The 72,089-nt window shown below is 38.5% G+C and overlaps 1 long non-coding RNA gene across 2 annotated transcripts; it reads right to left on the bottom strand.

Moving 5' to 3' along the window:
• Window positions 1-27,372: 27,372 nt before the first annotated feature.
• LOC136007402 (uncharacterized) lies at window positions 27,373-44,338 on the bottom strand. Of its 2 annotated transcripts, none has more exons than XR_010609684.1 (5): window positions 44,120-44,338; window positions 43,097-43,221; window positions 41,271-41,496; window positions 39,886-39,941; window positions 27,373-27,502 (listed from the first exon to the last, which is right to left on the bottom strand). It is a non-coding gene; the product is annotated as an uncharacterized LOC136007402 (long non-coding RNA). The 2 variants fall into 2 exon arrangements; XR_010609683.1 differs by having other exon boundaries at window positions 41,271-41,483.
• Window positions 44,339-72,089: the final 27,751 nt, after the last annotated feature.

The raw sequence follows: 72,089 nt of genomic DNA, 5'->3' as shown, positions 1-72,089 counted from the left end.
AGGGAGGAGGGGAATCCGGGAGGAAGCAGAGACAGGGCACCTGACCCAAACTAACCAAAGAGGTATTCCATACCACAGCACATGATGCCCAGTATGTAAACTGGGGGCAGTTACCCGGAAGGGTTAGATCACTGCTCGGGTTGGGCTGGGTATTGGTCAGCAGGTGGTGAGCGGTTGTATTCTCTTCCCTCGTTATTTCCCTTATCATTATTATTATTGGTGGTAGCAGTAGTGGTTTGTGTTATACCTTAGTTACTGGACTGTTCTTGTCTTAACCCACGGGAGTTCCATTCTTTCGATTCTCCTCCCCATCTCTCCAGGAGTGGGGAGAGGAAGTAGGTGGAGTGACTAAACAGCTGCATGGTTTCTGAGTGACAGGCTGGGCTTAAACCATGACAGTTCTTTTTTGGCACCCAATGTGGGGCACGAAGGGTTGAGATAATGACAGATCTGACTGGAGTGTGTCTAAATGTGTTTGTGATAAACATTTATTGTTTTCAGATTAAGAGTCAGTCGTCACAATGCTGATTTATTGGCTCTCAAAGTTGTTGCTCTTGATCTCACAGTTTCAGCATGTCGTACCTTACTTACAGCCGGTATTTGTTGTGTTAGTGTTTATCAGCTGGGTGCCTTGGCCTAAGGTTCTTGTTTCATTGTACTTTATGTTAATGACTTGTAATACAATAGACTTATTGATCATGAAACTGCTCTGGCTTTCGTTCCCAGTGTGCTCACCACCTCTATACCTTGCAAAGTATATACTAGAAGTGTTTAACAACTACACAAGCTTTCTTGGGTGCTGTGGGGTTCTGGAGAATGCACATCCCAAATTACAGCTCGATTGTAAGCCCTCTCTATCATGTCACTCAGAAGAAGAATGATTTTAAATGGGGCCCTGAGCAACAACAAGCCTTTGAGCAAATTAAACGAGAGATAGTTCATGCAGTGGCCCTTGGACCAGTCCGGACCTGGTCAGATATAAAAAATGTACAGTACACCACAGCTGGGGAGAATGGTCCTACCCAGAGCCTCAGGCAGAAACCTCCAGGGGAGACTCAAGATCGGCCCCTCGGCTTTTGGAGTCGGGGATACAAAGGATCTGAGGCCAGCTATACCCCAACTGAGAAGGAGATACTGGCAGCCTATGAAGGAGTTCAAGCTGCTTCGGAAGTGACTTGCACTGAAGCACAGCTCCTCCTGGCACCCCGGTTGCCTGTGCTGGGCTGGATGTTCAAAGGCAGGGTCTCCTCTACACATCATGCAACTGATGCTACATGGAGTAAGTGGGCTGCATTAATTACACAACAAACTAGAAAAGGAAATACAGGCATTCTAGAAATCATCATGGACTGGCCAGAGGGCAAAGATTTTGGAATGTCACCAGAGGAGGAGGTGATGCGTGTTGAAGAGGCCCCACCATATAACAAACTGTCAGAAAGTGAAAAACAGTATGCCTTGTTTACTGATGGGTCCTGCCGTATTGTGAGAAAACATCGGAGATGGAAGGCAGCTGTATGGAGTCCTCGACGACAAGCTTCAGAAACTGCTACAGGAGAGGGCAAATCAAGTCAATTTGCCGAGGTGAAAGCTGTCCAGCTGGCCCTGGACATTGCTGAACGAGAAAAGTGGCCAGTACTTTATCTCTACACTAACTCATGGATGATGGCAAATGCCCTGTGGGGGTGGTTGCAGCAATGGAAGCAAAGCAACTGGCAATGCAGAGGTAAACCCATCTGGGCTGCTGCATTACGGCAAGATATCACTGCCTGGGTGCAGAAGCTGGTGGTGAAGGTACCCCATGCAGATGCTCACGTACCCAAGAATTGGGCCACTGAGGAACACCAGAACAAGCAACAAGTGGATAAAGCTGCTAGGATTGAAGTGGCTCCGATGGACTTAGATTGGCAACATAAAGGTGAATTATTTTTGGCCCAGTAGGCCCATGACAGTTCAGGCCATCAGGGCAGAGATGCAACATACAGATGGGTTCATGATCAAGGGGTGGACTTAACAATGGATACTATCGCCCAGGTTATTCATGAGTGTGAAACATGTGCTGCAGTTAAATAAGCGAAATGGTTAAAGCTTCTTTGGTATGGAGGACGACGGCTGAAGTACAAATATGGGGAGGCCTGGCAAATTGACTACATCACACAGCCTCTCCTGCTCTGAAAGACTGTTACAAGAGATGGAGCCTGACATCATGGACCAGATGGACTCAGCAGCTTTATAGGGATTGGTCCGTGCATTAAGGAATTCTCTCTCTCACTGTCTGTGTGGATGTACATATATGTATATATATAAGAGTGATGGTATATTGAAAATGTGGGATCTGAGCATGACATGAATGGTATGGAATAAGGGGTGGATACTGTCCTGGGTTCAGCAGTAGCAGTCATTTTTCTCCTTCTTAGTAGCTGGTGCAGTGCTGTTTTTTTGACTTGCAGCTTGGGAACAGCACTGATAACACCGATGTTTTTAGTTGTTGCTAAGTAACATTTAGACTTACCAAGGACTTTCTGAGTCTCATGCTCTGCCAGGGAGGAGGGGAAGCCGGGAGGAAGCAGAGACAGGACACCTGACCCTAACTGGGTATCGATCGGTGGGTGGTGGGCAGTTGTATTCTCTTCCCTTGTTATTTCCCTTATCACTATTGGTGGTAGCAGTAGTGATTTGTGTTATACCTTAGTTACTGGACTGTTCTTATCTCAACTTGTGGGAGTTACATTCTTTCAATTCTCCTCCCCATCCCTCCGGGAGCGGGGGAAGGAAGTGGGGGGGGGAGTGAGCGAACAGCTATGTGTCTTTTGAGTGACAGGCTGGGCTTAAACCACGACAGAGGCAAAGGGCACAAACTGAGAAACATAGGAGCCTCCATCTGAACATCAGTTCAAACTTCAGTAGAAAAAGACTCAGAGAGATAGGAAGAAAGATCTGGATTCTTTAAATCATGAAGTATAAATGGTAGAAAACACATACCAAGTCACCACATACTGTTCACGTCTGTATTTGCATATCAGCATATATGCAGATGTGAAAATGCATGTAAGTCTATATATATATTTTGGTACCTGAATGTATAGTGCAATCAGGCAGAAAAGTTGATAGCATGCTCTATAATTATATTTCTGTGCAATCTGTGTTTAAAGAATTAAATTAAAACCCAATTAAATAATCAATCTAATAATGAAATAATTGAGATCTGCCACTTAAGACAAAGGCATGCCAAAATAAAAATACAAATAATAAGTTCTACAGATTTAGCTGATGAAACCCTAGCTTTTAGTTATATTGGTTTTGCACAATAAATACCATTGAATTTATGGTAGATATTTCATTTATTACTTGCTTTGCTCCAGGTATCATTGAAAGAGAAAATTTCTATATTTTCATGCCAGGGTAGGCTTTCACATTTTTTTAACTTCCTCTTTCATGTTTGAAATACAATAATAAGGATATGATATCTTTGTTAGAAATAAAAATATAATTTCTGCTAATAACAGCAGTAACATATAGAATCATAGAATCATAGAATAGTTAGGGTTGGAAAGGACCTCAAGATCATCTAGTTCTAACCCCCCTGCCATAGGCAGGGACACCTCACACTAAACCATCCCACACAAGGCTTCATCCAACCTGGCCTTGAGCACTGCCAGGGATGGAGCACTCACAACCTCCCTGGGCAACCCATTCCAGTGTCTCACCACCCTAATAGGAAAGAATTTCCTCCTTCTGTCCAATCTAAACTTCCCCTGTTTAAGTTTTAACCCATTACCCATTGTCCTGTCACTACAGTCCCTGATGAAGAGTCCCTCCCCAGCATCCCTATAGGCCCCCTTCAGGTACTGGAAGGCTGCTATGAGGTCTCCATGCAGCCTTCTCTTCTCCAGGCTGAACAGCCCCAACTTCCTCAGCCTATCTTCATACGGGAGGTGCTCCAGTCCCCTGATACTCACATTTTTCCTGAGAAGTGCACATTCTGTAAATTGAGTGTGAACTAACATATTGTACTTAGCACTGTGAGTGCTTTGGAGCATGCCAATCAACTGTTTTCTTCCTGCCTATACCAGTCTCTGATTTCTGTATGAAAATTCCCAGTCCCTTTCTCCATATCCTTCCATTTACAGCATCCAACTTCCAGAAGTTCTGGTGAGGGAGAGAGAAAAATCACATTGTACTCCAGCTACTTCTCTAATAGGTACATTATATCAAACCTACTCTCACTTTCAAATGGAGTAGGTGTGTGTATACCATCTCTGGCATGATTCTGAATAAAAAATGGATCTTCAGGCCATGGAGACAAGAGTTTATCCCTGATGCCTAATTATTAGCTTGATGAGATAGCTCCTGGTACACCCAAAAGCATATGAATGTTTAATGCTCTCATGAATAACAGTATGAATAAGACAATATCGTATAATCTAGCATGAATAACAAATTATATATGATTATTAAATTTGTTTATGTAAATTATATGAATTGGGATGCACACAATATGACAGCAAAGATAAAAATTCCTTAAGTTATTTTTAACTGAGACAGCCAACCTTACATGATAAAATCTGGGTAAATCGAATAGAGTACAGTAATATTGACAACAGATACAGATGGAGATAAGACTATCCATTCTACACCAGCCAGGTTCCTTAGAGTTTTGCTACTTTGTTGTAGAGGGAAACAGCATGAAGAAGTCAGGGTTATTCTCTAGTTACAACATAATTACAGACACAAAAGCATATAGAATAAACCATGGTAAACGTATCAAGCAGCAAGATTTTAGAAACTTCCAATCAAATTCAGTAGTATAATGTTTTAAAGACTGTCTTTAGTGTGTGAAAGTCTATTGCAGTTCTCTATTGGGCTGAGCAGAACTGGTTCATGGCACTCTGACTAGGGGCATAGATTAAATGGGTACTGGACAATATACACCTCAGGATGCTGAGCACTCCTAAGTTACCTCTCCTTCCCTAGATGCTTAAGCACACTTCTTTCCCCTCCCAAATAATAATAATAACTAAAAATATCATATTACTGCTAATTAGCATAAGGAGTAGATTTCATCAACAAACGTTTTCTGGAAAATTAAGAAATACAACCTATGCTTAGACTAGTAAATACAATGTGTTCAGAACCACACCCCAGCACAGGAAATCCCTTGTCTTTTCTGCCAAACTATACTAGCTTCCAGTAAAAGGTGGCCACATTGGTGTAAGAAAATGGGAAGTGGCCAATAGTACACCCATGGATTGCTCTTCAGACATACACAAGGAAGCATGTGGTATCCAGAATACAAACCTGACAATATTAACTTATTCCCTGATACTGTGAGGAGAAAGTGGGGAATGCTGTCATGCAAGAATCTTTATACAAAATACTTGTAAATATTTGGATCACTGAGAATAGTCCCTGACACTGGGACACCAAATAATCTCCTATTTTTATACATTTATTAATCTCAATACTAGGAGTAATAATTTTCTTTTTTAGTCTCCATTATTCTTACTTTATAAGTCTCAATTCCAGACTCTTCTTGCTCTAATGGCTATGAATTTTATTATAAATATATTAATGATCAGCATAATCTCATTTATTACTTATAACTATACCACCAGCATCCTTTAACTAGGAAGCTACTTTTGCCTTTCCAGAGTTTTGAATTGCTGGATTTTTTTTTCAGAGATTCTCTAATGTTGTAATATAAGATGTCTGGTACTTCTGTTATTTCAGTGGCCCTTCCTTGCACTTACATCCTAAACTTATTTACTAGAACAGCAGAACTGTATGTTTGAGTCCAAGTAATGCCTTTCCAAGAAGCTGTATATGATTTTAAAGCTTCTCCTCATACAGGGAGCAAACACCACACTGAATGCAATAATGAGATCCCATTTTCTTTTTTTATGGCTCCATAATATGGCATCTTGTATTAGCATTCCACTGGGCAGCACATCAACCTCCTCCTCCTATTTTTTTCCTCCATGATCCATCTCCATGAGCACTCAGGATTTAAACATGTTCCCTGACACCTTTATCCAAGTAGTATTCCACTTTTGACTGAGATACTAATTCTTCACCTGGCCTGTACAGCCTCTCTGATGACATGCTTAGCTTTGGTGATACTCCTGGAAACTAAACACTGGTTAAGTTAGACTCAGTAACTGAGGAGAATGGCTCATTGTTCAGCTAATAGATGAAGGCTAAATGGCTAGACACTTTAAAACCACTCTTAGCTCGAGTTTAGATAAGGGAAAATGCAAATAAAAGTACGTATTTACAGCATCCATACTAAGCAATACAGTTAAAATCTTTATAAAATACATGGGTTAAGAAATGAACACACCACATACCCCTCCCCCTCAATGAAGATTAAAGGTCTTTTTTTTTTTTTCCCCAGGCATTCACATTTTAAGTAATTTCTAAGTATCAGTATGTGTCTCATAATACAGCCATTAAACATATACATCTGCCTGGTGGAGCAGTCAGTCTGCACTCTGAAGTCCTCTGATTCTAGACAAATATAATCTTTTCCCCTGAAAATTAGTATATTTTAGTAAGCAATTTTCATTATATTAAGTGTGGTATCACATAGTGGAGATGGCAAATTACTTTCAGAGTTCAGATTAATCTCCTGTATTTGACTGATGCTTTGCCTCATTGAAAAGGAAATGTTCTTTTACTTGTTTTTGAAGACTCAGTGTTTGCTCAAAAGAAAATGTCTCCTTTCTTGAACCTGCTGTCACAGTAGATTTAATATTATTCTGTATATTCCTAAATGTACTTAGTTCAAACACCTATTGCAGGCAGCCCATCACTGGCTGCTGACTGAGGTCAGTAGTTCCAAAAACATTAAGCACTTCACCATGATAAAAGTTGCAAAAAGAGTGAGAGTTAAGTGCAACATAGTTGTAGAATCATGAAATAGTTAGGGTTGGAAAGGACCATAAGATCATCTACATCCAATACTTTAAAAAAAAAAAAAAAAGGTTTTCAGCTGTGTGATCACAGCTATCAAGCCTTTTAAATACTCAGACTCGTGCAACACTTTTTGTGCAACATCTGGATTGCTGGTACATGAATGATGTAAGAATGTATCATCCACATTTCATAATCAGAAACCCAGTGGCTGAAACAGACCTATCTGGGGAGACATTATGAGTAAATTCAGTCCAACCCAAACGTTTCCCTTTAAAATTCCTTGGGGTCTCCCTCTGAACTAAGTTGAATCTATTGATGTATTTAAAAAAAAAATAAATTAATTCTCTTTATGATACAGAAATACTGCATGTAAAGCACAAAAAATATTTCCCCTCAGTACTGCAAAGTTCTGGGATAAAACTGGAATACCATGTTTGAGTACTGTGCTTCAGAAAAGGTGGGCACTAATTAGAGAAAGTTCAGAAGAGTGCAGAATAGTGATAAGCAATCCAGAAAAAAAAAAAAAATCCCCAGAAGAAAAGACGGAATTAATTGAGTTTCCTTTACTTAGAGTGAGGGAAACTTGAGGAGATCAAAAATAATAATGTTCATATGTGCTAATGGTTTTCACAAAAAGTGAGGTTCTGCATACCTATGAGGAAAAGAACAAAAAAGAATGAGCTAAAATTTAAGAAAAATGAAATTACCTGGAAGGCAGGCTGAGCACTGGAATATGAATGACTGGATTCTGTTGAAAACAAGACAATAATCTACCAGTTTCAGTTTCTGTGTTTAGGAGCACCAACCTGGGGTAGATAAACTTGTAAGGTGTCCATCCCCATGAATTATTTTCTATTCATTTATGATTCTGGAGGCAATCATGCCTTCTGTTTTACTAAGATTTAATACACAGGGCTTATAAATACATTAATGTATGTGTATTCAAAGTAAGTAGCAGAAAAATCCAAAGCCTCTAAGAAAAATTAGATCAATTAATAAGTAACATAATAAAATTAAACATTTAAGTGGGTTGAATATTAATTAGAAATCCCTAATTTTAGAAAATGTGGGTAATCACTGTGTAAGGAAAGAAAGCAAATAGTTGTTTATAACTTGGGCCTAGTTTATGTATTGCCTTTTAAGCATAGCTTCCTAGAGAACAAGAATAGTTGATTCGAATGGGCAAAATGTCAAGCAGGCATGGCAGAAGGCCAGCATGGACGAACATGGTGCTTCCTGACTGAGCTGAGACATGAAAAGGAAATACATAGATGGTAGAAGCAGAAATAGGCTACATGGAAGGCATACAAAGACACTGCCTACTCAGGTAGAAATGGAGTGAGGAAAGCCAAAGCAGCTTAGCTGGAGCTGATGCTAGCAAAGAAGGTGAAGGGCAACATGAAAGGTTTCTCTAAGTACACTGTCAGAAGAAAGGTTAGGGACTCAGTGAGCCAAGGCACCTGGTGGAAAAGGTAGTGGAAAAGGATTTTTTCTAAAGACCTTATTCTTTGATTTTATGATTCCAAAGTTCTAAACACGTTCAGTAAATCAAGGAATTATTTGAACTACTAAACAAAGTTAAACCAGAACACTATTTGAAAAGAAATCAAGCTGATACCATTAAAGTGTGAAAACTGATACCTGAATGTAAAATAAACAAACAAACCAAACCAAACCAAACCTAGCAATAGAAGTCCATGTTAGAAAAGTAAAGTAAAATGATGCATAGCATAGGAAAATTTTATTTTCAATCATAGAATACAGATTTCATCTAGAAGTCTTCTAATGCAACCTCCTTCCTCTTTTAATGCCAATCCTAACCTCCATGTTAAAGCAGGTTTCTCAAGGCTTTCTACAGTGAAGTTTTGGTAATCAGCAATGATGAACAACCCACAGCCTCTTTAGGATACCTATTCCAGTGCTTAGTAATTTCCAAGGTATTTTTTTTAAATCATAGATACTTGAAATTTTCTTTGCTACAAATTGTCACCTATGCCCTTATGCTATGTGCCTCGGAGAACAGTCTGGCTGCATCTTCTTTACGTCCCTTTACGTAGTGGAATATTACAGGTAGGCACCTTTTCTCTCTTTAGTGCTTCCTTCTGTAGTCTAAAATTGAATCTCCATTCCTCCAACCTCTTCTTGTACATTGTGCCATTCATCTCCCTCATCAACTTAGTAACCCCCCTAACTGGACTTGTTCCAGTATGTTGTCACTCATAATATTATGAGGGACCAAAACAGAGCACAGTATTCAAGAGGGAGCTTCACAGATACTGAATAGGGGAGTGAAATCTCTTTCCTTAAGTTGTTGCCAGCATTCTTGCTAATGCAGTCAAAAAACTGGTGAACCTTCATCACCACAGCAGTGCGCTTCAGCCTCATATTCAACTTGTTCTTGACCAGAACCCATAGACCCCTTTTTCTTTCTTCCTGCAGATAGGCTTTGTACCTGGTTGTCACCAGCGTATGTGAATAAAGGAGGTTTTTTCTTTGCTGAACTTGGAAACATATGATACATTCTTTCCTGACTGATTCCAAAATGCCTGGATCTCATCTGGTAATTTGAAAGTCAAGAAGACAGGAAATAACCTTGGGCAAAAATGCTATCAAATGCAGTTCAATAAGTAACACATCTGGAATGTTTATCATTAAATGTCTAAACTTTGTTTATATCAGAATAAGAAATCAGAACTTTATTTCAAGTTAATAGGAGTCATATGGTTCAAATGGACACTCCTTTTCCTACAGCATTGCTAAGACTTGATAGCATGTGCAAGCTGGGTAAATTGCACCAGCATTTTTCTCAATTAGCAAATTAAATCATATTAAAATAACTGGCAATCTGCCTTTATAATATATTTGCTATCTTGGCTTTTCCCCTTTCCTCTCTGTAAATGTTTTTGGTATGAAGCTATGTTGTTATGTGCCAGTACAGTAGTTCCCTCAGTCCTTGAAGTGCAGACACATTGGCACTTACCCATCTCTAATTTTGTCAGAGTACTTCACTTTCTCTCACAGTGTTCTTCCTGGCACAGATATTTGCCAGCTACTGACATAAAAACAACTGGAGAATCAAAAAAGAGTAATAAAACTACTTTTAGAGGTAATCCCTGTCAGCAGCACTACTTGACTATAACCCTTGCCAGAGATTGTCTCTTCTGGCTGCAGACATCTACGTGGGAAACCTGCTGGTTTTGTTGCTGCTGCCATTCATTTCAGGGCACCAGCTGTCCTTTAAAGAGCATCCATTCAAGCCAGTTGCTTGTGTTAAGCTAGTTAGGAGAAGCAGCACTGCTGCAATCAAAATGGCCCTGATTTGGTTTTCAAAAGTTTGTGCAGGTATATGAACTGATACTTGAGATGCACAGAGGTTTAAAAGAATCACAACTACAGTAAAACATCTACTTTAAAAAGAATCCATGTATACTATCCAAGAGAAATGGTACTCACATATTTCTATCAAATACAAGATACTAGAATGTCCTAGAGCCTGGCTCTGTCTTCTCTACGCTTTCTCTTCAGGCATTTACATTCATTGACAAGATTCCCCCATGTTCCTACTCTAGCCAAAAAAGCTACAGCTCTCATTTTGTCATTTTGTATGACAAATGCTCTAATCTCTTCATCAGCTTTGTGGCCTCTCGTTGAACTTATTCCATGTCTTTCTTGTACTAGGGAACCCAAGCTTGGACACAGCACTCCAGGTGTGTCTCACCAGTGCCATTGGCACTGCTCTGCTTAAGGCAGCCCAGGACACTGCTGGCTCATGTGTAACCTGTCTGCCACGGTCTCCAAGAGCTTCCCTGCAAAGCTCCTTTCAACATAGTTATCCCCCCCAGCCTATAATGGTATATCTGTTTATTCCTCACCTGAGTTCCTTTTCTTCAGCTTCACTGATGACTAGTATTTTTTTATAGTATGAACAGTGTATATATATATATATTCTGCAATCATTTTTCTTAGACACCTTCACAATGGCTGATAACTTGAAGGATTCACCTAAATGGTCAGGCACTGACAGCTGTTTGAACTACAGGTCTTGCGTATGCCAAGAGTTTTTCAAAAAAGCTACATTATTTTAGGGAAAAGATGTTTGGATATACATGACATACAAGGCATATTTTATGGTGATGTAAATACTCTACGCAGAATCTGGAGTTAAAAATCAAAATCAAAACCAGATAACCTAATTTTGAATGGCAAGGGGGATTTAAAGTTAATGTTTTGTAAAATCTCTAGTTTCTCATGGTGAGTTTCCTGCACAAAGACTTTTTGTTGACCTATGATTATCAAAATTAAATTGTTGTATTTGCACCACTTAGAGAATCTCATGAAACAAGAACTCACAGGCTAGTGTGTTCTTGAATACTTATTAATTCAGTATTATAGAATGTAGGGTATTTTTTAGTGCAAATTACAATATAGCTAAAATTTCCTTTAGAAAACAGCACAATACTTTCAGTCAGCTGCCTACATGTTACTTATAATGCAGTTGCCTATATGTTTGAATTGCAAGTTTTCAGTATGTTTCATGGGTAATTCTCATCTTCTACAACACAGTCAACAATCACTAGCTATAAAATAAAATAAAAATAAATCTTATTTTGCCACAACTCTGAAAAAAACAAGTACTAGTACAGTATTTTCCTGCTACACTGGGGAAGAAAAGGAGGGAAAGTTCTGACAAAAATTTAGCTAGCTGAATGAAAGTATTTGGCAGCAAGGAATTCACAAGTGTGAACACCCTGTATTTTAGCAAATATTTCTAGTTATTACTTACTGCATGAGAGAGATTTTCAAACACTCAACTTGCTGTTAGAGTTGAAGGAAAAAATATTGTTAAAACTGTTGCACAAATTAGTTAAATAACCTATTACCTACTAGAGATCTTCCTTCTTTACTCCTGTTTTTTCAGTAACTTTGGGTAAATCGTATCTATCTTTATATTCAAGTTAAAATGGGAATGCTGTAATTTATGTAATGACATAAAATACTGTTCAGCTTTTCATTCGCATCTCAGTCTAGGATAAAATCACAAGTATGAGAGCTTTATGAGATACATGTTACACTCTGATAACAAATGTATCAAGATTGCCAAGTGGTATCCTTGAAATTAGCCTTGGTTATGAAAAGTCTTAGTTTACACATTACTGGTCCAGGCTTGCTACTCTTGAAAACTTTTGGAAGATTTCAGGTTTCTTTTTTGCATTCAGAGTTAGTGGGAATGCAGTGTAGACTACACAGTTAAATTGCACCTAGACTTTAGTTTTCTTTTTTTTTTTTTTTTTTTTTTTTTTTCACGGTAGTGTATTTGAGAGTTTTGGAAACTGACTTCTCAGAAGATATGAAAAACTTCAATTAATTCAGAAATGTTGAGGATATAATACATGGGAAATATCTCCAGAAGCACGTAATTCATAATGTTCCCAGGCAGTTCTTCTCTGTGGGTGTTTTATTACTTTCATATGTATTTTATCCAAAGCTTGTTGACTCCTGAAGCATTTCAAGATACAGCTACTTTTCTCACTGGAAAGTATTGTCATCTTCTAATAAACACAGCTCCTGCAGTCCTCTTCTTACTAATACAAAAGGATTTTTACACATGAAAGTAAATTGTAGTCTTCACTGAAAACTGCCAGATAAGGTTAGGATCTTCCACATGAGACAATACTAAAGATTAATTTACAACATTAGTGCAAAAATCTTGTGTACTCACAATGCTTTTCAAGCCCGGGCAATTTTATTTTATACTTTTAGAGTTCAGTCTGGAGACAAAGAACATTACTGATCTTTCCTAAAAATAAAAAAATGATGATTTTTTACAGCTGCACAGCACATCAATCTAACCTCAAAAGTCTTTCTACTGCATTAATGGCGCACTGCTTTAGAACATTTGCATGTCATCTTAGAAACTAATTTAATAACAGAAAAAGAAGGGTAAACATTCATAGCTGTAAATATGCAATTAAAAACAATCCTTGCAAATATGGTTAATGTAAGTTAAACCCATGCTTTCCACTTTGCAATAAATAAATAATGCAAAATTAATATATTTCTCTGATTTTCATATTTTTTATTTTAGATACTGAGTCGGTTCCTCAGAGTCAATGAAATTATTTCAATATCTGAACGTTTGCTCTTTTTTGCTATTAAAGTAATATCAGCCCTGCACCAGCTGCTTTATTGAAAAGATAGATAAGAAGGTTCTTACTTTTAAGCACTGGATAACATGAGGCTTCTCACTTCCGATCGGATAACATAAGCAATCCACCTATCTAGAACAATTAAGTCACAATATTTTCCTTTGGGTACCAAAATTTTATTTTGTAAAACTCTGAGTAAAATGCTGGACTTTTCAACAAAGTATTTAAGGATTCTGGGAGATATATAGCACATAATTTTGTACACATTAGGGAAAATATCCCACACAGAGTTAATTCCACAGTTATATGGAAGTGGCATTGAAAGCCTTCTAAGAGTTTTACTCAGCTGCAAATCATGTTATCAGTAGATTGGCTGAGTAAAGGGAAAGACATGGAGTTTATTAGAACCCTTCACTGAGCAAAGGAAAAAAGCGTTAAAAAAAAAAAAAAGAAGAAAAAGAGATCAAAAGCTGGAAAATCTACAGCCTTTAAAAGTAAGATCATTTTGAACATTAACAGGAAGTAAAAGCAGTAATACATCACATTTTGTGAGTTCTGGACAGATTTCTGACTGAAATGTTACAGTAGCAGATACAAATGCTTTCTGACATTCGTACCATAGGCCTTCATATTTTCCCATCAATATCAAATTATTAGATGGAACAGTCAACATATGCTTACTGAAAAAAGGCATACAGAAGCACTGAGGTTGGAAAACACTTTTAAGATCATTGAGTCCAACTGTTAACCTGGGACTGCCAAGACCACCACTAATCCATGTTCCTAAGCAGCACATCTGCATGGCTTTTAAATACCTTGAGGGATGGTGACTCTATCACTTGCCTGGGCAGCTTGTTTCAGTGCTTGACAACCCATGTAAGAAAGAAAGTTTTCCTAATTCCCAGTCTGAAGCTCCCATAGTGCAGTCTGAGGCCACTTCCTCCCATCCTATCACTTGTTACTTGGGAGATTCAATTCACCAGGGAAGTGTATCATAGGATACTTTTACATAATAGACATGAGAACTATGCTGATATAATACTGGACTCATGAATACCCAGATGTGGGAGGACACAAACCACCAATAGCTGCTGAGACACCACCTTGAGTTACCATAGGAAACACAATCCTTTGCAACAATTTCTTTGAACTCTCTTTCAATCCTCTGTTCACAGTTTTCTCAAAATAAAAGTTAGGGGTTTATGGCTCTCTTGGTCATGCAAATATTTCATTATATGGTTCACTGGGTCCAGAAGTAAAGGCAACGTTTTATTCAAAAACTCATGTATGCATGTACTGCACAGTGAGTTGCCCTCTAGGCAATCTACTAAAGACATATTTACTTATTCTACAATATTCAATTATACAAAATTTAAATAATATAATCTATTTCATTTTATACCTTCAGATACTCCAGTGGATTTGTGGCAATAACATTCACAGAGTAATTATAACTGCAGATTTGCAGTAACTGTACATGCTATCGTGTTCTAGATTTACTATTTTGCTAATAACTGTACCAGAGTTTGGATTTTCTTCCAAAAATTCAGTTAGATATTTGCAATATATAAATTAATTGAAAAAATAGTTTACATTAAGTTTGTGTCATCTTAAATCAGTGTAATTCTGACATATTTAAAGATGCATTATTTCAATTTAATCTTACACGGCATATGGTACTTTGAGATTGCTAATTCTTAAGCTTTCTTCATAAAAGAATTTATAGAAGTTCTGTCTCATTTTCTGGTACACATAAAATTGGATTATTTTTTCTCATTGGATATTTGTCATAGATTTCTTTTTTAAATAATTGAACAGCAGCCTGTGTCCAAGTGCAGTAAGTTATTTTACAGCCATTCATGTTCTTTCAATTCCATTTAAAATATCTGAAAGAGCATTTGAAAGTAATCAGACTTAACACTGCAGCTAAGTCACCATCCATCCCCAAAAGCAGAATTAGCTAATCATAAAACATTCTTGCTAGATGATTAGCTTAAATGCACATTGCATAGCCACTTTTTTCTATGATTTCTTTTAATCTTTTAGATATGTGTTAAGCTTTTCCCCAGAAACTTTGGGTCCTATTTCTTTCTTTTCATGAACGAAATGTCATGAACAGTGCAATGTCTCTCCTTGTCTAAACACTGAAATGAACCATTTAAAAGAACTTTTTATCTTATGAAAATTCTACAAGTTTCAAATCCAAATACATTATGAGGTTCACTGCTACTGTTGCTGCCTAATGAATGAATATTATCTGTCAAAAGAATATCTAATTTAAAAAAAAAACCCACAGAATAATCTGTTCTTTCTCCAGAAGATAAAAACCATTAATTTCTGATGATGGCAGCACTACACCTGTTTCTACAACTGAACTCAAGGAGCAGTCCTAAGTAGCATTTACAGGAACTAAAGAAGCTTCCTTGCAATGTATTTCTTTTCTGGTACCTAAAACAAACCCTGGGGATGACCCAGACGCATATCACAAATTTAAGAAAAATCTCTTGTATTCTTGGTGGATGGAATTCCATTGTATCAATGAGAAAGTAGGTAGAATTCAAACTACAAAACATTATTATGACCTGAAGCAATGTCTTTAAGGGATGGACCAGACCACTTCATGTTTCCCATCTCTTCCATCAACATAGGAAGATAGTGATGTAGAAGAATAAATTAACTATTTTGACTTTGATTCATTACAAAGGAATAATAGAATTAAATGGCAAGTCTCGCAATTTATTTATACCAGCTGGTCCCCTAGGACGATTTCTGCCTAATAATCTGGATGCTGGTTTCATGCTCTTAACCCACAGACATAAACTCACTGTTTGCATGAATACTGGAGTCCCAGTTAGGGATCATAAGAAAAGAAAGAGAAGAAAAATGAAAAAAAATAAAATCAATGTGAAACTTCAGACCTTCACTTCTCTCACAGAACTCTACGTCTCTACATGTTACAGACTATTTCTGGCACACCTCAGTGGGTGGTTACTACAAAAAACCTGTTTTTGGACATGTTGACCATATTAATATCTGCATCACTGATATTAAATTCCTCCATTTTATTGATCTTTATTTTTAATAAGCTTGGGAAATGTTTATGCTCAGAAGAAAACTAAACTTTTTTTAACCTGCTTTGGTAACATATCCAGGAAAATGTCTTCATTATTCCTCTAAAACTTATAGCTGGTTACCCCCTAAAATGTAATGTCTCCTATTTCATTGATCCAGGTTTCAGTGGGTAGGCTCACTGGATTTTCAGTTCCAGGTGCAAATTACAGAATCCCACAAGTTTGAGAGTTTTGAGAATGCCAAAGCATTTTTTTTTTTCTTATGTTCCTCTGGCTTACTATGTGCTCTTCTAGACCACCCTCAAACCCTTCTTTCAAAGAAAAAAAAAAACCTGCTGATAAGCTAAGCTTCATTAATTACAAGGGGAAATGTGTGCCTATAATTATACAGATTTTTATTACACTCTTTTGAGTGTAGAAAATGATGTTGCATAGTGCACACCAGAATGATGATCAGTCTGGTTGGCATCTGAGGGACATGTATGTTTAAGAATTTTTCTTAATGAATAAATGTGACAAAGTGGGGTTTTTGGACAACAAAAAAGACTTTGCAAAGGAAAGATAATTATCTGGCTTTGCACATGAATAGTTTTACTGCTTTTAAAAAATTATTATGATTGGGTGTTTCTTCCTGGTTTTAACTACTTTTTCAATTACCTCCAACCAGTGCAGTAACAGATGTTTGGTTTTATTTTTATTTTATAAAAATTATCAGGGAGGTAGGAACATTTTCTTCTCTTTCACAACGTTTTACATTACTTGTGCATAAGTCCTATTTTTTAATTTGGATCTTTCACTGTCAAAATATTTATTTGGATTTATTAAATAACAGATGATGGTAACATTTGCATATGCAGCAAAAATGTAGCCTTGGAAACTGTAATGAGTGTAAATTAAACATAGCTGAAAGCAAAAGACAGCTACTTTGCATAATTCCTGCAGCACTTTAAAATGATGGTCCAGTTAATCAATGATGAGTTACAGTCTAAATCTTGTAGTAATATGTGTGACATGTACATTAATAGCAAATTGGAACATGGCTATGAATGTTACTACAATAAATACCATGAATTAATGAATAGGACAGTATTATTTTTTTTTTTACAGTTTCTGATCAAATTATGGGTTCTGTGGATTAAATAATCTGTTAATCCTTCAATAGACTATCACGATGAAATAATGCCTATTTCCAAATGGTGATGTTTATCTTTGGCACTGACAGAACTGAGTTAGATAATAAGCAGGGACTGTAGAAACTAGGAATTCTGAGGAAGGGAAAATTAATCATAATGTCATAGCAAAATCAAGTGTGGTAAAAGAATGGTGAAGTCAGTACCAAGCAAGAGCCCTTTCAGGGAGGCAAGTGCAGTCAGTAGCTGTGCTTTAATTTTTCTTTTTAGCCAATTAAACACAGGACAGTTTTAGTTTTTCTACGAATTCTTTCTCCCTTACAGAAAATGAAAAAGAAGGGCAAAAGGAAGAAAAGAAAAAAGAAAAAAGGAGAAAAGAAAAAAAGAAATAAAGAGAAAAGAAAGTGGTAATGGAAAGAGAGAAAATGAAAGGGCAAAGCGAAAACAAAGAACATTATCCCTTATTTTTTCATAACTTCAAAAGAACTTTATTATAGAACTCTGGAATTTTTTCCTAGGGATAAAAAAAAAACAAAAACAAAAACAAAAACAAAACAAACAAAAAAAAACCCACCAAAAAAACCCATGCCAAATGTAATTTTTTTTTTCTTACCTGAATTGGGAGAGATGAAACTATTGAAATTACTTTAAAGGTTTAAGAAAACACTTAAGAAATTGTAGAAAAGTATGACCTATTTACTGTACCTTTTAACTTCTGTTCTGCAATCTGTAAATACTAAGTAAATTAAAATTTAATTAATTAAAATTTTGAAGTCTCGTGAATTAAAACAAACATAATTTCTTTAACTTTCATGCTCAAGTTAAAACAGGATGTTTAGACAGTATGGTTGAATATAGAAGTCCAAAGCTGTTGCCAGTGAAAAAAATTCTGAGGGTCTAACAGTAGCCTTTGGCTATGCTTATGCCATGGAATAGTAAGCTGAAGTCTGCATCCCTGAGAAGATTATAACATCCTTGTTCACAGGCGTAACTTCAGAAATTCATTTATAAGTTTTGATTTTGTATCTTTAATATTGCCTATAAAAAAAATGAATGGATTTTCCGCTAAAACATAGTGTTTCTTGATGCTTATCAGGTCACTCAGGAATTTCTATATGCTAATTTTTTTTTTTTTTATTTTTTTTTTTTTTAGGAAAAGTATTTCTAGCGAGATTAAAGATTGTAAGCAGTCATTGTCCAAAGAAAGGCTAATGTACACAGGAAAAAAATCTCCTCCAAGAGGATTTAGTACAACTGAAGATAACACGGGATTACAGTCCGCTCAGCTGGGCTCCCTCTGCGCCTGATCATTCATACTGCCTAAACTGCAGTTCCCACTTTGGTTCAGTTTTGGAGCAATCAACTCATTCCTGAGCAAGGGAAACTGAGGCACTGGAAGGAGAACTGGAAAAGATTGGCTCAGACTCAGAGAAGGTACAAATCCGCTTCTGCTACTAAATGTGGTGCTGATTTAAAGTCTCTCAGCATGATGAACAAAAATCAGCTAGAAATAACACAATGGATCTGGTTTTGCTTTTGTTCAGTGAAAACTCAAAAAGGAAATTCTTTAAACTGGAGCAGTAGTAATTTACACTTCTGCATTTTACACATTTTCCTCCTTATTTATATGACAAGAAAGTTCTAAACCCTCCCGAGAAAATATGCCAGCCTCTCATAAACCTAATCAAATACCTGTAAAAGACTGACAAACAAGATGCCGTCATGTCCCAGATGTCAGGTTCAGCACATTATTGCTGTGTGGCATGTTAAAGGACAAATGAGCTCTATTAACCTAATCCCCAGATAGAAGACTAGAAAAGACATTTTTTTTTTTTTTTTCCTCTAATGTTAAAAGTAGAGGCTTCATGGACTTCTTCAGTCAAATACAAATTCTTGCAACCCACCAAAGGGCTGAAATTCAGTGTTTCCCAGATTTGGAAAACTACAGCCAAGCAACTTGTGATTTTATAATTAATTGAAAGAAGCAAGTTTCTAAAATGCATTTCAGAAAGCTGTCAGAAAGCAACAACAGTGGAAGCATTTTCTCATTTGTGATTCACACCACATCATCCTGAAAAATACCACAAAAACCAGACTGCAGCACTCCTATATTTCTGCTTTTTGCTCTGCTTGTCTTCTTACAAGCTGTGCAATGTAGAATGCAAACCAATCTCTAGAAAATAAGAGGAAAATTTACATAAAAATATACTTCCCTCTAGAAATTCTTCTAGAACATACAAAGTATATAAACCCTATGCTTCAAAGACACAAATCCATATAAAATGATTACTAAGTGGAATATCTGAAGTGTATACAAAAGCAACTGGTCTAGAAAGGCTGGGCTAACGACCTTTCCAACACCAGCATTAGCCTTTTGGAGTGCCTCTCAAAGGGACTTCTTAGTAACAGCCATTAGAGAATTATACACCAAGTTCTTGAAACATTGTCTCATAATGAGCTATACATATTAATTAATTAGTAAATGTTTGTAAAATGCTTTGAAAAGGAAAAGGATAACATATTAGTGAGTGCTGCCTATTACTGTGCTGTATTTTTTGCACTAGCTGTTCCCAAACAGATGTCTGAGGCAATGCAGCTAGCTAGGGCTTTGATGAATGTTTGAGAACATTCTTATTTTTCATGCCAATGCTGTACTATTCAGGTCTTGCAAATTAGACTACAGAGGAGCAGACCTGGAACAGCTCTTGCTGCATGGAGCATATTTGCATACACGTACTTGGCTGTGTATGGAAGTCTATAGCTCCACTCTAGCATTAAGCGAACAACACCTGAACAATAATGGCTTTAAAAACATTGGAATAGCTATGTATGTGGGGGCATGGTTTTTGAAAGTCACTCACTTTGGAATCAATGCCCAAGCTGCCCAACACCTTGGAACTACTGAAGTCTCAGACTATGCTTTTTCAGGGAGAAGTCAGAAATCGGTCATCCATGAAGTGATGCTTTTCCATGACTTGTTCATGGGGATTGAGTGCTTTGCCAGATATGCCAAGTCACCACAGTGGACAATGGTGGGTGAAGCTCAGACATTCACTTGAAAATGAATGTATGAGATGCTTCTGTATTGAACAGCTGATTTTAGTAGGAAGACTTAGTGTAGTCTGTGAATGATGCCAAAAGAGTCAGTAAATCTTCACCATCTGCTGCATGTTAAACACACAAAATGTGTACATTTTTTAAAGTACCTACAGAAAAAAAAAAATGTACCTACAATAACATTCTGAGACTACTGATTTTTCTCTTGTAAACTGTAGGTTTCTCAGATCTTTCTACGGTTCACTTGACTAAATTTAGACACCATCATCCAGTTTTGCAGTTCTGGTTACTTAGGAGAGAGAAATTATAATTCTTGCCATAATCCTAGTCTACAACCTTCTTTGAGTGTAAGATTCTCTTAAAAACAGTTTTTTTCACCTATTCTTTTCCCAGTATAATTTTATTCTTTTGAACTATTTTTTTCTCTTTGTTCCCCTGGACTGGTATCCCATGACTGCACCAAAAAATGTTTAAAAAATATGTATGTTTCACATAACTGAGTGCAAATTATTTTAATGCTGATTTCTAGACAAGCAGAAATTTGTATAAATGTAACTGAAATGAAAGAAAAAAAGTCTTCTGGTTTATTTATTGCAAATAGCTGCTATTTAAAAACAGTTTATCCCAATAAAAGAGCAAAAATAAAATAGTAAAAAATTATTATTGTAATTAACCATTGTAAACCACTGAAGCACAGCTGTCACTTTTTACTGATCTATTACAGGGCACACTGGCAGCACCTAAGTAAATAAATGCTTCTTTTGTTTGTTTGGCTTTTTTTTATTGTTGTTTCTTTATTATTTTTGTTACATTTTATGGAAATAACTCGGTTTTTCAAAATTATGCAATTTATGGAACAATGACTTATGGAAAATATTACAGAAATAATTAAATTTGACAAAAGCTTTAAAGTTCAGTATAATTTATTTACTTCTGTAACTACCTTCTAATTTTTTTCCTTTCATTTTCTGCTTTGGCATAAAAACTACATGCTGAGCTGTCATAATAACTATATTCACGTAACAGCATAAAATGCAATTTGCTTTTGGTACAGAGGGTAATAATGGAACTGGACATGGTGACAATATATTGCAAATTGTGAAAAATAGGAGAAATTTACACTCCCATTCTCAAAGAAAGTTCTTGCTCACTATTATTTTGATTTAAGGTAGATATCTTGTTTCAGTAATCACATTGGAATTCATATAAAGCTCTTTACTGAACACATGGCAATACATAAGATGAGTTGTAAGGACAAAGTAGCAGGAAGTCCTAGGACCCTGGACTGGAAAAAGTCCAGGTGGTCAAAATTAATATGGAAACTAAATGAACTAAAGCAGAAACACTGTGAAACACTGGGGTGGGGAAATCAAAATCAAACAGACATGATAGGATTGCCCAAAAATTTTACCCTACTATCATAAAGAACAACATAATATAAAAAAGCTTACCAAGAATGTGAGGGACAGCTAGACATATATAACCTGAAAAGGCATATAATTTTAAGCAACACAACTTCTAAGTAAAGAAGTAAAATGCAAGCAAACTTGCATGCATGCTTGCAGGTACCCAAACAGCCTTGGGGTTGTGAAAACAAAAGCTTAAGTGAAAATTCAGAAAGAGAAATTAAAATGATGATATATATATATAATCATAGAATCATAGAATAGTTAGGGTTGGAAAGGACCTCAAGATCATCTAGTTCCAACCCCCTGCCATGGACAGGGACACCTCACACTAAACCATCCCACACAAGACTTCATCCAACCTGGCCTTGAACACTGCCAGGGATGGAGCACTCACAACCTCCCTGGGCAACCCATTCCAGTGTCTCACCACCCTAACAAGAAAGAATTTCCTCCTTATATCTGAATAAGGGAGAAAAAAAAGCATGTTTTTATAATTTCTAGTGTCTTAATCTTCTCTTAACCTCATGGGGATTTTATGCCAGATACCGGTCAGAATGTAGTTTCAGCACTTTCTCCCTGAAAGTTGTATTTTTTCCTTCAGTAGTTTTAGTGATAATCCATTCACTGTTATTTTCTGGTATTTCTTCAAATGTCATTTGCAGGAACTGTCAGGCCAAGAGTCTAATTGACAATATCCCACTTACATCTAAATGCTTCTTCTTACCTTTAGTCTGGTTGGATTATTTGCTCAGACTTTAACACTTGTGTCAGCAAATAATCTAATGAAGTACATAAAGCAAAAAAGTTATATTTCTGTAGCTTGATATCTGCTAATTTAAGCTCTGCAGTTTCAGAAGCATTGCAAGAGAATTGTAGAAAAATGGACAGTAAGTTGATTTAGATCTCATTAACCACAACTCTGCTGAGTATGACTAGCAAGGTCTCATAAAATGCTATTTTAGTTGTAAACATTTGTTTTAACACTGAATTTGTCTGAGGAAATAGATTTATTGTCATATTTTCTTTATTGAATTTTATTGAATTGCTGAGGTGAGTAGCTCGAGAGAGGACGCCTTTAACACCGGAGCGGGGGAGAGATCAGCGTCCAGGAGCCTCAACTCAGAGCGGCCAGAGCTACCGAGGGAGCCTCAAGTCCTCGACAGGACCTGCCCAGGAGCCGGCAGCTCCGCGGACGCGAGCAGGGACTCACAGGGGGCGGAGCCAGGAGCAGCAGCACCAACCCTGGGTGGGTAAAAACCTGCCCCAGGGAGCGCGAGCCACCAGGAGTGTGGCGAGCAGAGCGGGACGAGGCAGTTTGCGCGGGCAGGCGAGCGGGATGGTGAGCACCCGGCGTATGGGCAGGGCCCGCGCTGGGAGCTCTGCTCTGGCTGCCCCGGCGGTGGCAGCGTAGGCACCCAGACAGAGCAGATGAGAGGGCTCGGAGTGCAGGGAGTGCCTGCACTGGGCTTGTGAGGGAAAGGAGCACGATGGGCAGGGCTGCACTCGGCGCTCCCTGGTGGAGGCCCTCCTGCAGCAGGTGGCTGAGCTGCGGAATGCTATTAGCGGGCTTCAAGATGTCAGGGTAGCTGAGAGGAAGCAGGGCTGCTTGCTCCAGCCCCATACTGTGCAGGGGCCTCAAACTTCCCCTTCAGCTCATGAAGAAAAGAAGGAGGCCACCAACGCGGGAAGTTGGAAATTAGTGACAAAGAAAAATAACAAAAGAAGGAGGAAAAGGACAATAAAAAGCAAGGGGCTTTCTCCTAAATCTGTTGTCCCCACGCAGAACCACTTTGCTGTCCTGCAGGAGGCTAATGAAGAAACACACTTTCACCACAAACAGCCGGCTGATGCACTGGTGAAGATCTCTACTGGCGCTGCCAAGAAAAAGCGGCGGGTCGTAGTAATAGGGGACTCTACTTTGAAAGGGACGGAAGCACTCGTCTGTCGGCCTGACCCTGTCTCGAGGGAGGTGTGCTGCCTACCAGGGGCACGGATCAGGGATGTTACAGAGAGGCTGCCTGATCTAGTAAGTTCCACGGACTATTACCCGCTCCTGGTGATTCATGTGGGTGCTAGGGATATAGATAGTAGTAGACTGGGGACCATAAAGAAAGACTACAGAGCCCTGGGAGAGGTGGTTAGGGGCTCCGGTGCTCAGATAGTCTTTTTGTCAATTCTCCAGGACACAGGGGAGGACCAAGTAAAAGCTAGGAGGATTGGCCAGGTTAATAAATGGTTAAAAGGGTGGTGTCAGGAAGAACTTCTTTACTGTAAGAGTGACAGAGCACTGGAACAGGTTGCCCAGGGGGGTTGTGGAGTCTCCTACACTGGAGATATTCAAGGCCCGCCTGGACAAGTTCCTGTGTGATGTACTGTAGGCTACCCTGCTCTTGCAGGGGGGTTGGACTAGATGATCTTTTGAGGTCCCTTCCAACCCTTGGGATTCTGTGATTCTGTGATTCTGTATCATAGTCAGGGGTTTGGGTGTCTTGAACATAAGACTGAAGTTTGTAGGCCAGGTCTACTGGGGGCTGGTGGGGCTGGTCTGGTAAAGAAGGGGAAGAACAGTTTTGGTAGGAGGCTAGCCAGACAGGTCAAGGAGGCTTTAAACTAGATGTGTTTGGGGGGGGGGGCATCATTCCATCCCAACACACCCAGTCAGTTGCCAACACCTATAATAAATGCTCGGAACAATGTAGATATATTCCAGCTCCTCCAGCCAACGAGCCGGCTTCAATTGGAGCTCGTCTCAGACGCCTCTATACAAACACCCGTAGCATGGGGAACAAACAAGAGGAATTAGAGATGTGTACACATCTACGGGGGTATGATATAAAAGGCATCACAGAAACATGGTGGGATGGCTCCTATGACTGGAGTGTTGGAATGGAAGGTTACAGGCTCTTTAGAAAGGACAGGCCTGGCAGGCAGGGAGGGGGAGTTGCCCTTTATGTTAGGGATAGGCTGGAGAGTATGGAACTCTGTCTGGGGACAGGTGAGCAGTTTACAGAGAGTTTGTGGGTCAGGGTTAAAGGGAGAACAGCTATGGGGGACATTACTGTGGGGATCTGTTACAGGCCGCCTGATCAAGGAGAACCTGTGGATGAAGCACTCTACAGACAGATAGGAAAAGCCTCACGCTCGCAGGCCCTTGTTCTCATGGGGGATTTCAACCACCCTGACATCTGTTGGAACGATGGCACTGCACAGCACAAGCAATCCAGGAGGTTCTTTGATTGTGTGGAAGACAACTTCCTTCTACAAGTAATAGAGGAGCTGACAAGGAGAGGTGCCATGCTTGACCTTGTGCTCACCAACAGGGAAGGGCTTATTGAGAATGTGGTACTCCAGGGCAGCCTTGGATGCAGCGATCACGAGATGGTCGAATTTGAGATCCCCAGGAGAGTGAGAAGAGCGTGTAGCAAGCTCACTGTCCAGGACTTCAAAAGAGCAGACTTCGGCCTTTTCAGGAGCCTGCTTAGTAAAGTTCCATGGGATATAGCCCTGGAGGGCAGGGGGGCCCAGGACTGTTGGGTGATATTCAAGGATCACCTGCTACAAGCTCAGGAGTGCTGCATCACAACTAGAAGGAAGTGCAGTAGAAGGGCCAGGAGACCTCCTTGGATGGATAAGGAGTTGCTGAGGAAAATTCAAAGGAAAAAAGAGGCTTATAAAAAGTGGAAGCAAGGACAGGCGGCCTGGGTAGAGTACAGGGATGTTGTCCGGGAAGCTAGGGACCAGGAAGGCTAAGGCCCAGTTAGAATTAAACCTAGCCAGGGATGTTAAGGATGATAGGAAGGGATTCTACAGGTACGTAGCAAACAAAAAACAGACTAGGGACAACATAGGCCCCCTGAGGAAGCTTTCGGGAGAACTGGCTACACAGGATTTGGAGAAGGCTGAGGTTCTGAATGACTTCTTTGCCTCGGTCTTCACTGGCAAAGGCTCTGACTGCACCACCCAGTTCTTAGAAGGTAGACACAGGGACTGTGAGAAGGAAGACCTTGGGCCCGCTGTGGGAGAGGATTATGTTCGAGACCATCTTCAAAATCTGAACGCGCACAAGTCCGTGGGACCTGATGGAATACATCCGCGGGTCCTGAAGGAGCTGGCGAATGAGGTTGCTAAGCCACTGGCCATCATATTTGAAAAATCATGGCAGTCAGGTGAAGTTCCCAACAACTGGAAAAAGGGAAATATAACCCCCATTTTCAAGAAGGGGAAAATGGAAGACCCAGGGAATTACAGACCAGTCAGTCTCACCTCTGTGCCTGGTAAAATCTTGAAGCACATTCTCCTGGAAGGCATGCTAAGGCACATGAATAACAGCAAGGTGCTTGGTGACAGCCAGCATGGCTTCACTAAGGGGAAATCCTGCCTGACCAATTTGGTGACCTTCTATGATGGGGCTACAGAATTGATGGATAAGGGTAAAGCAGTTGATGTCATCTACCTGGATTTGTGCAAAGCATTTGACACTGTCCCACATGACATCCTTCTCTCTAAATTGGAGAGATATCAATTTGATGGATGGACCAGTCAGTGGATAAAGAACTGGCTGGACGGCCACAGTTGTGGTCAATGTCTCGATGTCCGGCTGGACACTGGTAACGAGTGGTGTCCCTCAGGGATCGGTGTTGGGACAGGTCTTGTTTAACATCTTTGTCGCTGACATGGACAGTGGGATTGAGTGTGCCCTCAGCAAGTTTGCCGATGACACCAAGCTGTGTGGTCCGGTTGATATGCTGGAGGGAAGGGATGCCATCCAGAGGGACCTTGACATGCTTGTGAGGTGGGCTGATGCCAACCTCATGAAGTTCAACCATGACAAGTGCAAGGTCCTACACCTGGGTTGGAGCAATCCCAAGCACAGCTACAGACTGAGCAGAGAAGAGATTCAGAGCGGCCCTGCGGAGAAGGACTTGGGGGTGCTGGTCAATGAGAAAATGAACATGAGCCGGCAGTGTGCGCTCGCAGCCCAGAAAGCCAACTGTATCCTGGGCTGCATCAAAAGGAGCGTGACCAGCAGGTCGAAGGAGGTGATCCTGCCCCTCTACTCTGCTCTTGTGAGACCTCACCTGGAGTATTGTGTGCAGTTCTGGTGTCCTCAACAGAAAAAGGACATGGAACTGCTGTAACACGTCCAGAGGAGGGCCACGAGGATGATCAGGGGACTGGAGCACCTCCCGTATGAAGACAGGCTGAGGAAGTTGGGGCTGTTCAGCCTGGAGAAGAGAAGGCTGCATGGAGACCTAATAGCAGCCTTCCAGTACCTGAAGGGGGCCTATAGGGATGCTGGGGAGGGACTCTTCATCAGGGACTGTAGTGACAGGACAAGGGGTAACGGGGTAAAACTTAAACAGGGGAAGTTTAGATTGGATATAAGGAGGAAATTCTTTCCTGTTAGGGTGGTGAGGCACTGGAATGGGTTGCCTAGGGGGGTTGTGAGTGCTCCATCCCTGGCGGTGTTCAAGGCCAGGTTGGATGAAGCCTTGTGTTGGATGGTTTAGTGAGAGGTGTCCCTGTCCATGGCAGGGGGGTTGGAACTAGATGATCTTGAGGTCCTTTCCAACTGTAACTATTCTATGATTCTATTCTATGATTCTGTGATTTATTGAAAGGTATTTCAAAATTTAAAGTTCTGTTTATTGTTGTGCTAATTACTGTACACACAAGTAAAAGCTGGTCATCAAGAATAAAAATGCTGAGTTAATCATTCATCATTCCATTAAAAAATCCTTCAAAGACAAATATTCCCCATTTTGTTTGGTTTTTGCCTAGAGGAAAAAAAGAAAAAAAGAACAGGTGAGATCTCTGAAGTGTTCCTGCTTTTCACAGAATCACAGAATCACAGAATCCCAAGGGTTGGAAGGGACCTAAAAAGATCATCTAGTCCAACCCCCCTGCAAGAGCAGGGTAACCTACAGTACATCACACAGGAACTTGTCCAGGCGGGCCTTGAATATCTCCAGTGTAGGAGACTCCACAACCCCCCTGGGCAACCTGTTCCAGTGCTCTGTCACTCTTACAGTAAAGAAGTTCTTCCTGATGTTAACGTGGAACTTCCTATGTTCCAGTTTACACCCATTGCCCCTTGTCCTATCACTGGATATCACTGAAAAAAGCCTAGCTCCATCATCCTGACACCTACCCTTCACATATTTGTAAACATTGATGAGGTCACCCCTCAGTCTCCTCTTTTGCAAGCTAAAGAGACCCAGCTCCCTCAGCCTCTCCTCATAAGGGAGATGTTCCACTCCCTTAATCATCTTTGTGGCTCTGCGCTGGACTCCTTCAAGCAATTCCCTGTCCTTCTTGAACAGAGGGGCCCAGAACTGGACGCAATATTCCAGATGCGGCCTCACCAAGGCTGAGTAGAGGGGGAGGAGAACCTCTCTTGACCTACTAACCACTCCCTTTCTAATGCACCCTAAGATGCCATTTGCCTTCTTGGCCACAAGAGCACATTGCTGGCTCATGGTCATCCTCCTATCCACCAGGACCCCCAGGTCCCTTTCCCCTTCACTACTTTCCAGCAGGTCAACCCCCAACCTGTACTGGTACATGGGGTTGTTCTTCCCCAGGTGCAAGACTCTACACTTGCCCTTGTTAAATTTCATCAAGTTTCTCCCTGCCCAACTCTCCAGCCTGTCCAGGTCTCGCTGAATGGCAGCACAGTCCTCTGGTGTGTCAGCCACTCCTCCCAGTTTTGTGTCATCAGCAAACTTGCTGAGGGTGCACTCAGTTCCCTCATCCAGGTCATTGATGAAAATATTAAACAGCACCGGTCCCAGCACCGACCCCTGAGGAACTCCACTAGTCACAGACCTCCAGCTAGATTCTGCGCCATTGACCACAACTCTCTGCCTTCTTCCTTTCAACCAGTTCTCGATCCACCTCACTACTTGATCATCAAGCCCACACTTCCTTAGCTTATCTGTGAGGATGCTGTGGGAGACAGTATCAAATGCCTTACTGAAATCAAGAAAAACTACATCTACCGCTCTACCATCATCCCTCCACCTAGTCACTTCCTCATAGAAGGCTATAAGGTTGGTCATACATGACTTCCCCCTCATAAAACCATGTTGGCTGTTCTTAATGACCCCCTCATCCTTGATATGCCTAGTGATGGAGTCAAGAATAAGTTGTTCCATCATCTTTCCAGGGATGGAGGTAAGGCTGACCGGTCTATAATTACCCGGGTCCTCCTTCTTGCCCTTCTTATAGATTGGTGTGACCTTTGCCATCCGCCAATCCTCAGGCACCTCGCCCGTTTCCCACGACTTACCAAAGATGATGGAAAGTGGCCTAGCAATGACCTCCGCCAGCTCCCTCAGCACCCGTGGGTGCATTCCATCCGGACCCATCGATTTACAGATGTCCAGTTTGCATAGCTGATCCCTAACCCAATCCTCATCTACCAAAGCAAACTCCTCCTTTGTCCTGACTCCTTCTGGGGCTATAGAAATCCGGGGCCCTCGGGGAGAGTCTGCAGGAGTAAAGACAGAGGCAAAGAAGGCATTCAGCACCTCTGCCTTCTTTATATCCTCTGTCTCCAGGGTACCCACTTCGTTCAGCAGTGGGCCTATATTGCCTCTTGTTTTAGTTTTATTTGCTATGTATTTGAAGAAGCCCTTTCTATTGTCTTTAACCCGACTAGCAAGATTGAGTTCCAAGGAGGCCTTAGCTGTCCTAATTGCCTCCCTACATCCTCTAACAACTGTCCGATATTCCTCCCAAGCGGCCAGCCCCTCCTTCCATAATCCATAGATTCTCCTTTTCCACTTGAGTTTGCCCAGCAGCTCCTTGTTTAACCACGCCGGTCTCCTAGATCCCTTACTTGACTTCCTACTCATTGGGACGCTCCGATCCTGAGCTTGGAAGAAGCGGTCCTTGAATGCTAACCAACTATCTTGAGCCCCTTTACCGCCTAGTACACTTTCCCATGAGACTTCCCTTAGCAGTTGACTGAAGAGGCCAAAGTTGGCCCTTCGGAAATCCAGAACTGTGGCTTTGCTAGGTATTCTATTCCTCCCACACAGGATCCTAAACTCCACCATCTCATGGTCACTGCAGCCAAGGCTGCCATTGACCGTCACCACTTCGACCAAACCCTCCTTGTTGGCGAGTACTAAATCTAGCAGCGCTGCTCCCCTAGTTGGTACGTCCACCATTTGCATTAAGAAATTATCATCAATGCACTCGAGGAACCTCCTAGACTGTGAATGACTGGCTGTGTGAGTCTTCCAGCAAATATCGGGGTAATTAAAGTCCCCCACGATGACTAAGGCATGTAGTCGCGAGGCTACTTCCAGTTGCCTGTAGAAAGCCTCATCAACTCCTTCGTCCTGATCAGGAGGTCTGTAATAGACCCCCACAACTGTATCACCCGTGCCAGTCAGCCCCTTGATTCATACCCACAGACATTCCACTTGCTCCTCATCCGACCCCGGACAGAACTCAATACATTCTAGTTGCTCTCTCACGTAAAGAGCAACTCCACCACCTCGCTTCGCTGACCTATCTTTCCTAAAAAGGACATAGCCATCCATGACCACATTCCAGTCATGTGAACTGTCCCACCATGTCTCTGTAATCGCCACTAGATCATAACCTTTAGCCCGCACACAGACTTCTAACTCCTCCTGTTTATTCCCCATGCTGCGTGCATTGGTGTACAGGCATTTCAGGGAGCCAGTCCTAGTTCCCTTTTTCCCCTGCGGGACAGGGTCTAAAGAGCTATCCTTTCCCACAAGTGAAACAAGAGATTGATAGTCCTCCTTAGCCCGCCATCCTTCAATCCCTAGCATGTTCCTCTTGGGCTTGTCCCCAACAGGCCCAGTTAAATCCCCTCCCCCCTTCCTAACTAGTTTAAAGCCCTGTCAATAAGCCCTGCTAACTCCTGCCCCAAAACCCTTTTTTTTCTCTGGGACTGGTGTATCCCGCCTGTCACCAGCAAACCAGGTGTCCCATACAGCAGCCCGTGACTGAAAAACCCAAACCCCTGCCTTTGGCACCAGTCACGTAGCCATACATTAACCTGCAGAGTCTTCTTATATATCCCTTCACCCTCGCTTGCAACAGGTATGGAGGCAAACACCACTTGCGCTCCAGACCCTTTAACCAGCCGTCCCAGGGCCCTGTAGTCTCTCTTCATCGCCCTTACGTTCCTCGTAATAATTTCGTCACTGCCAACCTGAAAAACCAGCAGTGGGTAGTAGTCAGACGGCTGCACCAGTTCAGAGAGCTTCTTTTTAACATCTCTAATCCGAGCCCCAGGCAGGCAGCAGACCTCCCTGTGGGGTGGATCCGGTCGACAAATGGGCCCTTCTGTTCCCCTCAGAAGGGAGTCACCCACCACAATTACTCTTCTTTTCTTCTTGGTTGGGGAAGTTCTGAGGCATGTGGGTGAGTGACTAGCCCTGGGTGACTCACTAGATAGATTTGCCTCACCATCTCCATTCACCTGGCCCTGAATTTCCAAGACCTCGTACCTGTTATTCAAGGGCAACTGGGAGGGAGGAAGGGATTGTGAGGGTTTTCGCTTACCTCTCCGAGGAGGAACCTCCCTCCATCCATCCTTGTCCATTAAGCTCTCTCCTTCTGTCTGATGGTAGGAGGGAAGGGGATCCATAGCTTGTTGAACCACTTCCCTCTGCCCTTGCCTTAGGGTGTGGTTCCACCAATCTATTTCACTTTCACACTCTCTAATGGCTCTCAACCTTTCTACCTCCTCCCTCAGTTCAGCCACCTGCCTGAGCAGGTCATTTATTTGCTCACAGCGAACACAAGCAGTATCACTGGCTCCCTCCAATACAAGTGCCAGGCTCAGGCATTCGCTGCAGCCAGAGACCTGCACAGCTGCATGTCTGCAGGAAGGCTCAGTCTGGATACCCACATTAGTACTCAGTACAGCTTTCGATCGTGTTGTAACCATGATCTATCTGGTCAATCAATCCGTCTACGTCCCTCAGCACTCCTTCCCCCTCCTGTACTCCAGGCGAGTCCTGTCGATGAGGCGGATGGTACGCTTCCCTGCCCGCTCGCCTGCCCGCGCGAACTGCCGCGCAAACTGCCTCGACCCTCTGCCTCGACGCTCTCTGTTTGCCGGCTCTGTTAACTGCCGCGCAAACTGCCTCGACCCTCTGCCTCGACGCTCTCTGTTTGCCGGCTCTGTTAACTGCCGCGCAAACTGCCTCGACCCTCTGCCTCGACGCTCTCTGTTTGCCGGCTCTGTTAACTGCCGCGCAAACTGCCTCGACCCTCTGCCTCGACGCTCTCTGTTTGCCGGCTCTGTTCGCCGCGCTCCTGGTCGCCGCGCTCCCTGGGAAGGTTTTTTAGCCACTCCCAGCTGGTGCCACTCCTCCTGGCTCCGCCCCCTGTGAGTCAGCCCCTCGCGGGAGCTGAGCTTCCGAGTCCTGGGCAAGTCCTGTTGAGGACTTGAGGCTCCCTCCTCAGTGGCTCTTGTCGCTCTGAGGTGAGGCTCCTGGACGCTGATCTCTCCCCTCTCCGCTCCGGTGTTGCAGGCGTCCTCTCTCAAGCTACTCACCTCAGCATATAAGAAATCCCAAATGTACTTGAAAAATTTAACATAATGGAGATCCAAACAAAAGAGAAGCCTGCCAGAAGACTGCTGAAAATGCACAGATAGGATAGATTCCAGTGATGGGTCTTGACTTGTAGGATTAATTTAAGTTAGCTCTGAAATTCTGGATTTTCTATCTGCACAATTAAGAAAACAACAACAGTGAAGAAAATAGGCTTGTTAGAGTTATGTTATGCTTTTCCCCTTAGCTTTAGATTCCATGAAAAAAAATGTTTACTGAAAGATGAATGCTATAACAAGCTAGGATGATCTGCATGCACCAGTATTTTTTCCATGCACCTAATTCTATAATGCATTATTCCTTGTTCAAGTGACACTGTTTATTCCTGATCCTTGTAGTCATGATTCAACCTCTTGGGAACAGAGACTCATTAACTGTGTTTCCTTCCTCACAGGATTTTGAATTGCTTGTGGCTCAGAATGCACAGTCAGAGTTGTCACTGGCTGGAACAAGCATTGTGCTGGCTGTGCATTCCTTACATTGCTACCTACAGACTGATGGATTGATCTGAAAATGCCACAGGCAGTTTTAAAATCCCTTTCTGGGACTGGCCTCAGATTGGCTTTAGGGAGATCTGAAGCTCACTGACTGAAACTTGTGCTGATGCCTATCAGTTGTCAAACTCCACTACTATTAAGTGTTTCTAGTCTCATGCCCAAAGTCAGCAATCACAAGTCTGCTGCACTGGACCATATGGTATGGAAGATATTGTCCACTAAAATCCCTGGTTTTTTTTCTACAGAAATCTCAGATCTTTTCCTCTATTCAAATTGTTCACTCTGCCCTGTTTCCCACTCCCCACAGTGTAGATCAGCCTCTGAGAACTCATAGAATCATAGAATCATAGAATAGTTACGGTTGGAAAGGACCTCAAGATCATCTAGTTCCAACCCCCCTGCCATGGACAGGGACACCTCTCACTAAACCATCCAACACAAGGCTTCATCCAACCTGGCCTTGAACACTGCCAGGGATGGAGCACTCACAACCTCCCTGGGCAACCCATTCCAGTGTCTCACCACCCTAACAGGAAAGAATTTCCTCCTTATATTCAATCTAAACTTCCCCTGTTTAAGTTTTACCCCGTTACCCCTTGTCCTGTCACTACAGTCCCCAGTGAAGAGTCCCTCCCCAGCATCCCTATAGGCCCCCTTCAGATACTGGAAGGCTGCTATTAGGTCTCCACGCAGCCTTCTCTTCTCCAGGCTCAACAGCCCCAACTTCCTCAGCCTGTCTTCATACAGGAGGTGCTCCAGTCCCCTGATCATTCTTGTGGTCCTCCTCTGGACTTGTTCCAGCAGTTCCATGTCCTTTTTATGTTGAGGACACCAGAACTGCACACAATACTCCAAGTGAGGTCTCACAAGAGCAGAGTAGAGGGGCAGGATCACCTCCTTCGAGGTGATCCTTTACAGATCCTTCATCTGTAAAGCCCCTTGCTAGCTCCAGTTTCAAATTCTTTTAGGGATTCCATTTCTGCAGTATTGCTCTTGCAAACTTCAGTACTGTGTGAAGAAAATGTCCTCTACTGCTGATTTTCCTTGTGTGTGCGTGTTATTTTAGGAGCCATGGGAAATTTCAGATTTTGCTATGTATGAGTACCACTATCAACAACAAAATCTGGTTTAGCATGATCTGGTGGCCATACTTTTTAAATATACCCTTATTTAATTTTAATAGGTTATACTTAGGCATGTGGCATCTTGGCATAGTTTTATTACTCCATGTGTGTATACGTGTATGCACTTGTAATGATGTGCAAGTGACACACCAAGAAAAAGAAATACTAGGAGTACAATTAATAACCACAATTAGTATTAAGGATATACTGTCATCTTACATTATGATTTCTGTATTAACAGGAATTTTTACTACATAGCCTATATTGAAGGGCATCTTACATTCAGCAGCAGAAACTCATACCAATATTACTGGTATCATTGTATAGGGCATACCTTTTCAGAGCAGCTGTACTCTTTGGTTTTCGAGCTAAAGCTAGGTTTCTCCAAGGACTTGGCATGATTTGAGTTAGCAGCTTTGCCTCTAAGCCTTCATCTGCTAAGGACCTTATTTTCTGAAGGGCTTGCCCTAGACCGCAGGCCAGCCAGAGGTTCCCAAGCAGAAGCAACACTCTTTGATCAGCACGGAGGAAGCCAGCAACGGTTATCATGACGGGTTGTTCCCACCTTCCCTTTGTCAGCTGCCATCAGGTTACAAAGGCCCTTCTCTCTTTCTCACTGTGAGCTACTAGAAGGTCTCTGCCAGAGTGAAGACACATTTGAATAAAAAGACTAAAGGACAGAGTTGCAGAGTTTTTAGTTTTAGTGTTTGTCACTGCCTCACTAACTCCAAGTAACCTGTATTTTATTTGTGGAACAGAAATATTAATGTTAGGGCTAAGTTCTTCTAGAATGGCATTAGGTCAGATAATACATTGCATGAGAACAGAATAGCACCTGAAATTTTTCCTTTGGGCCCTGACTCAGATATGCTGTGCAGCTGCAACTATCGCAATGCACTACTGTGCACTAGGAAATAGGCTAGAAATAGTAAACATAGGAAGAAGGCCAGAATAATACCTTAGAGAGTACCAAAGCATATCCCCATTAATGAATAAATCAGAGAATCCTTTCTGAATATATGTTGTAGAATCCTTTCTGAATATATGTTGTTTCTTGTTAGGTTCTAAAATGTTTGTACGCCTACTGATATTCCCCTGTCTCTATGTAGTTAGGTACACCAGAGCACTACAGCCACTTTAACGACTGAATATCAACCAGATCATGTTCCCCTTTATACAACTCTGAAGACTCTGAGGGTGCTGCAATCATGTAGACACCAATTTATCAGCACTTGGACACTACCATATGTCTTTACACGATGTTACACTATTCTTTAGTTTTCTTTCTGTTTTATCCAGTCTTTCACAATACTATTTTTTATGTAACATTACTTTTCTTCTCTTTTTTTTTATTTATAAATTATAAAATTTATTTATTTATTTATTGAGAGGGCCATAAAAAAAAATCAAAACAAAACATAAAGCAAATTCAGTAAATGAATAATTATTCCATAGGAAAAACAAGTCCTAAATTCAAATTAAGGATGTAAAAATATTCTGATAAGGTTGAATCAGTTCTTCGCATTAGTTTGTTATTCTGGTTTGCTCTTCTTCGTCAAAACTCTGTATCTGCTAATAGTCATATCTTCATAAACACATTATTCTCTCTGATATAGCGATTTTAAAAGAATCATGTTAAATGGTATTTGCCCATTAAGTATTTGCATTACTCTTCACCAGGATTTTTATTGGAATATACCAGCCTTGTATTCAAAGGAGATTCTACTTATATTCATACAGTGAAAGTAAACAAAAATAGCCCTTTTGTACTTAATAATTTTTAACCATGATTTACAAACCAGTGTCTGAGTTATAAAAGGTAACACAAAATACCTGCAACACTTTCTGGCTGCAAACATAAACATCATCCTGTTAGCCTAGAATTTCAGTATGTCAGCATATGAAGTTCCTTAAATTTACAAAATACTAATTAACAGAAACTCTAATATTCTGATTAATGATAATCTGCTTGCATTAGATTGGTCCTTGGAAATGCCCTGTCTGTGTGCAAATTTGATTGTGGGAAGCAGGAAATCTATGATTTTTGCCCCCTAAATTCATATGCTTCAGTATTTCCTTCAGTAAACAGAAGTCGTATGTAGACAAAGAGGGTGAAGCCAAACCAGCAATTCTGGTGAAGCTACAGCTCATTAAATATGCAAATTAAAAATGCTAACAACAGAGATTTGCTTAACCTTTTACCAGTGTACAAATCTGTAATTTGATCCTTATATAAGGTTGGTTGATTTATTATAAAGTTTAATACAGAAGTCCCTTGAGGCATTAAAACTGAAAGTTCATTGTCAGAGATGTTACTTCAGTAACCATTACTTAAGGAATAATTTCAAACTTATGTGAAAATTATCTGTTTCAATTTGGAATAGAGAAACAGGATATGTTCATAAATGGTTCTGGACAGTACTCACAAGTGTTTGGTTGTAGAATTTAAGTTTGAGGAAAAATCTTTTATTTGCTTCTGCTGGTCAAAACTGTTCACTGTGAGGGACTCTACTACTAGCTCATCACAGTAACTCCAAAGGACATGTGCTCAAGGTCAGGTTATTTTTTGGACGCATCTGTTTCGTGTTTGTCTTACAAGATTTATGGAAATACCACATTAGTAAAAGAACTTCCCCAATCCCCACCTCTCCCCTCCCACCCCCCACCCCCCCAAAAAAAAAAAATCCATAGAAAACACAGTGTTTCTGGGTCAGGAGCTTCTGTCCCAGATCATACAGTATTTAGCTCAAGATTTGTTTGTTCTCCTCACAGTGCTGTCTGCTATAGGTGAAAGTGTGAATGAAATTTTTAGATGTGCATTCTCCCTTGCATGTTCTTCCTCTTTCCACCCATTTAGATAAAATTCTGTCCCTTATAGCTACAGGAAAAAAAGGCAACAAACACTTGGAAATGTGACCTGAACTGAGATGACAGAAAATGATGTCATACTATCTGTGTTTAAAGAACAAGCCAAGGTTGCTCGAAAGTGGATATACGATTAAGCTGATCTACTGTGTATTGGCTAATATGATTAAAGCACAGAAGCTGATATTCAGTATTTAGAGTGTAGAAGCTCTTTCACTATTTGTCTATCAGCATAATGGGAAAAGCTGAACATATGTTTGGGACTAGGAAATACCTCTCTTCGTATCTGACACTAATGTTCTGTTCCAATCCCTTATTTCACAAGGTATGAGTAACAAATGATGGTCCTAGGTTTTCCTTCTGATTTTTACCACACAATTGACAATTGTTCCTAATAGTCCATACTTTTAAAAAAGGTGATAAGGTATGTATGATTCTACTTTCTAAATTATTGAATTTAAACAACATAAAATAAGTTAAACCTCTCATTCAATTTATCAGGATTTCTTTGCAGACACACTCAGGTATGGCAGCAGCATCATATACACAGACCAAAAAAAGGGCCCTCTGCACTTCTCTGGGTTTATCTTTACAGCTTCCATTGAAATTCCACTTACACAACACTGTAATTACTCCATCCTTGCTACAGTTCAAGTAACTCAAGAGAGTACAGTTTGGAATCACTTTGTCACATGCCAAACAGCAGGCAGTAAATCTCTGACAACATAAATTAGTCACTTACCGAAATAAGGAGTAATGATTAATCACCTCAGAGAATACCTGGCAGAATTACCAGCCCTGTGACTGTTATTCCTCACCGACAAACACTGTACAATAATTCCAGCACATACTGCATCATCTCACATAGCTGAAGACCTAATCCTTACATGCTGAAAGAAGTTAGTATATACCAAAGGTTTACCCCAAAGGTTCATATTGATCGTATCAGGAGAGACAAAAGCCTCTGCCAATGGACTTTTGTGAAAATATCATTTTAATTTTGTGATTTATAATACACGTGAGTTACATTTTTTATTTATAGTAATTATTTTCTTTGGAACAAATAAAATAATTCACAAAGCTGTAATTGTCAGGGTTGTTTTTTTTCGTTTTTACAGACTTTTTCCTTAGTTATAGTATGTTATATTTTATGGTCACAATATTATTTAATTGAATTTCTGATTCCTCATTCATAAAATTCTATATTATACAATTTTTTTTATACCTATGTGCTTGCAGGGTAATTAACAGTACACAACCATAAAATACCCTGCTGTGAAGAATATGACATGTACTGATGCATTTCTGAATGTCATGGAGCTGAACCAATCTAAGCTCTAAAAACTGTTCCTTTAGAAAAAACACAACTTTGTAAGCATTAATCAAGTACAAGCAATATTTTTGACCTCTATACCTTGAATACAGGAAGTATACATGTTATCATGTGCATTTTTAACTGTGCTACTGAAACTGCATGCTCAGAAGCTGAAGTGGTAGTATAGGAAAGAAAAGATCACTCGTTTAAAACAGTAAATAACCTGCAATTCAGCCCACATCTTGGAATAAACCCAGCCGTTTTACAGGACATGGGTATGCCCAGTCCTGCCAGTTCTCATGCACAAAGTGCGCGTGACAAACATAATCTAAAATACAATTACACTCTCTTCAGTTTGTTCAAGAAAACAGTGTTTTCTCCTCTTTGATATTAAGCATACTGGTCTGTACTGAGTAAAATTTCTTCACTTTTTTTTATTTTCATACTTTTCCAACAACATTTCACAGAATATTATCAATATATATAAATAGAATGAAAAAATAATATATATATTATTTGCAGTTAAAAATAGCCATGACGCTTATGATGGTGGCAAAATAGTTTGCCTGTTGGGGGTGAGGAGAAATCCTCATGTACCTTACAAATAGTTTAATATCAAATTCCTTAGTTAACTTGATATGCAAATGCTATGTTCAGTACATGTACAAAACCTTATTTTCAATCAATATTTATATTACAAAATTCATTTCTTAATAGCAATAATTATATAATTCCACTAATGATGTGAATTTTGAATTGCTTCCCATCTGAATAGAGGTTTAACATTCCACTGTGGAAGGGAAGCTAACATTCATGAATAGCTGAAATTCTAATGAATGTTCAGGAAATCTTTTGCTCATCTCAGCTTGCTTTTTAGAACTGAGAATATTTTTATTCACCTGATATATAACTGTATTTCAGGTCCCCATTTTAAATCATGCAATCATCAATTACTTTTTTTTCATACTTAATGGAACGGAACGGAATATCCAGGAAAAATGGATATTTTTTTTTTTTTTTTACAAAATCTCAAGTAATTTTAAATGTTATAGTTTCCAGTTAGTCATCCAATTGGACAAACCACTTAGAGTCTCTAGATCTTACCTGAACAAAACACGGCGGGCAGAAAAGAGAAATCTTTCACACTTATTGCACTGGTGTCAAAGCAACAAATTTGGCTAGTAAACTTCAGACTTGCCTCTCACATTTGTCTTTAAGGATGCTGGAGAAAATATTCTCTACTGTGCAGCACAACAGAGGCAAGACATTACATTCTGATGGCAATGGAAATTATTTTCTCTGGCCTGCCCAGAAGGAACTTGAAAAGATTATCATAAAATCTTTCAGTAGTAAAATTGCTGACAGATTTCAATTAACTAGGTTTCTAGGACAGTTAGTGTAGAAATTAAAAGATGTGTCAAAAGTCTCATCCCATTTTTATGATCTGTGGCATGAGCATTAGTTCTCCAGAACAGAAAGATTAGACTTTTGATGCCAATTTTCAGCAGCTTCCTTATCTTAATAGAACCAAGTACATACAGAATGCAACTACAGTCATAATTTTTTTAGCACCACAGACTTACTGCCATTAGCAAAATGTCTTGACTGGGGGTCTACTGCATATTTGACCAATAATTTGAAACTCCATTTGCTCTGCTGAGTAACGTTAGGTATCAGGTGCTCTGGGACAGTTTCCATTGCCTTTGATGTTAAGTATTGACCTATGAATGCTTTCAGCATCTGACTCACATGAAAGTGTAATCCAAGTAGAACTGGATTATTTAACTGGAACCATTTGCAGAAAGCTGTGAACAGACGCAAAATAGTTTGTAAGAATATGAAACAGCCTGTTACAGGGTAAGTAATAGATAACTAAAATGCTAAACATAACCAAACACTCATACTCATTGGATTGCTGAAAATCTGGGAAATACATTATGTTGACTTAATTTCTTTTTTTTTATCTATCAAGTAATTTAAATCAGTTGATAACCTCTGAAATTGTGCTTGTTCATTTAGAGGTTTTTTTGAAGAGCCAGTACAAATAAAGGTTTTGTGCAAGCATTCACATTACCCAGATCAGTTTGAACTCACAGTTACTTGTTAATATTGCCCATTTCTCTGCTGTTTATACCTGAAACAAATCTAAACCTCCAGCTTTGACTGAGCTAATGACTACATAATAAAGCATTTCCAAGAACTTTAGCTTAGTCAGAGTTCTTCTCCATCACATATCAAACTGAGACCTTAATTTGTTCTGTTCTTTTGTCTTCACATCTGTGTTTCCATGACATTTTTAAACACTAGCATAGGATGACTGACTCTTCAGAGGGTGTGAATTAGATATGTATAGATGCCTCAGAAAACCTTTAACTGTTTTGAGTGGAAAGGCTAAATGAAAGCCTTGATCTCCTTACACATATTAGAAATATTCACCTATTGAAACTATTCCTTCTACTGAGCAGCTGATAAAAAACACAAACACAAAAAGTACACCGGTCTTTAACACATTTCATTAAGGCAGAAGAGGATGAGTGTGACTGTTGATAACTCCTACTTATTTCATGCCCTTGAAGATTCTTTCCCTGCATTTCTAATTTTGGCTGCTGCTGCAAAATATCAAGTACCTCTCTCTCCATTCCCATACATTAAACACAAAGATGTTTTTTCCTGTAAGTTTAAAGGAAGTAAGTCCATAGGAGCTCCATTAATTTTACCTGAAATACAGCAAAGCAAGTACAGATAAGGATAAAACTAGACCTTTATAGATTCATCAGTGCAGAATATCCATATGGGTTTTACTCTGAAAACATAGGTTGACATACCACAACAGAGTGGGTAGAAGTCTGAGTGCTGTGGATCTGCCAGTTTCTTGTAAGACAATAAGCATGCTGTCAAATGCATAATTAGTACCTATTTTCAGAATTGGTCTTTTTTTTTTTGCAGTGATACAAGTGGCAGTAAATAGTAAGCATATATTGTAGAAGAATTTAGAATTGTTAAATCCACTGTATTTCTGTTCAGATGCAGGCTGTTGTAGAAATTCAGTTAGGTCACCACAAGAAAGTTAAGAACATTTGAAAACCATGCTGTATAACAGTAATTATCAGAGTACTGCACAATGTACTACATACCTTCATTGGCAGTTAAGATTGCAGAAAGTGAAAATACTTCAACACTTTGCAGATGTAAGGTTGTGCTTTGTCAGTGGATGGAGCAGCTTTATCCATTCTGTTTACACGTTATTGCAATTACTATAGTAAAAAGGTTTTCCATTGTAATTCAGCATAGATTACTTGGACCATTGTGTTAACATGTCACTTGTTTTCCAGCTCATCGGTGATAACCTGGTAGACAGAACTAGTAAGTAAATATTTGGTAAGCAATCCTTTTTCATTACCGCAATTTATAATTATAGTGCTTTCCCTCCTCAATAATTGAATATATATAATTGCTCTTCCTTTTAAGTTTAATGCTAGGTTTTAAACTGATGGACAGGAAAGCACCATAAGAGATGTTATTCTAGTGTTGCTTTCCCTCCTGTACAATGATTTGAACTCAAGCAATAAAGTTAAATGGAAAAGGCACTATACTAGATTTTCAATTACAGCAGAGGCAGGGAGCCACAATTATCCCTTTCATTACTGAAATACTTCTCATAGCTACACAGGCAGAATCCCTGCTGCTGATACTTCTGCTATTCCTGTTGCTATTACTGCTGCTCTTCAATTGAAGTGCCCTTGAAAACAGATAAGGTTATTGGTCATGAAACAGAAGTTCAAATTTTGAAAAATGTATATTTAAAGGAAAATGAAAAGTAAAAAAAACTAAGAGCAGGAACACAGAGACATTCAGACCTTCTTTTTTCTTATCTCTGCTGCAAAGATATGATGTCTTTCCAGATCGGTAATAAATTATCATCGTGGCAACTGTGCCATTAGGTTGTCAAAGCAAACGAAATATGAGTGTGAGCCTTGTCTTTCTTTTAACAGTACTTATATCCAGAGATATTTTGTACTAAGAATCCACTGACTGAACAATTGAGTGCATTCCATCTCTGGTGTATCCATCCTTTACTGTGTTAAAAATTACCAAGAAAAAACTTCCTGTTTTTATTATTTTTAACATCTTTACATGAAAGACATCATATTTCAAGAGCAGTTCTTTATTTGTTTTGTCTACTTCACTTTGGAAGTGAATACCCTTTCTACCAACCATGTAAAAGTAACTGACCAATTGAAGAGTGGAACAGCAAATTACAGATATTTGCATAGCCTTGAAAGTGGTTTATCTTAGACTTTTGTGGAACAGCAATTCAGACCTTGCCTACCAGTCTCCTGTGTGATTCAGACTTGGGTCCTGTAAAAGAACTAGGGCAAAACAAATAGGAAGAAAGGGCCATACATCATCTTTCCTTCAGTACTGGAAAAAATCATGACCTATCTCATTAATACTGATGAAGATTAAGAGTATTAAAACAGTCAAGATTCTGTTTCAGTCTGAGCAAAATATGCATCAGGAAACATATAAAGCTTACATAAAAGTAAAGAAAAACTGTCTAAGGGCAACAGGCAATAGTTTACATAAAATATTTGTACCTGCTCATTGTAGATAAAATAGCAAAAATACATTCAGCAAACTGGGCATGATGATCCCTGCCCCACAGCAAGACCAAACATCATCTTCAACTAACAAGAGTCTCAGCACTCTTCTGTTAACAACAGGATAAAGGTATGTTGCAAGGAACACATCACATATTGATAAATCATGAGAGAACTGCAATCATCCAGAAGTCTTGCTGAAAATTTCAGTCATGAAGAAAGAGCTGCCTGATCTTTAGTATTATCTGATGAATAATGAAGTTCAGAGAAAATGTTGCTAGAGGAAGCATACTTTTCAAAATACTTCAAAAATGTCATACTTTTCCAGAATATAATAAAAGCAAAATCTTTTGAAATACCTCATAAACCTCTTCCTTCCTTCCTTCTTTCAGTCCTGGATCATATGAAGTCAAAGGCTTTGGGAAACAGTTTTTTGTGGGTTTTGATTGTTTCTTTTTCTCTTCTTGGACAGAACTGAAACACACTTAAGAACAGGTGAAATAATCTGCTTCTTCAGACTCACACTGCACAAGTAGAATCACATGTGATTATGTAAACACACCATATTTTATTAATGTTATCAGTTATTTACCATCTAATTACAATTATCAGACACACTTTTTTTGCGGGGGAACTAGAATGCCAGTGACTTTCTAAGGACTTTCTAATAGCAATTATTACTTTGAGTAGTGAACGAGCCTTTTCTGACTCTTATCAGTGAAAAATATTAAGAGCCTCAGGAACACCCACCTGTATCTGAGGAGAATAGTCTTTCTGAACTCTAAAAACATTTTTTTTTATAGCTTCACAATTTACACTCTTACTGAACAACTACTCTGCAGTGGAGTGCAAGTTACACTTTCTGTCACTGTGTGATAGTGTCTGATCCCAAAATTTTTCATGGCAAAATACCTGACATTAATCAGAAATGTAGAACAAAAGGATATTCAGATCAACCACAAAGTCAGCAGTTTTGCTTCTTATGCAAGCAGTCATATATTGCATACCTATGTAAAAGAATTCTTTTCTGTAATTGAAATAACTACATAATAATTCTTTGTATGAATAATTATACAGGTATTATGGCAAATTAAAAACTTTAATTCTGTCCTATTATATTCTCTTCCTCAAAGCCCATTCAGTGCTGTCAAATTTCAACTCTAAGTATAGTGACTATTAAATATCATTTGTTCTTTCTTCCTTTTTTCTCCCACCCTCTCCTGAGAGAGGCAGAAACATTGGTACCTTTCTCTGGAAATATTTACTTTTTTTTTTTTTTTTTATTTTGTAGTTTTAAATGCAATACTATGTATCTCAAAAAGGCTGTTCTGGTAACAGAATAAGCATGAAGGGAGCGACTGACATGATTAGGGGCATCTCACCTTCTTAAATGGTGAAATAAAAACAACTGTGTATCCTTCAGTTTGCAGACAAGAACAAGGCAAGATCAGGTTTTCGGATTCATTAATGGAGTGGAAAAGGTGAGCATGGAACTGTCAGTCACTGATTCTCTGATCCTAGAATTAGGGAACAACCAGGAGATCAATTTAAAACACGTGAAAGAATATATTTCTTTGCACAGTGGGGTGAAATTTTCTGGACTCTCTTTCTACAGGAGATTGTGGAAGTAGATGGTATCAGCTGATTCAAACAGGGATTAGGCAAATTCATAAATGATAGGCTTCTAAACTGGATGATGAAATTAACAGTCAGGATCATGAATCCTGTAACTGTAGAGAAGTATGAAGAAAATGAATATCAGATATTGGCCAGATTTCTGTGCCTTCCCTAAATGCTTACTGTCACTGAACTTGGTGGACTATTTCATCTGATTTTTTCCTACACTAATTTAACATGCTAAGTATAAGGCTTACTCTTAGTCATGCTAAAGGGATCAATTTCAGTATCTGCTTAAATACTTTTCTGACATTTATACCCAAAACAAGCATGACCAGTCAAAACTAAGGAAACTAACAATCAGCTGGGAATCATAAATGTTTCTAACTCTTGCAGTGATTTTCTAAGTGAACTCATCATGAATATATAGAGATAAATGGGCTGGTACAGGCAATTGGTATTTAAGTCTTCCTATGAACAATCCAGGAAAAAGACATTAAGAAATGTAAGAAATATGGCTATACTTTATGCATTAGTCAAACATTCACTTCTGTAACTCATGTTGTTTAGTATATTCTACACATTTATGAGTTGAAATAGCATCCGTGGATGCATTTCTTTATACACTAAAGGACAAACTATAGATCCAAAGATAAAGCATAATGTGGGCACATTAAAATATTTTTCTTCATTTTAAAGCAAACAAAAAAGAAATGAAAACGAATATACTAGACTGCAGATCAGAAAATACTGCAAATTTCATGCCATTTCAAGATGTTAATTTTCTTTTCCCTCATTATACATATGTTTAGTAGATGAACTGATATTTGCTACTTATATGTTAAATACAAATGTAAACTGAAAAATAAGAGCATCATCTTATTGTTGCTTTCATGAATATTATTTAAGATGAAATATATATATATATAAAAAAAAATCCCACCTAAGATTCCTTTTCCAAATAAATCCCTCCTTTCACATTCACTACATCTAGTCTCCCTTTCTTTGGAAGATTTTTTTCAGAGAGTATGTCTCCTCCTTTGAAGACTTCAAGCAGTGTCCTTGTCCTCGCCCTGTATTTGCAGAAGCATTGATCTCTTCAGCACATGCTGACATTACTTTCCATCCTTCTCTGCTTTTCCTCCAGGATCTTAGTTTATCCCAAGTTTTCCTGTCTCCCTAGCTGTTATGTACCACACTGAGTCACTGCAGAGCTGGAGAAAGATGCAAATGAGTCTTTGTGCCAGCTGCCTCTTATCAGCTCAGCCAAAGTAAGGCTGAATGCCAGGAAAACAAGAAACAGGAGGCAGGCAGGATAAAAGACTGAAAGTATGGGCAGAATACTAAATATCTGCAGCCAAGAATGAAAAGAGAAACTGCTACTGCCCACACTACCTTCATTTTTCTTACCACATTTTCTCATAGCAACTTCTATTTTTTTCCTTTTTTTTTTTTTTTAGTTTACATCCAATGTAAATGGAAAAGCCAAGAACTGATGCTGCTGTGTAACACTACAGCATCCAAGTGATTAATTGCCTTTTTTTCCTTTCCTTCTACTAACCATAAGTCAAGAAAAAAAAATACTAGAATTTGTGATGAAGGGTAGACCTTGTTATATTACTCGGGAGTGAAACTAAACAGCCCACAGTTTATGGACAGTAATTCAAATACTTTTTTCTCAAAAGCAACCATACAAAAATCCTTCCACCTCTTTGCAACCTCTTCAGTGTTCTAAGTGTATAGACTGAAAAGTCTGTGGACAGAATCTGCTCTTAATTTAGAACAAACTGAATTTGGGTTGAATTAAAACTTGAATGAAACTGAGTATCTCTACATGTTGTGGTTTAAACCCAACCACAAAAGCTTGTTCACTCACACACCCCCTGACCCTCCCCGCTCCCGGAGGGATGGGGAGGAGAATCAGGAGAATGTAACTCCCACGGGTTGAGATAAGAACAGCCCAGTAACTAAGGTATAACACAAATCACTGCTGCTACCACCAATGATAATATTGATAAGAGAAAATAACAAGAGAAGAGAATACGATACCACCACCGAACGAGATCGACCCCCCCCAAAGAGAGACCATGCTCTTCCGGGTAACTCCCAGTTACCTCCCTGGGCATGACGTGCTGTGGTATGGAATACCTCTTTGGCTAGTTTGGGTCAGGTGTCCTGTCTCTGCTTCCTCCCGGCTTCCCCTCGTCCCCGGCAGAGCATGAGATTCACAAAGTCCTTGTCCAGAATAAACATTACTTAGCAACAATTAAAAACAATCGCTGTTATCAGCTCTCTTCCCAGGCTGGAAGACAAAACACAGAGCTTGCACCAGTTACTAAGAAGGAGCAAAACGGCTACTGGTAAATCCAGGACACTACAGAATGTAATTCAGAGGAAAAGAGCTCCTGCAATCTTAGATTCTTTCTGCTGTTCGCAGGAGCAAGGATCCATAACATAAATAAATTATATTATATAAATAATTATAAATTATATTGCAAGGATCCATTCTTGGATCCATTTAATCAGAAATGATCTTTCTCACAAGTCCCTTCTTTTTCGCTGCATGGAACTTCTAACACTGACAGTGAGTCACAACACTCACAGCATTCAGCTGTTGACACAAAACCCAATTCAAAAAGACAAGACTTCAGCAGCAGTCATGTATGTACATATGCGAGGCCTGCTATAGGAGATACAAGAAATATGCATTTATTTAAATAGAAGCAGAAGGTTTTAAAAGTGATTTTGTATATTCATGAGAATGTATTTCAAAGCAAAACTCACCTGTTATTTATATATATATATATTTACAAAACAGAATTTAAATGAGCAAGGATAGATCAAGTTTTGTTCAGAAGTATACTTGATAACAATAAATGTGTATCAGGCAAAATGAAATATAAGCCAAATCAATACAGAAAGCAATGCAAGAGGTGCTTCCAAACAGCTTCATATCAATAGAACTCTGATGCATGTAAAACAACACTATAAAGACAAGTAAGTATATCCTTCGTAGGGGTTCATTGTCAGTAATTTATAGAATAGCACCTAGAAATCTAGAAAACTGAAGAGAAATTATTGATGTTAGATAACTTGTAAAATTATTTTCTGAAAGATTAGGTTTCAGTCTCTTCCAAAATTATTTTATATGCCTTTACATAGTTGTTTATTAACTTAAAAATACTGTGAAAATTTAAGTGACTAATTTTTTTTCCCTACTTGGTAATGATTCATCATCAGGATGTAATAGAGCAAAACCTTCATCCTTCCCAGGAGACTCATCACTCTTTCCACTTGCAGTTATCAGTATACCAAACTTCTTAATTACAGAAGTGTGCAGGAAATGTGTTTAGAAATAAAAGGATTTGTGCCATTTGTGACATAGAGAGTTAGTGTGTTACTTCTGTAAGATATAGTGAAAAGCTTCAAGAGTAAAAGTAGAAGAGGAAAAGAATATGTGTGTCCCCTGCTTCTAGGGAAGTGCTTGAATCACTGTCCCTGGAAGTGTTCAAAAAATATGTAAATGAGGGCATCAGTGATATGATTCAGTGGTGGACTCTGCAATCCTGTGGTAACAGTTGGACATTATGATTTTAAAGTTCTTTTCTAACCTCGCTGATTCTACGATTTTCGTCAAACATTTTGCCTTCACTTTTAAAATAATAAAATACTAAAGAGTGAGATACATCACACAATTCTTACACTGATAGATTTCAGGTATTTCTGAGGCTTTTCTGATCACAGAATCATAGAATAGTTAGGGTTGGAAAGGACCTTAAGATCATGAAGTTCCAACCCCCTGCCATGGGCAGGGACACCTCACACTAAACCATGTCAACCAAAGCTCTGACCAACATGGCCTTGAACACTGCCAGCGATGGAGCATTCACAACCTCCTTGGGCAACCCATTCCAGTGCCTCACCACCCTAACAGGAAAAAACTTCATCCTTATATCCAATTTAAACTTCCATTGTGTCATGGTTTAAACCAATCCACACAGGTCATCCACTCACCCCCCGCCCCGACCCTCCCCACTCCCGGAGGGATGGGGAGGAGAATCAGGAGAATGTAACTCCCACGGGTTGAGATAAGAACAGCCCAGTAACTAAGGTATAACACAAATCACTGCTGCTACCGCCAATGATAATATTGATAAGAGAAAATAACAAGAGAATACGATACCACCGCCAAACGAGTTCGACTCCCCCGAAGAGAGAGTGTGCCCTTCCGGGTAACTCCCAGTTACCTCCCTGGGCATGACGTGCTGTGGTATGGAATACCTCTTTGGCTAGTTTGGCTCAGGTGTCCTGTCTCTGCTTCCTCCCGGGCTCCCCTCGTCCCCAGCAGAGCATGAGACTCACAGAGTCCTTGGCCAGAATAAACATTACTTAGCAACAATTAAAAACAATCGGTGTTATCAGCTCTCTTCCCAGGCTGGAAGTCAAAACACAGAGCTTGCACCAGTTACTAACAAGGAGGAAAACGGCTCCTGGTAAATCCAGGACACCCTGTTTAAGTTTTAACCCACTACCCCTTGTCTTGTCACTATAGTTTCTGATGAAGAGTCCCTCCCCAGCATCCCTATAGGCCCCTTTCAGATACTGGAAGGCTGCTATGAGGTCTCCATGCAGTCTTCTCTTCTGCAGGCTGAACAGCCCCAAATTCCTCAGCCTGTCTTCATACGGGAGGTGCTCCAGTCCCCTGATCATCCTCGTGGCCCTCCTCTGGACTTGTTCCAACAGTTCCATGTCCTTTTTATGTTGAGGACACCAGAACTGCACACAATACTCCAGGTGAGGTCTCACGAGAGCAGAGTAGAGGGGCAGGATCACCTCCTTCGACCTGCTGGTCACGCTCCTTTTGATGCAGCCCAGGATACGGTTGGCCTTCTGGGCTGCGAGCGCACACTGCCGGCTCATGTTCATTTTCGCATCTCCCAGCACCCCTAAGTCCTTTTCCTCAGGGCTGCTCTGAATTTCTTCTCTGCCCATCCTGTAGCTGTGCCTGGGATTGCTCCGACCCAGGTGTAGGACCTTGCACTTGTCATGGTTAAACTTCATGAAATATTATGGACAGGGACATAATACATATAGTCTGTTTTGGTGGGCAATTGCTATGCTTGGAATTCAACAGCACTTTTGTATCATTTCCACTTTCAGAGGGCCCTCTTATCCTCAGCATCATTCCTGATATTATCTTTCTGTTCCTGGCACATGTGACACCCAGCTTATGAACATTATGGATCATTTGCGCACAGCTCCTGTAACAGCAAAATGTTCACTGAAGTATATGGTTTGGGTTTCTAGAGTTTTCAAACCTCTATGTCCTTCTTATCCAGTATAAGTACAGTGGAATAGGACAAAGGCTTCCTACTTAATCCTTAGCTTCAAAAACCAGCTTAAAGAATCACTAAAGTGCAACCTGCCCATCTGCACGCAGCCTAAAACAACAACAACTCCAACATGGGAGATTGCTCTGGCGCCACACTGCAAGCGCTCTCCTGGTGGCTCTAGCATTACAGTGGCAAAAATGACCATCTGACAACAACTGTGCAGCAAGCCTGGTCCATGCAACCAAACTTACTGAGTGTATCTGCCTTACAGACTGATCTAAGGCAAAGATAGAAGGCACTAGGTTTTATTTACTGTGAAAGATACTAAATAAAGCCATTTCTTTGTGGCTACGCTTGTTCTTGCTGCCAGTCCAGGGCATCCGTGAAAACTGATAGGAGACTAGAAACATAACCTATTCTGCCTTTACATGCAATTGCACATTGTCTGTTACTTTCAATGCAAATATAAGTTTAATATAAATACATTTATTTATTTATTTATGTTTAATTTATTTATATTTAATATAAATATAAGTTAAATATAACTAAGGGAATTCTATAGTTTCATCATTGGAATGTTCTTTGCTTATAAAAATACATGTTCCCCTCAACAGAGTGCATTTAAATACCTGCATAATGTATATCACAGCATATTCTGAAAAATTTCTTTAAAGAAATTAACAAATTAGTCTGGAAAGGAAAACAAAAAAGAATTTTCAGTCTGTTTTGAAAAACAAACAGCGAATTAGTGCAAGCTAGTCATGTAATTTTGAAAAATTCTAAATTTCTCCACTTAGAATTAAAACCTTTGCCTTTACCTGTTTCTTGCTGATACAAAATGATCAGTCTGACAGTACTGTAATTTTAAGGACATTGTTCAATGTGGCAGTTTTACCTAATGGTAAAAATTAGAAGATTACTTTGCAACCACATCCATGAAATGTATTTATTATATTCACTATATTCAAACTGAGAATTAGTGTCAATTATGATTATATTTTTGGGAAAATAGTTTTTCCCAATTCATATGTCCAATTTCCAAACCAAAATGAATTTTTCAACGACCTTTTAGAGGAACTTTTGGTTACTACTATACAAGATGAATCTCTGATATTTACAAAGATATGTGCATCATAGACATAATGTAAGCACTGACAGCAAAATATTAGACTTAGTATTCATTCATACAACACCTTTTTAATGGTACCTTATATCAAACGGAAATTTTAATAATCTGTTTTCTTAAATACCAATTCTAAAATTGTTTATCTTCATAAATTGAAACACAAAAGCCAACACACACTGAAGCACCATTAAATCCTGCAATCATCTCCATTAGGGAACTGACATATAAGGAATGATTAATTTCTCATAGCTTACAGTTACACTCAACTTGTCTAGCTATTCCCATCATGCTTTCTTTGCATTACCTTCTTTAATGGTTTTGGAATAAAATTTACTATACCATTACTATAAACATCGTCTCACCAACAGCTGTTGACCATTTCTCAGGCTCCTTCTTAATACTGTATGGCATTTTAAATAAATGAAAAACTACTGGTGTCTTTAACGACCTTGCTATTGACTCCCACGATTAAAAAACCCAAACCAAAGAACAGAAGTATAAAGGATAAAAAAAAGGTCACTGTAGCTGATTTTAAAGATCCATCCACAGACTTTCTGCAACAGGTTCTGCATAGCTATCAATCTCTTCTTTTGTTTGACGTGTAAGTTCACTGGAGGAGCTTTGCACATGGAAATGTTTGTGATACTAGTAACACCTAACTGACACACAGCTATGTAGTTTTTTTTTTTATTACTGAGAACTTTGCTGTTTGATTCTGTTCAAGCCTGAAGGAAACCTGAGTTTAAATCAAAGGGATATGTATTTTACTAAAATGAACAATAACTAGCTATTAGTTAAGAAGAAAAAAAAAGATCACAAAGGTAGAATTTATAGCTGATTCTTTGTTTAGGGAGATAGTACTCAAATAGATTAATTTCTGCCTCTAAATACCCAGTAACACTAATCATGCTGATCAAAATATATAATAAAACCAACCATCTACAGAAGAATGTTTTTATCTAAAACTCTTGTTTTTCTTGAATTTTCCTTTCAGTATCAAAGTATATCCTGATTTGCACTAACCACTCATGCTTATGAATTCTGCAAATGACCTGGCAAACATAAAGCTTACCATGACAACTTCAAAGAGCATGACTACATTGCTATTTCTGAATTTTAATCCCAAGTCAGATATTTGAAAAGTGTATTGTGATTTTATGATATTTTAAACATGGATCTGTTGTTCCGAACTTTCTAACCACATCCTTCAGAAGAAAAGTCAACCCTATGATATTTCTAGGTTAGATGTACACAAAAGCCATTTTTAGCTTTGCTTAGATTACAGCATGTCAGCAGCAGCCTCTCTCATGAGACCACCCTAGTGTAGTGTGGGAGAAAGACAAGCTTTGCTGTCAGTTTTTTGCAGACATACTCATACAATACTACACTCAGAAATTGTTTCAATAATATATTAAACCTGAACCACTTGTCCCTCCTGGAGACCTCTTTTCTTAAGCTAGTAATTATTGTAATGATTCAATGTTGGCATGCTTAGAACCAGCATGGGAAAAAATTGTGTTTCCTAAAAATAAAATAAATAAAATAAATAAATAAATAAAATAAAATAAAATAAAATAAAATAAAATAAAATAAAATAAAATAAAATAAAATAAAATAAAAATAAAATAAAATAAATAAATTCTGACTGCTGAATAATTTATTAATGAAAAAAGTCATGAAAAACTATGTAAATCTATTGTAAACTATGCAGCATTAGAAGTAAATAGAAGTCTGAATAGGCAATAGACCTACCGTGAAATTTCTCACTCCAGGTAAAACATATGCTAAGTTCTGTCTCTGCTGTTCATAGTACAGAAGAGAAAAGAGGATGTGGGTTTTCTACCTCAATACCTTCATCATTTTGTATCATCTGTGATTGCCTTGTTTTCTCTGTTCGGAAAAGAAAGAATTCCAACCCAACATGGGTATTCTTCCAATTACATGAGGATGGATATTTTCAATTAAAAGATTTAATCGGAAATGGTTCAGCTGGTGTGAACACTACCTAGAAGAGCAATAACTGGTTTTAAATTCCATTTTGTGAACAAAACCAGATGATACATGGTTTAGATACAGATTGCACGGAACCTGCTATGACAAATGAACAAGAAATACAACAGCATTCATTAGTAATTCTGTTATTCTAACATTAAAACACTGTTGGAAGGCTGTAGCCTGTATGGTTCTTTTCTCCATTACTGTGGACTGTTAACTCAGCACATATCAGATATGATCTGCAACTTCTGCCTCAACAAGTTTACAATTCTGTGCTAGTTTTGGTGCTTTGCTACTCTATTCCTTCTTTTCTTTTTTTGTTGTTTTGTATGATAATTTACAAAATAATGGTGGAGACCATAATAAATTTTGTGAATTTATTTTGACAACTACAGTTCAATTTCATTAATTTGTGGAGCTCTCTAACATGGTCTACTGTGTCTGAACACTGAAATTTCATATGATCACTCTGTCCTTCACTTTTTGCAAGGAAGGGAGTAAGTAAAAGCCTGTTTGATGTAAAGTTACTTTACGATCATTCCATCCAACAGTTGTAGCAACAGGACTGGGCAGGACCGCAAAAACTGTTCACTTGCTCCTCTACTCAGGAAACAAATAATGCAACCTGACATCTCTTTAATTTCTGAGCTTGAAAGGTGGCTGCTGAACATCAAACACATGCTAAGAACTACTGACAACCGTGAAAATAAAAAAATAAAAAAAAAAAATCAATACAATTTTCTGATAACACATTCAAGTAAATCTCTTATCTACTCATTCTACATATGATGGAATAAAATGAAAGGTTTCATTCCTTACCCTCAACAGCTAGTGACTACTCCTTACACCTCTCTAGTTGCGCTATTGTGCTTGTTTTGGAGTCTTGTAACACACCTAAGTGACTGTATGGACAAAAAGCTTCGGGGAAGCTCTCATACTTCTGGCTCAAAATGCACGCAATTACAGTGTCCAGTCAAGCACCCCTGCCTACTAGTGACTGCTGAAATACTCAGTAGGAAGCTTCTTTCTTACTTACCCTTTGGGCCAAGGAATTAACCCACAGTTGCAGGTATTTATTCATGTAAAACCTGTATAACTGCAAAGGAAATGTTGCCAAAAGACTTCAAACTGCAGTTCCAATTTTCTCTCTCCAACTCAGAAGCTTCAATGGGCTTCTTAAAAAAAAAAAAAAAAGAAAAGAAAAAGAAAAAAGGGGCAAAGTGTAATTATTTTTTCCCCTAAAACTGTATTTTGTGTTCCTAAGCAAGCTGAGTCCTTCAAAGTATTTTTTCACCTGATCTCTTAAAACAGTTTCTAAGCTCTTACTCACAACTGGTGTTCAGTGTAACATACAGAAATAACCTAGTGTTCACATCAGTCTTTTCTTCACTTAATTCTGTACACTGGTCTTTTTTGAATCTTCAGGACTCGTTCCTCTCAGTGAATACCTGTAAGAATTATTTTTAAAACTTTTCCAATATTATATATATATATATATTATATTTCTGTTTTAAGGAATACAACATTTTATTATGGCTATACTCTATGGACAATTAGCAATTTTCCTATAGCCTATAAAATATAACACAGGGAATTTGAGCCCACACTATTTATAACTCTGCATAGCTACCCTTCCCCCTTCAATACTTTATGGTATAATCTCTGTCTCCCTCTTCAGTCTATTTTTTTTCCTTATCTTCATAACACAACATCAGTATTTTACAGATGCAGAAAAAGATTCCACTGGCAGAAGAAAAACATTCCCTGCCAGCTCAAGCTCAAACACTTTAAAGCTGTTAATATTTTCTTTTCTTACAATCATACATCCAATACAGCTTTTAAAGAGTCATCTGGATTCAGAACAAAAACAAGCAGCAAGAAGTTAAATAGGTTCAAATAAATATTCACACTTTGTATGCTTATCTAAATAAAGCCTCCAAAGCCTTTCAAATTTGCTCAATATAGACTTCACTCCAGCTTGTAAGCTGTTTCCTAAATAGGTCTTTAAGATTGCTTCAGATCATTTTGGTCATTCAAGAAGTTCTGTACAGTGGAATAAAATAAAAGTAAAATCTGAGACTGACACACACAGAAGCCTATTTATGTATTCAGTAATTCTTATTCCAGTCAATCATTCTCACAGTAACTCAGATCTGCCAAAATCTATAATTTTTTGCATAGTTTATCAACTTACATATTTTCATTTGATTTCTCATCTTATATATATTTATGTACTACTCCAGTCTTCCATAAAGTGACTTCAGAGTAATAGCTGTCTTTACAGAACATGCCATTTTCTGATTTTCTACTAAGATAAAAGGTGACTTTTTCATCTGTCTTCACTGCCAGTTTCCTTTATTTCAGCTGTTTATATTTTGTGGTTTTGGAGTGTGGGAGTTGGAGCACTCATGCTGTTTTTTCTCAGTTATCTTGCTTGTGACATGGACACCCACAGAAAGCAAGTGAATTATTTTTTTCATTATTATAAATTTCACTGAATTCCTAGGTGAATAATATTAACACACCTCCTCAGTCTCTTTAGTGAGCCTCTGAAATGAATCCATGCTACTGATTCTGCCTAGGGAGCAAAGAAGACTGGAGCAAAAGTTAAAGATCATTTACTATAGTTGAAACTTTATTTATTTTTAAAACTTAGTGAGGAACCTCTAAGTACCTTACAAGATACTGGCAAGAAAATGGAACCAGGCTTTTCACAGTGGATCATGGCAGGAGGAAGGGAGTTTAAAAAGAAACAAGAGAGGTTGTGACTAGATATAAGAAAAAAAGAATTCGTCACGAGGAGAGTCACTATAGGAACAGGTTGTACGACTGAGGGATTGCCCAATCTCCAGCCTTGAAATTTTTTAAGACACAACTGGATAAAACTTTTAGCAATGCTAGAATACATGACATTATACAGATTCCTAAATACAACATGTTCATAATGATAGCAATCTGAATCAAGAATGAAATAAAAACGTGGGTCATTTGAGAAGTAGTCTTGATCCATCTCTCAAAGGCTTCATTAATTCTACCTTGATTAATTCTTAGAACACTCTAAAAGGCTTTTCACAATTTCCAAAACTTCTGCTTTTATCCCAGAAATTACACCTGGGACTACAGCCCTCAATGAAAGACTTACTTGCTGAAAAACTTTCTGAGAAAACAGATAAACCAAAAACCACTCTTTAAACTGGAGCCCAGGACACAGGATTTTGCGGCGAGACTTACTGTATCTGCTTCCACTGATTTTTTTTCAATTTACTTATTACTCAACCAGTTCTTGCAAAGTTAATAAATCAAAGGCATTAAGGATGCCTGACCATAGGTGTCTACAGTCTGAGTAAGTAAATTCTTATGAAAATTTAAACAGGTTTAAAAATTGAGGAAAAATAGAAAACTAAAACAAAATTTTGTCTCTGCACTACAGAGAAGTAGATCAAGACCTGGGCCGGAGCAATCCCAGGCACAGTTACAGGATGGGCAAAGAAGAGATTCAGAGCAGCCCTGAGAAGAAGGAATTAGGGGGTGCTGGGAGATGAGAAAATGAACATGAGCTGGCAGTGTGCACTTGCAGCCCAGAAAGCCAACCGTATCCTGGGCTGCATCAAAAGGAGCGTGACCAGCAGGTCAAAGGAGGTGATCCTGCCCCTCTACTCTGCTCTTGTGAGACCTCACCTGGACTATTGTGTGCAGTTCTGGCGTCCTCAACATAAAAAGGACATGGAACTGTTGGAACAAGTCCAGAGGAGGGCCACGAGGATGGCCACGAGCATCTCCCGTATGAAGACAGGCTGAGAAATTTGGGGCTGTTGAGCCTGGAGAAGAGAAGGCTGCGTGGAGACCTCATAGCAGCCTTCCAGTATCTGAAGGGGGCCTATAGGGATGCTGGGGAAGGACTCTTCATTAGCAACTCTAGTGACAGGACAAGGGGTAATGGGGTAAAACTTAAACAGAGTGAGTTTAAATTGGATATAAGGAAGAAGTTCTTTCCTGTTATGGTGGTGAGGCACTGGAATGGGTTGCCCAGGGAGGTTGTGAATGCTCCATTGCTGGCGGTGTTCAAGGCCATGTTGGACAGAGCCTTGGGTGACATGGTTTAGTGTGAGGTGTCCCTGCCCATGGCAGGGGGGTTGGAATTTGATGATCTTGAGGTCCTTTTCAACCCTAACTATTCTATGATTCTGTGATCTTCAGCACCTGAGTTTTCTCGTGAAGTCTCTGTGGCCATAACCCAGAGACTGATGGATCATAACCATCAGTGCTACTCATCGAAGGCACAAAGTTTTCTTGTATTTGCGTATCTTGGAGTAGACCCCAGTGGTCGGTACTGTTTCCAGCTCTGCTCAACATGTTAATTACTTTGGATGATGGGGCAGAACATACCTTTAGCAAATTTGACGATGACACAAAACTGGGATGAGTGGCTGTTACACCACAGGGTCATGTTGCCATTCAGAAAGACCTCTGCAGGTGGGAGAAATGGGCTGATGGGATTCTCATTAAACTCAGCAAAAGGAGGTTCACCTGGGGAAGAATAACCCCATGAACCAGTACACACTGAGGGCTGAGCAGATTTAAAGCAGCATGGCAGAATAGAACCTGGGGACGCCGGTAGACACCATGGGTCAGCAATGTGCTACTGTAGCAAAAAAGGTAAAAGCTAGGATACCCTGGGCTTAATGAGGAAGAGGTGTTGCCAGAAGGTTGAAGGAGGTGATCCTTCCCCTCAACTCAGCACTGGATGCCTGTTCTGAACTCCTCCGTACAAGAGAGAAATATTCATGCTGGAGAGAATCCAACAAAGGGCCACAAAGACAACCAAGAGCCTGAAGCACCTACTGCAAGAGGAGAGCCTGAGAGAACCAGGCCATTATTTAGCCTAGAGAAGGTTCAGTGAAGATCTCGTCAATATGTAAAAAATTCTGGTGGGAGGATGTAAAGACGGAGCCAGGCTCTTTTCAGGGATTCCCAGTGACAGGCCAAGAGGCAGTGGCACAAACTGTAGCACAGGAGATTAGGTCTGAACAACAGGAGACGTTTTTTTACTGTTATGGTGCCTACACATTGCCACAGGTTTCCAGAGAGGTTGTGGTGTCTCCATCCCTTGGATATTCAAAAGCTGTCTGGTCATGATCCTAGGCAACTGGCTTTAGGTGGCTTTGCTTGAGTGGCTGGACAAGATGAACTCCAGAGGTGCCTTCCAACCTCAACCATTTTGTGATTCTGTGGTTCTGTAGTTACAAATCTTGTACAGCAAATAAGGTAATTCAGAGAGAGAGACTCTTCCATGTGCGTACAAACAACTTGTTATTCCCCATTTTCCTGCTTACTACTTTAGACAGCTTTTATTAATCATACAATAGAATCAACTAATTTGGAAAAGACCTTTAAGATCATCAAGTCCAACCATTACCCCAAGACTGTCAAGACCACCACTAAACAATGTCATCGAGGACCTCATCTACACATTTTCTGAACACTTCTAAGGATGGTGATTCTACCACTTACCCGAGAAACCTGTTCCAATACCTTACTACCCTTTCAGCAAAGAAAGTTTTCCTCATATCCAGTCTAAAATGAGGGAATTGCTTAATGATGGAATTCTTCTGTTAATCCCATTCTTAAAACTCCTGTCTCCCTGTATCATGTACCAAGGCTATAGATTGCATGAGGAGATACATATTTAAAAGTGCCTTTTTGAGATCTCTTTGTTTGATTGCATTGTTTGTCTTCATTTCCCACCATTCTAATTTTATTTTAAAAATACTTCCTATTTGGAATTGATTTTAAAACCATTTTCCTGAAGCCATAGCTGGGTTGTAATCTTCTTCTTTATTTGGTTTGTAAACCCAGAAGGTTAGGTTATCTCAAATCAATTTTTTTTTTAAAAGATGCAGGTAAAAGGAGACCAGAAACTTCTGGCATTTCTGGATACAGAAGTATAACTCTGACCCAGAGTCAAGACATTAATATGACTAAAGAGAGCTCTACTCTATCATTAATTTCTGCAGTAAGAGTCACCTTCCTTGTCACTCCTCAGGCTTCACCTTTACCCAGATGCTCAATGGGGTAACAGTGAAGTGAAAATATGACCTTAAGAGTGAGGGATGAGCTTTTCACCTTGGTGTTTCTGTAGCTGTTCCAAAGTAAAATGACCCAAGGCCATTGTCCAAAAAGGCAGTTAATTACACTGACTTTAAGGTTACTTAAATAACTCATATTTCTTTATTCAGCTGTTTTGTATGAAAGGAAATAATGATTTACTCTCATCAAAATAATCAAAGTGACAGTACAATAACAGAAGACATTTCTATAAAAACTGCAAAAATATTGGTTATCTCAATGTGAGAATTATGGTAGGAGACACATTTTCTCAAGCTTCTCCTTTAATTATAGTATTATTCAGTTTCAATCCCTGTCAGTATCACCATCACATTAGCAATAGTAATAAAACTAATTTGGTACAAATAAGATATGGGTATTTAAGAAATTATCATTATCATGAACTTGGTTTTATCATCAGCAACAGTAGCTTGGTAAAAAGATTAAAAGGCAAGGGTGGCTCAGTAAAAAACAAAATGCATTATTTCAGTTAATGTTTCAAAATAAACCATTTTATTTTGTGTGAAATAGCTTGTTAAAATCTCTCTAATTTAAAAAAAAAAAATAATCAACACAAATACTTACATATTTGTTTCCTAAGATATGAAAGAGCTATTGAATAGAGAGAGGTTTTGACAAAACTTAGGTAATGCTCTCTAGAGAAAGAAAAAAACAGAAGGAAGGCTACTGCAGAAAAGTATCAGTTTTATAAATTTTGGTTATTAAGCAAATGGAGGCACTTTCTCTATCTGCAAAATCTAGGTAAAAGAAAAAAAAATCAGTACTTGGGGTACTAAGGGCAGTCTAACAGGCTCTTTTCATAACCTGCCACATATCACTAGCATATATACGGTGCATAGGAAAAAATACAGACACAAAGACATTCTGTTCACCTCCTCTTATCAGTACTGTTGTCACAGAATAACTGTTTGCCTGTTCACTTCTGCAGCAGGAATTCATGTGTATCTGAGAACGTAATGTGGTTGTCAAAATGACAACGATCTTGTGTTTGGTTCTTCAACATCTGAACAAAGAAACAAAGAGCTAGTGGAAAATGTGTGAAATATGCTAAAAAAAAAAAAGCTCTTTGGATGTTAAAGTAAAATTCCCTCAGGATTTTAAAGAATAGCAGGGGGTCAGTAAAGAAAAAACCCTGGTGTTGCAAGGGTTTTGAATAAATATCAGTAACATCAGACATGACCTGTTGACTTGAATTTGATATTACAGCCTACATGCCAGCCAAATAATTTCCATTTTGAACTAAAATTAAATGAGGCACTTGCTGCAAAGTAACAGTGCATACGGCAAAGGGTTTCCTTATCAGAGATACTGGTCCAAATCCTTAACAGGCATAAACTGAAATAGTTCCAATTTAGTCAGTGGAAGTCTGCCAATAATACCAATACTGCTTGCCCACCATCTTTGTTTTATCACCCCCACCCTTTCTTTAGGCAGAGAATTTTTGTTTCTTCAGTTTTCATTTTCTTTTGGATTTTTTTTTGGTTTTGTTTGTTTGTTTTATTTTTTGTGGGTTTTTTTTTTTTTTTTTTTTTAATTAGAAAGATTTATATATTGGTCTCTGTATTTCTCCAAACACAACTTTAAATCTGACTGTTGGGGTATATTCAAAGATTGCTCTAAATTGCTTAAACAAATGTTAACTGCAAAAATGCTAAACTTTGAGGCAAGGCATCCAAATGAAGAAAAATCTGTAAAATATGAAATATGGGACAGCAGCTTTCTTATTGACTCAAGAACACAATGATAGCTTGTTAGAAAGAAGTCTCAATCCACCTGCTGTAGGTCTTCTGCCAACTCTGAACTGTAATGGCAGGAAGAGTCATTATAACCTCAGCTAAATGATGATTGCTCTTTTGGGCCAATACAATACCAGCTAACGTTAGCTTCTGGCACGTAGCACTTTGTCAGCTACTAAGCCTGGGTAGGATGCTGGCAACAGGAAGAAAATGGACTTAGAATAATCTTGTTGCTGTACCTTTTGAAGTTTCTCAGTAAGATACAAAAACAGTAGGTGGTTACAGCTTCCATATTATTTATTCAATTCATTAATCACTTTCTGTCCTACAACACAATGGGAAGTCTGGTTTTAAGTAATGATTTCTGTTTTCTGTCTTTCCAAGTGCCCGTGCCTAAATGTTAGAGAAGCGCTTTCTATGCCTGGGCCAAATGTTTTCCTCATGTAACTTCACCAATGTACAAAATCTCCTTCTCACTGCAGGAGGAATGTCATTCAAGTAATTAAATACAGCACTTATGAAGGAAAGGGATAGTAAAATGAAATCTGCTGCAGTTCCCCTAGCATTGCAGCAGTCTATATTACCTCAATCTCTTATCGTAGCACCTACAGTGATTTTTATACTGTGGCCAAAGTGAACCACAACACACAAGACTCACTAGTAAAGGATTTCCATCCTGCCAAAAGACTAAGCTGTTCAATTTTGATTATATAGCACAAAAATGGATGGAAATGGAAGGAAATTAATTGTAAAGGATGAGGTGAAAAACACTGACAATCCAATATGTTCCAATGGTTGGTTTTTTTTCCTTCTAGTTCTCTGCTTGGATGGTATGCAGAACCAGGTGACATTAGCATACTTTGCTGCAGACATTACCATCTGCATTACTACGGCTTTCAATTTATCCATGTTAAGGGGATTTTTGTGCCATGCTGCCTCTAGAGAACAAAGCTATTGGAATTCTTTCCTTATTTCTCTTTATCATTTTACTATAAAGAACACTTAGTTTGTGAATCTCCTTGAAATGTAACCCCCTCCCACTGTTATTTGGAAAGCTCTCAGCCTATAAAGGGCACTACCATAAATATGCTGATAATAGAAAGAAGAGCAAGAAATAAAGCAGATTCTGAAGGCTGCTGTTAAAAGACCTAGAATTGCTGTTTCTTCTTTGGTGATTTTTCTCAATGAAAAATTTGCTGTATGACAAAGTTTTTTCTCACCTTAACCCTTTCAGCTTACATTTTTATAGCCTATATAATATTCTGATGAATTTGAGTGCATTACTGTTCCAATTTAAACTATTCAGTTGTTAGCATAAGCATAGTAGTAGATACAGAGGGATTTAGAAGCAATTCTTAGATCACGATTTCAAGTTTGCTCTTTTCCTCTACTGCATTTAGACTCAGAACTGGGACGAAAATTACTATTATTTAAGCCAGAAGTGTAGTGTCCAAACCTGGCCTTTGTACTCTTAGCATAATTACCCAAACAGACAACTGAATTCAACTTGCTAGTAATCTGAATTAATTTTAAGTATCTTCTTGCAGTCCTCAGGTTTTTTTTCTGACCCTGCTCTGCATATGCTTTCTATATTAGAAGCATTCCCCTAAACACATCCACTTAAATTTTCAAACTTTAGGCACATTTTATCTTCATGGTTCCTCCCAAGTATTCATCCGTCCTTTCCTTCACACTGCTGTAGAAATACAGGACAGTTACCTTGCTGTTACTTATACAGTGCCTTTTATTTAGATGAATAGAGATGATTCTGGTCTCTAGGGCTGTCAAACTAGAACATTTCATAAGCTATATATTCAATCAGAGACCTTGTTTTTAATAAATTCCACCTTCAGAAGATTTTTTTTAGGCTTTGATCTACTCAGCGTTAACTCACCAAGACTTAGAAAATTCTACTCATTACACAGAACTTCAATGGACTCTGGTGGTTTGATAGTCTGATTCTAAATTTCTTCTCATCCCAAAGAAGTCTGTCTTATTAAAGTATATCTGAAAGTATCACCAAAAAACAACTTGATATTTTGAGTGCTGAATTGATTAAGAGGTACAATTCCACCCCTAAAGAAAGCTGCAGCTGTTTCTGTGTCCTAGAATTACACAAAATCTGTTGAACATAGAAAAGAAAGCTTCTGAGCGTCATTTTCAATTGACCCAAATACAACAACTAAATAATTGGCCTTCAGGTAGACATCTGATTCCCCCTCAGAACGCTCCTGAACCTCAGTTGTTACAGCAGTCCTACATACACGCACATGGTTGAAATACAGAGGAAAAGAAGAGGGAAGTAAGCATAAATATTTATTCCAGTTCTGCTTAGAACATCATTGGACAGATGCTGCATGGTACAAAAATATATTTTGAAGTTGTCTGGCAGCTGGGAAGCAATCAGACACTAGGGACAGTTTGGGATCTAAGAACTGGATCTTTCTAGCTCCTTATAAAGGCAAACAGCTGTTTATAGGAAACAAAATGACATTTTTGACCTTGCTACAAACTCCCAAATTCTTTGGTAGATAATACTGACTATAAAATGGAAAGCCTGTGTATGCTATGTTGCCAGTAAATATATGTTTAGGAAATACACACATCATTAGGAACCAGAGAGATTGTATGAAAAATTAAAAATTTAACTTAACAGTAATATTAATCTCAGATGAGAGCTAAATTGAATAACTGTTTCAGGTCAATGTCAAGTATTTAAGTATTAGCATTTTCACGCCGAAGTAGGATATGAATTTTGGACTCTCTCCCTGTCTAGTATGTGCTGTTATTTCATGGGGCATCTAGTCATTTAGCTTTCTGAAAAACTGCAGTGGAAACTTACAATGAAACACCCTCAAAAGCAGCTTGGGAATGAATCTGTAACTCCTTGCCGCTTGATCTAGGAAAACCAAGCCAAAATAAAACTTTAGAAAAAGTGAAACTAGCAGGGTCCCACACAGAAGTTAAATACTGTCCAGTAAGTAATATGGAGCTTTCCATCCAGAAGGGAATCATGAACAGCACTAAAATACTAAATTATTACAAGGAATTCCCATCCAAATTATCTTAACAAAGCTGCTGCCTAATTAAATATCCACACATGCATCTTGTCTTTTTTCCATGCCCCGGAACAAACTTTACTCCTCTACAAGAGACCTTTTTCCAGTCCTTACTCATTCTAACATACATATAAACTGTTTTCTCACCTGATATTTCTTTGCATAGACTGCACAAACACAAAGATACTACTTCACCTATTATTTCAAGGTTCTCATTTGCCCAGTGATGGGTTATGTTGAACCTCTTAATCCCTTGATCTGTGGGTAAGGTGTACTTCTGTTCTTGGAGAAAAGTATTTCTCTTAGGTTTTATGTTGGTTAGGAATATGTATCTTTTCTCAAAAAAGCACTTACAAAACCAGAATTCTATCTCCCAGTTTCATCATGGAATTACAGATTCACAGAATTAGCAAACATCAGATGATGTTTAAGGTCTCTTCCAACCCTAGTCATTCTACAGTTCCATGATTTATGCTCTTTTCCACAGAATATAAAGCAAGAGAAGTATCCTAATTATACTTGTCAACAAAAGGTGTTATGAGAAATTTCCTAACATAGGACACATTCAAAAATAAAACAAGAAAAAAAGAGGATCAAAGAAAATTCAACTTTGTTTTTAAATGGACTGAGAAGATAAGAACTAGTGCTATTGGATCTGCATTTTGTGGCAAAAAAGAGTCCTATCCAAGGGAAATAAGCCAAATTAAATATCTAATTTCATAATAGAATCTATAATTCAGTAAACTATTACGTTACCCCCATTCGTTGAGCCTAGGATTGATTATCAGGTTTATTCTGCAGTCAATAACATGAAATAAAAATCACCTAGTGAATTTAAGAGTGCATCACTAATCTGAGAATTGCCCTTCTAAAGCACATAGGTTGTATTGCTTTTTAGTAAGAGGAATTTCAAACCTCAGGACTTGATATCCCCAAGATGTTTCAGCGGAGCATCACTGCATGAGATCTTTATATTTTACCTTGTATATTGACCTATAGCCACTACTGCATATAAAATATTTGATTAATGGGATCTTCCACACAATACATCTCCTCCTATGTTATGATGTCTCATGGATACATGGGTACACCTGTGGTTCAAAGATTAACCACATCTTTATAAAACAGCTTTGATGTTCTTAACAACTTACTAGGTCTCTCATATTTAAAATGGGATTAATGCTTATTTCAAGACTATTTAATTTATACAGAATGAAGTGTACAGTAGTGGACTAACATAGGAAACAGCTATGCAATCAAAAGATCTTTGAAGAAACTGACTTTATAAATGACTTAATAGAAAACAATTCAACTTCCAGGTCAAATCTGATTTTCAAGCATGCTTTTTCTAACCGTATTTTTCCTCACCCCTCCTTGAGGTTCTAGATCCTTTTAACCAAAACCTGTCCTATCTTCCTTCATTTACACATTACCTATCTTTCTTAACTTTCCAGAGGTCCTCAGTTACAATCCAGCATGTGATAATATGGGAACAGTGGCATTTAGTTAAAGGGGGAAAGAAGAAAAAACAGCTGCCAATATTAAAAAGCTAACAAAACAAAATGTAGTAATGACCAGCAAGCCAGGTCTCAAACTGTTGAGTCCTAGACGTAGATAAGAGGGCTAATAGCAGAAGAAAAATAAGCTGTATGATACTGTTATCCACTAACATATCCTATATAGTCTGTGACTCTGAAATCAGGATAAAATAAGTTGCCTGCAGTGCAGTGCATCTTGCTCAGTTGTTATAACCATAAAATCCTCTTAATATCATGATAACAACAAACTAGTTATATAACAGCCTGTATCTTGCTCTTCTTGCCTTTGACATGAAAACCCTCTTCCAAAAGATGAATCCTTATTATCATGAAAGGCTGTATCTTATACATAAGTACTATGCTGTTAATTGAAATATGGTCTAATGTCTCTACCTACAGGTCTACCTTTCTGAAAATAGTTAGTTATTCTGTATAGGTGGGGTTTCTTCTTTTTTTGGAAATAACACTTCTAAATTAACATAATCCTATCCATCACAAACTGAGAAGAAATAATGGAACATTCACACTTAGACTTGCTTGACAGCACGTTGCAAATTACGTTTTCCATTATGAACAGAAAAAACAGTGCAGGCTACTGTCTTTTATACTGTACTTTAACATGGAAGAGATCAAAAAGCATCACAAGAACTGGTAACTGCCTCCTTACAGACTGCCTAGCAAATAAGTATGTACTGTTCATATTTCAGGTATGATAAACTGAAGTATTTTAAGAGTGAGTGACATTTACAAAAGTAATAGGGAAGTGGAACATAGCATTTTAGATCTTAAATTAGCAAGAGTTCTTGTGCTTAAATTCACAGTAAGCGTAAACTGCATAGCAGTTGTTTAACCTGAGATGATGTTATTGTTCCAATTCTTTTGGAAATAAAGAACGGAAAAGACAATTTTATGTATTTCTTACATTCTTCGTAACTTTTACATTGCTGTTTCAGATGTTCTTGTGGTTTTGATTTCCAGCTGAACCAAATACAATTACAGTCAGTGAAAGACGTGATCTCTTTACCACAAGAAAGCTGAGGCCAGAATCGTCAGTTAATAAGGTTTACTGCTTTTTTAATAAACACCTTTCATCTTCTGTATCATGATAAAGCCTCCTACAAATAACATCTCATCCTAGTACCATAACATGCTTCCTAAGAAATGGGAATATAAACATACAGAAGTGATAATGAGTTATAAACACAGTTCAATTTTATAATTATACCTATACTACTGTCTATCCCCAAAAGTACAAACTAATGTTAAATTATACATAAATTTTACTCTTCTTTTAAGCTTACTCCTCTTTCATCAGAATTTTTCCAGATAAGACACAAACTGATGAATAAGAACATTAAAATATATGTTCTGTTAATGGGAGAACATTATAGATGAATATGCTATACAATAATAAAACTCGATACTACTTGAATATACTGTCAGACCAATTACTTGCCAAACTACTGTCACTGATTTTCTGTTTATGGAATGTCAAACAGACAGTTACGCAACTAGACATAACTAGAAATTATTTGATCCCTGTCTTTCTACCTTCTAGCTTTTTAGGGGTAAAAAAAAGACTAACTTCCAGGATTTAGGAAGAGAGGTGACTTTGAGCAGCTAACTGTAAGAACAAAAAGAAATGCAAAATCAGAGTTTGTCTGAAGAAACACTACAGCAGAGTCATCTACCTTTAGCTAGACTTCTGCACGGTCTTTAAAGTTAAATCTGATATATATATATATGTATCCATATAAAAAGCATAGCATATTCTCTCATTTTATTATGTGGAAAAATGAAAGAGAAATAGCAAAAATCTCACTATAAACAGTGATTTCATAGAAAGTGTATGTAAAAGTATGCTCATATACATAAATGCATAGACACATGCAAAATAATGCTATTGTACCTTTCAGAGTAGAAATGAGTATCTGTAACATATTGAGAGTTGCTAAATTTATTTCAGTCAAATCTGCACTGATAATGTAAAAAGTATGGCTTCAAATCATATAACCCATGGATGAAAAGCTCTGGAAATAAATTGTAGGGAATAGAGCTAACTCAGTTTTAGGTTATCTGCTAAATATCCCATTTTTTGCATCCAGTTGAATAAAATTATACCCTTAATATCACTTTTACCAGGTTGTTTCAGTCACTTACAGGCACAGTTTCCAATTTTATATATAAATTGGATAATAACATCAAAATAAGGACAGCAACAAGCAAAATGAGATCTCCTTAAAGCAAATCATGATACAAAAACAACTGTTGGGTACTTTCAGTCCCCAACTAAATGGGTGAATAAAATATCTTTCTGGTGAAACATAAAACCAACTTTAAGCCAGTAATTTAAGAAAGAAATTAGAGAAAATGACATCTAGAATTTTCATTACCTCATTATTTTTGGCCAACACTTGAGGCATCTGTGGAAATGGCAGCTTGCTTTTAAAATTTTCCCTTGATTTCTTTAATTTTATTGCTCAGAAGATATGAATAAAGTCAGGCTTGAAAAAAAAAGAAGTATCCTTACTGAGACTAACAGTCAGATTTATTCCATAATGTCACATACCTATTTAGGTTTAGCAGGAATCAGGCAAGTTATTTCTATTTTATGCACATCTCAAAAGTTTTAACTGCATCATTTATCATTCAGAAGCTGGCAGGAAGGTATTGACATTAAGAGAATGTGCAGCTTCCTATAGGGATTTTATTATCCAACAACATGGAACACCTGCCACACAGTGGTCACTGTCACAAGCATCTCTGAATGACACAGTAACAAGTTAGTTTGTTAGGGGCAAAGAGTGAAATTTCCATGTATTATGCGCAGGTTTGTTATAAAGCACAAGTACTGCACCAAGCTTTTATAAGCGCTTGCCAGAAGAAAAGCTATTATGAATCATAACAGTTTTAGACTATACTGAGGCATCAAATCATAGTTATTACTTTAAGTAAGCATGCTTTTAAAAGAATATATTAAAGGGAACAAGAGAAACAGAAAAGAAAGAAACAGCAGTGGTATTGCACGTACACTGTAAATATGCTGAAGCTTGCTACCCATCAGGTAGTAATGTAGTCTTGTCCTGTTGCTTTGGTAGTTTTTACAACCTCAGGTTCTAGCCAGGGAAAGAAGTGACGAATGTGGGTCATATACGATTTGTACAGAAGTGTGCAGAATCTATAATGAAGCTCAATTCCAAAAACATTGTATTGGTCAGATGAACGGCTTTGCAGAAATAAACGAGCTTACACCTTAGACATATCAAATTTTTTATAGAGCTGGTACATATGAAACTCAGCAGCACAGAACAAGAAAAATCATACAAATGAGAAAAAAAAATCATGTTCATTACAAAATCCTCTCGATCACTGTCTTTCCGTTTTTTGTGCCTATGACATTTGTATATGTGAAAAAGGTATTTAAAAAAAGCACTGAGGTAATTTTTACTTTTTAATGGGTACTGATAGCAGCAATGGAGTTATCACCTGATGCAAAAATCACAAAACATTTTTTTCAAGCCAATTGTTTAAATTATTCTCTCTTTAGTACATTCTGTAATATTTCCCCCCTCACTTCTCAGCTGGGTTTTTCCCAGTCTGAAGACTCTTTGTCTACTTGATGATACGATAACCCTAGCACGTACTACACTGGAAACAGATGTGAAGAGCAGAATAGTTGATGCCCAGAGTCCAACATCCTCACTAAGCATGTTTAGAGATGTTTTACTTTGGACTAATGCTAGAATATTTGCACAGACTAGGAACTCAAACACTGGTGGAAATATTCCAGTTAACCTTACCTGATGGAAATCCAGCTTGTGATGTCCCAGACAGCTCAGCAACTGAATTGAATGGCAAATAGAAAGAATCTGAAGGTTCACTTCCAAAGCACACTTCCAACCCAAGCTGAAGTGCTAATGTAGTTGGCACTAAGTTGTCCTTTCCATGGAAAGTATATCATGTTTTTGATCATTCTTGATGCTCCTTTCAAAAGTTGTTCAGAGGTACTAAATCCTTTCTGAGATCAGAGACCAGAACTTCACAAAATATTCAAAGACACCAGCAAAACACTGCAAAACTGTGGCACACTGATATTTCTGAGTCAGCTCCCTGTCCCTTTTCTAATAATTGTGCCATTCAGTTTTCTTTGCCGGCTACTACTGAGTGTTGCCTTTCAAATTGTATTCAGACTTTCTGAGCAGCCCCTGTGCTCAGTGGGCTACTGTAATGAATTCTAAATTACTCTGAACTTCAGCTCCTAACTTCAGAGAAAAATAAGTTATGAATATTTGTATGTGGGAGAGATGTTAGACTTGTTTTATCTCTACAGTTAGCTGATCCTGAAAACAAAACAAATAAAACTAAACTTAATCCTACCCAAATTATTTCAGTGACATTCATTTCAGGTGATATGCACTTATATAAATTTGTAAATAAATGCTAAAACTAAATTACCACAAATCCATTTTAAATACTAAAAAGATATATATAAATCTTCTATTTTCAGGTAGAATTATTTCCAAACACTTTAAAAACCTCTTTAATTCAAATCTTTTCTTAAATGCAGGAGTCCTTCAAATAAAGCTGCAAAAGCATATCAATCTCCTTCTACAATATCAACTCTATCCTAAACCAGCATCTGTCTTTAGTAACCAATTATCTCCAAGCTGTTAGCATGTTTTCTTGGATATCTCTATTTTTATTTTAACAAAGAAATCCAATTTACATTTTAATACCTGTACCACAAGTTTTGCGACTTAAAATCAGCTATCAGCAATATCATCTACCAGACACAGTGAGCTGACATCTGCAGTCCCAAGACCTCAGAGGTCTGCAGAGTTCACACAGTTCAGTGAAATTTGCTGTAGGAATTGAAGTCTTTTGGAATATTGCACCATTCAAGAGAACAAAAATTAAGGATATTAAATGAAAGCACAAATAGGAGCCCAGCTGCTGTGGTTTATGAAGTCTTACAAGAGAAAACAATGGCTATGCAATTTTTTTGTACGCACTGTAATAACTATACCTTTAACATTTTGTAGAGCTATTCTGGGTTCCATTTCTGTGTCAGCCTCTGTAGCTACATCAAACCTGAGAAGGCAGTCTTACTTAGTTCAGCATTCTAGTTCTGCATGAAAATCAATGATAAAATGAAATTAAATCTCTCCTAAGAGAAAAGCTAAAGAAAAAACAAACCAGGCTACAGTCTTAAAGTTCATGCAAATAAAGAATGTTCATGGCAAAACAATGGGATATTGTCCAGAAGCTATGCATCAGCTCCCTCATCTTTCCATGTGTGTATGTCTCTTGTACAAGTATCTTCTCAGGAAACACTGGAAGCTCTTTTAGTGTGATGTCTGGTATTGACTCCACAAATCATCCAGTGAAGTGTGCCCAGCGAGCCACTTCTGTTTGTAGACAGTATGGTACACAAGCAAATCTGATTTAGGATTATGGAGAGCTTTACATTTGTTCAGTGCCCAGAGACAACTGCCTTTCCAATTATTAGAAAATCATGGAGTTGTTGGGTTTAGTGTTATTTAAAACTGGTGTGTGAGGGCTCTCAGTGGGGGGAAAAAAAAAAAAAAAGAAAACAGAACAAAACCAAAACAAAAGCCTGACTGTAAAAGTCCTTTTTCTTAATTTTGCCTTTCTTTTCAGGATTCTTTAATCAGCTTGCCTAGATAGTGAGCTCAGAGAAATGAAAAATGTGAACAGCATCAAAGAAAAAGAAAATTGTTAAAGTCAAGTATTATATTAGATATAGAATGTTCCAAATCTAAATAAAATAATACCCATGAGATACTTTTATTATTAAAAAGTATTCTCATAAATTCCCAGCTCTTCCTCAGCTTCTTTTTAGCAGTAAACATTTTTTCTGAACACAAAACCAGTGGCAGATCTATAATACTCAGGACTTAACATGGCACTGGTAAGTGAAAATAAACTGTAGCATAAGCGCTAAAGACATTTTGTTTGGAAAGTAGCAGCTAAAGAGAGCAGGAATAGCTACTGACTGTAGTTTTTGGTATGGTTTGTGAAGATGATCGGTTTACAATAGAAAAATACAAATCATGCTTCCATGCATGATACTAATAGCATCATCTAAACCTTTAAAACAAATAAATAAAAGACCAGAGCTTCTGATTCCGGGAAGTATTTGCATGTATCACAGTTAGTTCCAGCTGAGTATTTTGAAATATATTATTGTCCTGGTTTCAGCAGTAGCAGTCATTTCTCTCCTTCTTAGAATCATAGAATCATAGAATGGTTAGGGTTGGAAAGGACCTCAAGATCATCTAGTTCCAACCCCCCTGCCATGGACAGGGACACCTCTCACTAAACCATCCCACACAAGGCTTCATCCAACATGGCCTTGAACACTGCCAGTGTGTGATGGAGCACTCACAACCTCCCTGGGCAACCAATTCCAGTGTCTCACCACCCTAACAGGAAAGAATTTCCTCCGTATATCCAATTAAAACTTCCCCTGTTTAAGTTTTAACCCATTACCCCTTGTCCTGTCACTACAGTCCCTGACAAAGAGTCCCTCCCCAGCATCCCTATAGGCCCCCTTCAGGTACTGGAAGGCTGCTATTAGGTCTCCATGCAGCCTTCTCTTCTCCAGGCTGAAAAGCCCCAACTTCCTCAGCCTGTCTTCATACGGGAGGTGCTCCAGTCCCTTCATCATCCTCGTGGCCCTCCTCTGAACTTGTTCCAGCAGTTCCATGTCATTTTTATGTTGAGGACACCAGAACTGCACACAATACTCCAGATGAGGTCTCACAAGAGCAGAGTAGAGGGGCAGGATCACCTCCTTCG

Source organism: Lathamus discolor, chromosome 1, assembly GCF_037157495.1.
Source record: "Lathamus discolor isolate bLatDis1 chromosome 1, bLatDis1.hap1, whole genome shotgun sequence".
NCBI classification, from domain to species: Eukaryota; Metazoa; Chordata; class Aves; order Psittaciformes; family Psittacidae; genus Lathamus; species Lathamus discolor.
Note: the sequence above shows the minus strand (reverse complement) of the source record. Positions and strands in the feature narration are given on the sequence as shown.